General features: G+C 49.6%; 2 protein-coding genes across 9 annotated transcripts; both read right to left on the bottom strand.

Annotated features, from left to right (window-relative positions):
- Positions 1 to 13,572: 13,572 nt before the first annotated feature.
- On the bottom strand, positions 13,573 to 35,094 carry NUMBL (NUMB like endocytic adaptor protein). Its single transcript, XM_031458729.2, is given in 11 exon segments — positions 13,573 to 14,914; positions 14,917 to 15,030; positions 16,168 to 16,290; positions 18,953 to 19,258; positions 22,667 to 22,856; positions 26,287 to 26,427; positions 27,443 to 27,517; positions 27,606 to 27,680; positions 28,692 to 28,831; positions 31,280 to 31,364; positions 34,911 to 35,094. Coding segments are annotated over 11 exon segments (1,827 nt in total). The 5' UTR covers positions 34,935 to 35,094; the 3' UTR covers positions 13,573 to 14,360.
- Positions 35,095 to 36,019: 925 nt separating this feature from the next.
- Positions 36,020 to 53,104, bottom strand: COQ8B (coenzyme Q8B). Of its 8 annotated transcripts, none has more exons than XM_010985209.3 (15): positions 52,822 to 53,104; positions 52,076 to 52,180; positions 51,819 to 51,938; positions 51,619 to 51,685; positions 50,018 to 50,095; positions 46,923 to 47,045; positions 46,693 to 46,778; positions 45,511 to 45,651; positions 45,352 to 45,433; positions 44,447 to 44,540; positions 42,276 to 42,417; positions 42,022 to 42,129; positions 39,979 to 40,044; positions 37,205 to 37,291; positions 36,020 to 36,841 (listed from the first exon to the last, which is right to left on the bottom strand). In XM_010985209.3, exons 1-15 carry the CDS (start codon positions 53,059 to 53,061, stop codon positions 36,560 to 36,562), a joined length of 1,821 nt encoding a protein of 606 aa, XP_010983511.2. In that variant the 5' UTR covers positions 53,062 to 53,104; the 3' UTR covers positions 36,020 to 36,559. The 8 variants fall into 8 exon arrangements, with proteins under 8 accessions (XP_010983511.2, XP_010983513.3, XP_031314593.1 ...); XM_010985211.3 differs by lacking the exon at positions 52,822 to 53,104 and adding an exon at positions 52,609 to 52,665; XM_031458733.2 differs by lacking the exon at positions 52,822 to 53,104 and adding an exon at positions 52,605 to 52,623.
- Between the last annotated feature and the right edge of the window lie 2,118 nt (positions 53,105 to 55,222).

Consider the following 55,222-nt stretch of genomic DNA (forward strand, 5'->3'; position numbering starts at 1 on the left):
AGGCAATTCCTAAACACTCGCATTCCCTAAAGCGCCTGTGCCTGGGCAGAGCCCTTGGGCATCCTCCACGACCCTCCACGACCACCTTGCTGTATAAATGTCCCAGGAATGGGGAATGGGATGGACAAGAGCGGTGAAAAACTTCGAGATGGAATTTCAGCATCCTGGATGTGGGGTTGTAGAGTCCCAAACATCCCTCTCAAGCCCCGCTGGGCCTGCCAAAGATCTAGCTTTTTCCTGCCTACATTCCCCGCACCAAGCTCTAGCCCCAGCGCTGTGGGGCCCTTGGCACGTGCCTCTGGACCAACGCGTTCTCCTCTGGAATGTCCAGAGGGAAATATTCCAGACGGTTACCGAGCTCGCGAGACAAGCGCCGCAGCGCCTCCAGACGGTCACCGAGCAAGTGCATCCCAAGACGCCCGCGCCCCCTAGTGGCCGATGCTCATACAGTCATCAGCGAGCATCGACTGCAGATTCGTCTTTGGTCGGCTAGCTGGAGTCATCATCGTCGCCTTCGTCAACCTTATTTTCATCAACGTCGTCGTCATTATCATTATCATCATCATCATAATCAGGGCTAATACATAAATAGCGCATCCTATGTACTAAGCACTATGCTGCTTTATATACGTCACATCATTTGATCCTCACGTCAGCCCTGCAAAATAGGTGATGTTATCATCTCCATTTTCCTCATTTGAAGCACAGAGAGGTAAGGAAACTTACCCAAAATCACATAACTACCAAGCGGCAAGGTCTGGAGTGAAACTAGGTACTTTGTTTCCTGGGTCCATTTTCTGAACTGTTAAAAAAAATAATGAAGTGAAGTAATATGATAGTTGGGAATTGCTTCAAAATAATTCTACAGAACAGCTGAGGGTCAAAGTGGAGAGAGCTTGGGTCCAGGGACTACCACATTGCCAGCCTGGATCATTTCACCTCTATTATGAGTATTATGGGTATTATGAGAGAGTGTTATGTGAAAATAAACTTGTTTTTTTGTTTAGGTCATCATATTTTGAAGTCTTTTTGTTATAGGCACTTAGCTTAAATCCTAAAACAAGGGCACCAGAATCACCTGGAGGGCTTGTTAAATGGCAGACTGCTGGGCTCCACCCCCAGAAAGCCTGGAGTAGAGCTAGAATTTGTATTTCAAGTAGGTTTCCAGGGTCTGCTGCTGATCTAGGGACCACACTTTGAGAAACACTACCCCAAGTAATACAGGTCTTTACTAGGTATTGTTTTGTATGCTCAGCACTTGTTCTCTCCCTTTAAAAAAAAATTTTGGCCCCGCCACCAAGGCTGCTCCGGTGGGTAGGTACTGAGATGCGATCTGTCCACAGAAGCTGAGTTTCCTGTCTGCGTCTGCAAGAGTGTGTTGGGCGCCCGCCCTCCTTCAAGTTAAATGTTGAAGCTGCTTTAAGGTAAAAGCTTAGAGTTGTGAAGCCACTTGTATTGAATGCAGAGATCTTTCCTTCTCAAAGCATAGAAAATGATTTACGTCAAAAACCCTTTTGGGAAGCGTGTCCTGTGAGTCCTGTGATACCTTTGAGACAAGCCTACACCTTGCGTAAGTCATCACTCTCTAGATATATTGTAATTTCACATTTTTCTTTATCTCTATTACCGCAGTTACCTGAAAGTAGTTCTAATTTGAAAAATGAGATATTTTAATCTATGTTTTTGTGTTCTATTTCTGAATGTTTTGTGTCAAATATGGATAATGAGACTTGTAAAAAGTGTGCTCCTTAGGAGATAGGTGGATTTTGCTTTTAACTGGTGAACAATTAATTTTTCATTATTGGCAGATGCATTTTATTGGACTATCTATTCTCTCACAGGAACATTAAAAAGCATAGTAAAACCGTAAAAAACACATTTTTTTTTTTTAAATGGTGGTGCTGGGGATTGAACCCAGGGCCTTGGGCATGCTAAACATGTACCCTATCACTGAGCTATACCCATTCCTGCAGTCTCTCTCTTTGGGACAACTGCCTTCTTCAGTCTGAGTCCATAGGGTTGACCCCACTGGAAGACTCCACGCCTGGCCAGTGAGTGAATCCTTCCGCTTGGCTTTTGTAGTTGGCTCAGTGTTGCGCATGTCCCTGGAGCTCAAGGAATGAGAGTCAGCCCTGGAACTATTGCTGGACTGTGGGGGAGGGGCCTCCTAGGCTTACTGGGCTGGAAGAACATAGGCCTGGAGCATTGGGGACTTCCAGAAGAGAAGAGCTAGTCTGAAAATGAAGCCAACACAGGGGAAAGCAGGGCTAGGAGATGAACAGAGACTGTTCCTGACATATATTATCTGTGCCTCTGGGTCCAGTGAATCCCCAGAATGTTTCAGTAATTTCACATTTTCCTTCACATCCTACATCAAATCTATCAGTAAATTCTGTCAACTCTACCTATAAAAGATGTCCTATCCTGTCTTGGAGGAAGATCATGCTATAAATTAGAACATTATGGGGTCAATGACAAAATGGGAATACAAATAGTAGATTAGGAAAATTTTGCAAATTAGGGATAAATTCACTAACGTTGGTCATTGTACTGTGGTTTTGTAAGAGAATATTGATATTCTTAGGAAATGCACACTGAACTATTTAGGAATAAAAGGCCATGGTGTGTGTATCTTAGCTTCAAATTATACAGAAAAAAAAAAATCACGGAATAGAGCAAATGTCAAAGAGGGTAAAAATGTTAACAATAGGTGAATCTGGGGTGGGGGTATATCCCAGTGGTAGTGCTTGTGCTGAGCATGCACAAGGTCCTGGGTTCAAGCCCCAGTACCTCCATTAAATAAACAAATAAACAAACCTAATTACCTCTCTCCCTGCAAAATAAGACTCTGAGTGAAAAGTATACAAATGTTCTTTATACTATTCTTAGTCTTGCAATTTTTTTTATAAATTTGAAATTATCTCCAAAAAAAGGTTAAACTTTTTTTTTTTTTTTTTGAGAAATGAGAGATCTAAAATTCTGGACAACAATATGAATATAAGTAGAATTGGGAGAGAAAGATAAAGTGCTCTATGATCCAGATAGTGTTTGGTCTGTTGATTAAACTTTTCATTAAACTTCAGACCTGACTTTTTATAGTGTCCCTGGTAACATTTCAAGGACTACCACTAAAAGAATGGAAATGGTGTATAGATTCAAAATTAGTATAAGGAAAAGAGTCAGAAAACATAAGACAAAACAAACAAAAAAAATGCAATCACTTCAGAGAAGCCTGAATGGGGGGTGGGGTGGGGTAGGGGAAGCGTAGAAATAATGGGGACAATAAAATCACAAAGACAGATGGCTGGAGTGGGTAAAATATATCATTAATCACACTCAGAAAAAGTGCATTCTGAGTCTAAACACTTCTGGCCACATCCCCTGCTTTCACCCGTGTCCCACCCTCCTCCCTGGGCTTCCTGCTCCCGCCTTTGCCCTCGAGTCACTTTCTCACGCAGCTAGAGAGACTCAACACCCAAGTCAGATCCAGTCCCTCCCCTGCTCAGAACCTTCCCATGGCTCCATCTCACTCAGAGTAAAAGCCAGAGTCCCCACTGTAGCCCCTAGGACTCGGCACCATCTGCTTCTGTTTTCATCCCTTCTTTCTCTCCTTGCTCAGTCCTCTCCAGGCACACGCAACTCCTTGTTGTTTCTTTAAAATAACAGACACTTTCCCACCTCAGGACCTTTGCACTTGCTGTTCCCTCTGCCTGGGGGCCTCTTTCCACTTGGCTCACTCCCGCACCACCAGCGGAGAATGGATAAATAAACCGGGTACAGCCACACAATGGGATCCGCAATGAGAATAACCCGTTAACTACTCACGATTACAGGAAGGTGTCTCACACTGTGTTGCGTGGGAAAAGCCAGACACTCAAGATAATTTATTTTCTGAATCCATTTACGTAAAATTCAAAACAGGAAAAACCAGTCTAGGCTGTCAGAAGTCAGAATGAGGGTGACCCTAATAGGAGGGCAGATGGATTGAAAGGATCCAGGAGAGAGCTTGGGGGTAGAGGTGGGGGAGTGGGGCAGCTGCAAATGTTTCTTGATCTGGGAGCTGGTGACAGAGGTGAGTTCAGTTGGTGAAAATTCACCCCACTGTACACTTACAGTTTGTACTGTTTTGCATGTGTGTCTACTTCAATAAATAGATTAAAGAAAAAACAAAATAAAACGGAATGAACTTACGTGTTCCCACCACCCAGCTTAAGAAACAAGACATTCCCAGCTCTCAGATCCCTCTCTCCCAACACAAGGCGCTTTTCTCTCCGCATACCCTGCCCTGCCGCCCCAGTTCCTTTCTACAGCTTACTAAGCACATCTTCGTACTCAGAACTCAGGCGGGGAGCGGGCAGGGGCCGGGGCAGGGTGCTGTGTGGAGGGGATGTGTGGTTGGTGGGGGATGGTGGGGAGCAGGAAGCATGAGACTTCTGGATCCTCTGCCAGGGCAGTGGGAAGTGTTTCGCGTGCCCTTGCCCTAAGTACTGGGGCAGGGGGCGCTTTGCAGGCCACCCCGCAAGTGCTCAGGACCCTGTATCTAGGAGGTGGGACTCAGCGCTGAGCCTTCCTGTAAAGTAGCCATTAGAAATATATCCTATTTCCAAGCTCACTCTCTCTCTGTGTCTCTCTCTCTCTTTCTCCCTCCCTCCCAATCTCTCTCTCCTCAAGAACCCCCCAAATTATTTACATAAAGTTTTATTACATCAGACTGTAACCAAAGGACCTAAGTTCCAACTCTGAATCTTTCAACAAACTTTGAACAAATAGTAGTGCTTCTTTTTTTTTTTTTTGTACTGTGTTGTTTATTTTTAAATTCTTTTTTACTGGCATGATTTTATATATATGAGGTTCAAGAACAGTTCAGACTTTGCATTTCTTTTCTGGCCATTAATATTGCTCATTTGAGTTCCTGATTGTTAATGGAAGTAATCTTGTCCTATAGGAAATGGAAGTACTTGGCAGACCTCTGTGATGTCCCACAATGCCCCAGAGGGTGTGGTGACATTTTGGTGATGTTGGGGGGGGTGCTAAGGGGGCCCAGTGACACAAGGGAAGGTGAGAGGTCCAGGTGGGACAGGCCCTGAGGACTCCAGCCTCTGAGGGAGATGAAGTCAAGTCTCTTGGAAAGAAGAAACCACAGAACTTAGTGTCACATTGGCTGCAATGGCTGTGAGGGAGCAGAAGGACAGGCGGAATGAGTGCTGGGAGCGTGGGGGGGCTGTGAATGAAGGAGGGGCAGATGAGACCAACCACTGCCCTCACTGAGAGCTTCCTGGGCACCCTTCCTTACTCACTGGGTCCTCACTGCACCCACCTTACAGATGTGGCAACTGAGGCTCCAAGAGAGGAAGACCCCAAGCCGGAGAGCAGGACTGGAGCCCAGCTCCCCTACCTAACCCTGCTCTTCAAAATCTTAAATAACCTCAGGGCTTAAACCACCTGATTATTGCTTTTTCTCCCTTTAGAAAAAAAATATACAGAAACATAAAAGCAAACACACTTGATTATAAAGCCTGAGGGAATTTTTTGAGTGACAAAACTGCCCTGAATCCTGCTTGCAGTGGTGGTTATATGACTATGCATTTGTCAAAACTCATAAAACTATGTACAATACAAACACACACCCATGACTTTTACTGCTTGTAAGAATGTTAAAAAAAAAAAAAAGTGAATATACTTTGTCTGGATTCCAATTCAAACAGAACAACTGTAAAAAGACGTTTTTGAGACAAATTAGGGGAAACTTAAATAAGGGCTGGTTATTAGATGATATTAAGAAATATGTTAATATTGTTAGATGTGATAAGGCATTGTAGTTATATAAGGAGATGAACCTCCAACCCCTTACTTTGATGCTCTTTGTGGTATTTAAGAATGATCATAGGAGGAGGGTACAGCTCAGTGGTGCAGCAAGTGCTTAACATGCACGAGGTCCTGGGTTCAAGCCCCAGTACCTCAATTTTAAATAAATAAATAAGTAAACCTAATTACCTCCCCCTTAAAAATTTTTTTAAAAAGAATGATCATGATGTACATGACTTTTTTTTTTAAGTACTCCCCAACAATGGGGAGGGGAAAGAAGATGAAATGGCAAAATGTTGATGGTTCTTGAAGCTAGGTGATGGGCCCGTGTGGGTTTATTTTCTCTCTGCTTTTGGTATCCGTCTGGAAATGTTCATGATCTAAGTTACAATTTTTAAAAATAAAAAAGAGTTCACTGGTTGTTAAAAACAATTTGGAAAATACAGAAGACTAGAAGGATACCCCTGTCTCCCCTTCTTTCCCCAACACCACATCACTATTGCAGTCAACATTTTGATATATTTCCTTTCAGCCTTTTCTATTTTATTTGGGCTTTAAAAATATGTGTGTGTGTGTGTCTGTGTGTGTGTGTATGTGTTTTGCATAACTGTGTGAGCAAATTGTTTATACAGTCCTGCTTTTTCCCTTCTTAAAACGTAAGCTGTTCCCTTGTTAAAACATCATCATGTAAACACAATCTCTAATGTTTGCATGGTGTTTACTCAACAGGGCAGTGTTGCCAGACATTGAAGCTGTTTCCAATTTCCTCCCATTATAAATAATGCCGCGATGCACATCCTTGTGGGTCCCAGAGGCGGGATTGCTGGGCCAAAGGGTGTGGACCCCTTGGCGGCTCACAGTCAAAATCTCCATAGTGTTTCTGCCTGACCCAAAGCTGAAATGACCTCATACGGATAAAGTGAGATTTCACTGCTATTTGTTATTTCCTAAAGGTTTGATTCATGACTCGGGTTCACAAGAGGATTTTTTTTTTCCAGTTGCAGGAAACAGAAATCCATTCACACTAACTCATGTCAAAAGGGAGTTATGTCAGTCAGCAAGTAAAGCTAATATTCAGCTTTGTTGACCTAAAACAATACAACAGCCAACTATTTTACCAGGAAAATGAGTTTGGGAACAGCAAAGAATTACAACTTGGGACATAGACCTATGGCAAACCACAGGCAGATGGGGAGAACAAAGGAGAGGAACAGTTCTTTTATAGAGGAGCAAGGGGAGTTGGGAGGGGCTGTTATAAATAGAGTCCATTGGAGGAAACTAGGAGCTTGAAGTTTACTGGCTTTTCACTGGCCAAGTTGTAAGTCTCTTACTGGCTGAGCTGTTGCTAGGCAAGAAGAAATTCTTCCTTCCTCTTGCTGGGCAGTAGAGCAGTAACCTTCATCCTGTTGGAAATGAAAAAGTATCCCTTCCTGTCATGTCTGAGACTGTAATTGCCCTAGAGAGGAAGTGCATGAGAACTCCCCCTTCTGGCCTCCCATTTTAACTTTTTTAAATTTTGTTTTACTTTATTACATGGTGTGGGGGGTTGGTAATTAGGTTTATTTATTTATTTTTTAATGGAGGTACTGGGGATTGAACCCAGGACCTTGTGCCTACTAAGCATGCGCTCTACCACTGAGCTATATAACCTGCTCCCCAACTTCATTTTAAATGAGGCTTCTGTTTGTTAATTTCAGAGCTTGGACAAGCTATCTTGTTATGTTGATTGCTGATATACTAAAATATTTCTGGATTGGATGGTAAATCATGCTGTCTCAAGATCTGCACATTTTCCTCACCATGACCACTCCAACTGCCCTGGACCCTCCCCCTGGGGACTTCCCAGACCTCCTCACAATGCAGCAGCAGCGAAGAAAAAAAAAAAAAGCCTTAATATAAGGCACAGCAATAAACCATTCTGATGGCTCAGTGCCCAAAGTACTGGTTGTTAAGTATTTTGAGTAGTTCTTGATGCAAGTAACAGAAAAGCTGACTCAGATGGCTTAAACTGTAAAGGAAATTTGTAACTGGGAATTCCACACTTGGCTGGCTTCAGCTAAAGCTGACACAGCCGTTCAGCAATGTTACCAAGGACCTCATTTCTTTTCATTCCTCTGCTCCATCCTTTCCAGTGGTAGCTCCCAAGAAGGCTGCCAGCAGCCTTAGAGCCACAGGGAACCTCTTCCATATACCACAGGTAAAGGAGAGCCCCTTTGCGTCAGATTTTCACACCAAAGTAATAAGGCTGACTCTGATTGGCAGGCTAAGGTCACATGCCCTTGCCAGAGCCAATCACTGTGGCCTGGGGTGAACCCGAATGTACAAATTGGCTGAGTCAAGTCACATGTTCCTCACTGGTAACGCCCCCTGCTGACGTCACAATCAGGGTTCAAATTCCATTTTTATCCAATCGCTGCTCCCCGCTCTGCCCTGTTTCCCTTAAAACGGAGATACTGATAACACCTCCTAGGGTTGCTGTGAGGATTAAATGAGTTGATTTATGCAGAGCATTTGGAATGGTGCTCATATACTGAAAGCGCTCAAATGTTAGCTACTGTTGCTATAGTTAGATAATTATTCTCATGCTCTCCAGGTTATAGTTCTCTGCAAGCTCCTTATTTTCTGTACTCTACTCTCTTTCTGGTTGCTATTGCTGGGTAGCAAATATCTCCATAACATGGTGGCTTAAAACAACGACAGTCAGCCTTCTATCTCTCACCATGTCTGTGGTCAGATTTCTGGGAAGGATCCAACTGGGCAGTTTTGGCTTGGGATCTCATATGGATGTAATTAGTTGGTGGCTGAAGCTGGGACAGTGACGCAGCTGGGGGCAGGTGGACAGTTCCTTCTCCTTGTAGTCTCAGGGCTTCTCCATGTGGTCTCTCCACGTGGTCTGGTCTGGGCTTTCTCAGGTGGCCTCAGGGCAGTCAGACTTCATGCATGGCAGCTCTGGTCCCTAGTGTCAGTGTTTCACACAAGAGGCAGAATCAACTTCACTTCTTCTGATCTAACCTTGGGGATCATGCAGCATCACTTCTGTCATATACAATTAGTTGTAAGCAACTTACAAGCCTGCTCAGATCCAAAGAAAGGGCACACAAACCCTGCTTCTTAATGGGAAGGATGTCAGGGTTCTAGAAAAGTCTGTGGGATGGGAAACGTTATTGCAGCCATCTTTGGCAATTACAATCTGGTTCCTGTATGTAATAAGCCCCACCTCTGTACAATCAGTGCTCAGTAAGATCCACCTGGGTCACAGCCACCAAATCCCAATTCTAAATGGAAATAATTTATTGAGAAGTCTTAACTCCTTGGGATCAAAAACATGATAGTTTCCTTTTGGTTTTTAGTGACTGCACCCACCTGCTATCTGTAAATTTCCTTTTATCCTGCCAAATAAAGGCTACAGGGAACCTTAATGACAATTTCACCAGATTCTCTGTTTCTCTCAGTTTTGTTCATTTTTAAACACAGTCTTGGACACTAGATAATTTTATGGGAAGATTGCTCTGGTTTCTTAGGTGTGATAATGGTGTGGTTCTGTAGGGGAATGGCCTCATTCTTAGACAATAAGTGCTGAAGTATTTAGAAGCCAAGACTCAAGATGGTTGGGCAAATATTCACATGTGTGCGAGCGTGTGGTATTCAGAGAGAGAAGGGAAACAGCATGATATGTTAACGACTGCTGATTCTGGGTGGAGGGTATGTGGGAGTTCATTGTAGCATCTTCTCAACTTTTCCATAGATTTCCACTTTTTCATAACAAGTATTTGAGGGGAAAAAAACTTCAACCGAAACCTGATTTAAAGTTCATGGGGGAGGGAAGGTCTAGCTGCTTTTCCTGAGGACTCTGCCCTCTCATTTCCTCCCAAACAGGCTGGCACTTTCTTTCCATTCTCCACTCTTTCCTGGGGCGCATGGTAGAAGTCAGGCTAAACCTCTGTCCTCTCGATGAGTTTTTTGGGTAGGTGGATGGTTCCAATCATGGTGACCTTGAACTTAGGCTGTGGGGTAGTTGGCTGCTTTTGTCCCCAACTTTAGGCCTAGTACCAATTCTGGAGGTCCTGGGAAAAATCCAATTCAGCATCCTCTTACAGAAACCTGAAAGACAGAGATTACAGCTGGCTCTCAGCAGCTGATGGCTGTGATTCTTACCCCGGTGCGGTGCCTGGGGGCCCTTTGGAAATGTGTGGGATATTTAGTGATTGTCACAGTGACTTGGGAGAGGGTTGCTGTGGGTAGCTGTTCTGGAAATTTTTGATGTCAGGACCCTTTGACACTCTTAAAAATATTGAGGACCCCCAAGGGGCTCTTATTTATGTGAGCTATAACTGTTGACATTTACCATATTAGAACTTAAAGCTGATACTTTGAAAATACAAGAATCCACAAGCACATATTCCATTAGCTGGCAGAGCAATGACATCAACACATGTCATGGAGCCTCTGGAAAACTCCACTGTACACTCATGAGACAATGAGAGTGAACTAGGCAAAAAACCACCCTGGTATTATCATGATTCTTAATGGAGATACTGGGGATTAAACCCAGGACCCCATGCATGCTAAGCGTGTGCTCTACCATTGAGCAATACCCATCCTCCAATGACATCCTGGTATTATTATGAAGTCTGACTGTGCTAGTATTATTATGAAACTTGTCCACAAGTTTTAACATTGTGGACAGAAGGCCTCAGGGACTTCCAATCCCCTACAGGCCTGTGTTATTCATCACTCAACTGTAGCTGACCTGAACAGATGTACACAGAGAGGGCCTTGTCTTCAGCCACCTGTCTTCCAGTGAATACATCCCTAGGGTCTCTGGTGTCTGGACCAGGCCCAGCCCTCTCCTCAGAGTTCCAGCCCCACATTCCAACATCTTCAGGACAAACTGATTTCCGGAGGTCAAAGTAGGTCTGTTTAGCCTGAGCCCTATGTTCAGTTACCTCTGTTAAAATACCTCGTTTGGTCTCTGTCTTCTTGACAAGCCTCTGACTGACACCAAGTAGATCTTACCTGAACTGTCAATTTCCCCCCTCATACCTGTCCTCCTCCACCCCTAGAGTCTTCCCCATCTCAGGTCAGAGCTCCACCCTCCACAGAGGAACTCAAGCCAGGAGCTTGGGCAACATAGAGGGCACCTGCCCCTCCTCATGCAGAGCCAACCATCAATGGGTCGTGCTTACCTCCAAAGCAGATGCTTCCCCCCACCTCCAACTTTTTATTTTCAAAATTTCTAAACATGTCCAAGAATTGCAAGAAAAGTACAAGGGCTATCCACATTCTTATGATGTGGATTCATAGGTTTTAACAATTAGCATTCTCTAGGTAGCTAGATAGCTAGATAGCTAGCTGGCTAGAATGGATAGATAGAAAGAAATATAGATAGATATAGATATGTATACAGATATTGATAAATAAAGATCTAGATTGAAAGAAGTAAGAACCAAGAATTTAGTAGTTAAAGAACAACTAGCTCTCTACTGCCACCAGCCCTCTTAGCAATCCTGCAGGCGGATCACATGGATAAGATAATATCTGAAGAGTCAGCCAGTCTGCACGAAATGGAGAATGATGCAGAATCCAGCCTCTTGCTTCAATGATTCACTGAGATTCTTCCTCTTTTTTTCCCTTTAAAAATAATCATGGCTGAGAAGACTCTTTGGAGTTGGTCTCCGGACATGAGTCCACCTTCTCCCCAGATTGCCCACTTTTCTTATTAAAGCACCTTTCCTTTCTATTGTCACTTGCCCCACAATTCTGGTTTTTGAGCGGCGAGCAGCCAAACCTGAGTTTGGTAACAAGAGGAGTCAAGGAGGACTTCCCTAGACAATGGCTGAGACAGATCCTAAAGGATGATGTTGTTCATGACCGTTAGGTCAATTTAAAAAAAGCAAACACTTTTTCTATCAGCATAGTTCTGGCGGGTCTCTCCTGCAGAGCTACTAACCCGGCCCTACCGGCAGGGCCACACGGGGGTGCTATTCTACCGTGCTCTGGAAGAATCCACTGAGATCCCATGTGGCCTTGCAGAAGCCCGAGATATGAGGGGCGCGTTGGGGTTGGGGTTTGGGGGTGAGGGGCGGATTGTTTGCCGGAGGAACGTTTCCAAAGAGACAGCAGCAACAGGGGCGGCGAACGGCCCTGCGTAGGATGGTGGAAGCATCCGGCCCCGGGAGCAGCAGATCGCCGGCGGGGCTGGGGGGCGGGCTGTTCTTGGTCCTGCGCCAGCGGGTCCAGGCAGCCTGGAGGGCCCCGGGCGCCTGATGGCGGTAGCGCAGGGCGGAGCTTCCCGTAGAGCTCAGGGAAAGGGGGCGGGGTGCTAAGTGCTGTCTTTCGGGGAATGTTCCAAAGTGGTCCTCGCCTCTCGCTGAGGCTGATTTCCGGAGAGAAAGCGGCTCAGGGGTCGGAGCTTTCCAAAACACAAGGGGAAGGGGCGCTGAAGCAACCTGGGCTGGACGTCCCCCAAAACATGACCTCGATGGGGAGAAGGGAACATCACCTAATCTTAGGTGGGACGAGGTCTCCCTAGGTCATTTCTGCCCATCTCACTCGCCAGCGGTTTGCAGAGGTTAAGTTGCCTCTTCTGTGAAAGGACCTGTGCTAGGACACCCAAGCGACCCAGACCCCTCACTCACAGGCCAGTGGGGGACCAGATAGTGACAGCCCAGAATGGGTCAGGTCTGGGACAGCGGAAACAGGCAGAGGAGTTAGGGCGAGGAAAGGGGAAACACAGCTTCCTGTAGGATCAAAGTGAGGAGGGGGTGCTCCCGACTCAGCCGGAAGGGTCATGGAGCTTTAAAAGGATGGCAGGGCGGGGCTTGGTAGAATCTCCTTTTCTTAGAAGAGGAGCTATTTGAACTGAGGCCTGAAGAGTGGGTAGCATTCTTCTGAGGGAAGGGTTAGTGCCAGGAAAGGGTGTTCTAGGCCGAGGAAATGGCATCTGCAGACTTGGATTGAGACCGTGTGGCTCCTTTCCAGCAGAGTCCGTTGCTCACTCCCTGGGGAGCCCCCTGGTGCCTCGGCTGAGCCATCTGTCACAGGTCCCCTAGTCCAGGATCCAGCTGGTGGATGGGCTGTAACGTAAACCCTGGAGGGCTGATCTTAGGCTTGTTCCCTCACAGCCTGGTTGTTCAACGACTGACCTTGAGGTTGGCCAGAAGCTGGATTTGAGTTCCAGCTCCCAGACTAACGAGATGTGTGACCTTGGGTAAGTGACTCAACTTCCTGATCTATCAAATGGGGATATAATGGTGGATTTCACAAAACCAATCACCTCATTTTAAAGAGCTATAAAGAATTAAACATATAATTTATATATTATATATTTAAAAATAGGGAACTTTGTAGACTATATATATTAAGGAACCCAAGAAATAATAGAACCTTAACATGCTGCCACATCAGATGACACATTAGCCTAAGTTATGAAAATGCAATTGACAAAACATGAATTTACCAGCTCAAAGATATGCTATTCCAAAAAATAATTAAAAATTTAATACTGAACTTAGCAGCAGCAGCTAAGAATTTTTTTTAATTCCTTGGTTCAAAATCTGTAAGAACCAGAAACAGGGTGATTCATTTGGAGTATACATTAATATCCATCTCTCAAGGGCTGGGTCAGCATTACCTGCTACCATGCTGTGACTCAGAGGTTAATATGCAGAGACCCTTTTTATTCCCTTGGGTTTTAGATGGCTCAGGAGGAAAGGCTCCATCTCCACATCATCCCCCTGAACACACAGCCTACTTTCTCGAGGGGCACCATTATATTCTTCCTTTATTGGCTGTCCTTGTATAATACAAATCTGCAAGTTTAGATACAAAAAAATCTGGAAATAAAAGATAGAAAAGTACCCGCCAGGCACCCCTTCCTTCTTCCTGGACACCCCTCCCCAGCGGGCACTGACGTGAGGTAACTGAGCATCCTCTCTCCCTTCCTCCCCCCTACCCCGCCTCCTGGGCCCTCAACTTGGCCCCTACCCCCATGAGACCTTGGCCCAAGGAAGATGTGGGTCCCCGAGGGGACGGGAGGGGCGGCAGGGGTGAGCACAGCATTGGCAGTGAATGCAGCAGGTGGGCAGAGGGAAGCCCTTTGCTTGTGCTGTGTATGGGGTTGAGGAATGACCAGGCTTGGGCTGGGTGCTCGTTTGGGGCCCAGGAGGGCTCCTGGGTGGTGGTCCCCCTTCCATCCCACCCAACACTGGAAGGTAGAAGAACAATAACAGAAACTGGGAAATGTAGCTTGGACAGAGAGCACTCGGTGGGATTGTGGCCATCCCCCTGTGTCTGGAGTGGGGGAAAGGGAGCTCTGCCAGACAGTGGCAGTGAAATGGGTCCCTTAGCCAGGCTGGGTCCGTCCCTGAATTCCATCCCGTCGCAACCTGGGCGTCACAATGTCGGTTCTGTAGTGGTTGTGGGAGGTGGTAAAGAGAAAGGGCATAGAGGGGATATTGGGGGCCTCAGCTCCAGGGAGGACTAGGGGAGAGGTTGGGCCTCCACTCCCAGGCGTCAGGCACCTGGAGATGATGGGGTGGGCAGGGTGGCTTGGGCTACAGTTCAATCTCAAAGGTCTTTTGTAGGTCGCCCGAGAAGGGGTTGGAAGGCTTCTCTACGGCAGGTTTGCCTTCTAATGCTGCCCACTGGGCCTCGAAGGGGTCCAACTCAGGGGCCGGGGCAGGTGCTGGCTCCGGGGGCCAGGGCGCCCCATTGGGGCGTGGACGGGCCTGGCCCCCAGGGACACTGGGTGCGGCAGGGGGTGGGAAGGCCCCGGCTTTCCCGAGCAGGGTGGCAGGCTGGGGCTGGAGCTGGGCGGCTGAGCAGAAGGCGTTGGCCACCATCTGTGAGGGTGTGATGCCCACCACGGGCACCCGGGGCATGGGCGGGTAGCCCAAGCCCGGGTAGGCGGGCACAAAAGGGGGCTGCAGGTGTGGGGGCGGCAGGAACACGGCCACCTGGGCAGGTGCGGTGTCGAAGGGCCCCATGGGGGCAGGGAAGGGCTGCAGGCCAGGGGGCACGGCAGGCACTGAGGCCGCTTGCTGCTGCTGCTGCTGCTGCTGCTGCTGCTGCTGCTGCTGCTGCTGCTGCTGCTGCTGCTGCTGCTGCCTTTTGCCACCTGGGACACCTCCTCCAGCCACCTCTCGGCCTCCGAAGGGGTCCGCTTGTGTCCAGGCTGGAAGGCAGCTGCAGGCGGCCCAGAGGGCTCCCCCCAGGCAGAAGTCCCTGGAGAGAGGAGAGGGGCAGTTAGGGGGTGCGGGCTGCAGCAGAGAGAACCCTGGGCCGGGAGCCAACTCTGCAGCCAGGCTGCCTGCCCTGCCTCCAGCTCCGCCCCTCACTAGCTGAGCAGACTTTGGGCAAAAGGCCTGACCGTCCTGGACCTCACAAGGGTCCTGCAGGGCTAAGAAAATAGATTTCTGAGATTCTAAAGTCCTGAGATGGAAAAGTAGAGGCAAGACTGACAATCACCCAGGCCAGCTTCCCTTCTGATGGGTCAGTGCCAAATGTGTTATTAAACATTTTTAACATCACCCTTGGCTCGAATATTTTGCCAATGTATTGTTTTAGGAGGCTAGGGTCTGCCAGGGTCTTTCTTAGAGTATACTCTTCCATCACAGTGGAAGTTTCAGCAGTTTTAAGTTTGTGTTTTCTAAGATTCTGGAGTTCCACATTTACATCGTTTGTAATTTCAAGGTGCTTCCGTGGTTCTAGGATAAGCTCATGGTTCTACGGTGATTCCATGGTGCTATTTTTTCAGCAAGCACTCTTCTAAGGCTGTGAGATTCCAAGGTTTCCTGGCCCCAAGTCTGCTAGGCTCTAGTATCTTGTCATTCTAAGGCTGTAAGTTTCCAAATTTTATGATTCTAAAACAGGAAGGTTTAAAATTGATTCCATGGGTAAACCCTAAAAAAATAAATAAAATAAAATAATCCTATGGTTCTAAGGTGCACCCCGTAATTCTAATGAACCCATGGTTCTTAGATGACCCCGTGGTTCTAAAGTGATTGATGCCATGATTTTAGGATGATCCCATAGCTCTTTTTTAAAAAAATAATATTATTATTTTAAAATTAATTAAAAAAAATTTTTTTTCAGTGGAGGTACTAGGAATTGAACTTGGTACCTCATGCATGCTAAGCATGCGCTCTATCACTGAGCTATGCCCTCCCCCGACCCCCAGCCCCATCCCATAGCTCTTAAATGACCCATGGTTCTATGGTAGTCCATGGCTCTTAGATAACCCATGGTTCTAAGCCTGTGGGATTCCAAGATTCCCAGCCTCTCTGCGGTAGCCCTGTAAGGAGAAGGGGAATGCAGGAGGGGGCTGCAGGGCATCTGCCCCAGTAGAAGGGCTGAGTTTACCTGCTGAAGCTGGTGGCGGTCCTGGTGCTGGTGCTCCGGCACTGGCGAAAGACGAGCTGATCTGTGTGCACAGAGCACTGATGCTGTCGCTGTCACTGGCACCAGGAGGCTCCATCTCAGGCACTAGGAGGTCAGGGAAAGGCAGAGGTCAGTGAACAGGCCCAGCCTCTGCCCTGGATCCCATCCCCTCAAGTGGCTCCCACCAGATGTGTGGGTCGGTGGGTCCAATCTGCAGTAACTAAGTGGCCACGGCCACAAACATGGTAACTGTGCATGTGTGTGTGAGACAGCTGAGTGGTACAACAGCCAAGTAGTGTGTGACATCTGATGGCTGACAATCACAGGGACCCCAAAACAAGGAGGACCTCAGGAGTCGTGTGTAGCCACAAACCAGAAGAAATACCTTAAATGTTTAACACTATACATTAATTAAAAAATATGTTCAACCACGTGTATGGCATGAGCATCAACTAGACAGAATTGATGTTGGCCACGCTGCCATTCGCTGGCTCGGGCCATCTGTCTTGCTTGGGTGGAGAAGTGGGGTCCTGTCCCCCAACCAGGCCTAGCATGTAACATACATCATGAGGGCAGAGATGCACCTGTGCCTGTGAGACGGGAGACACTGAGCAGGTGCGGAGGCCTGATGAGGGTTTGGGATGAGCAAAGGCACCACATAGACAAGAGGACCATCAAGGGTGGCATGTGACCAGTGCCTGTGACAGCTCAGCAAGGGCCTGTATCCAAGGGAGTGGGCATGATGCTCCAGTGAGCATCAGAAAGAAACTGGCTGTAGGAGTTGGCAGGTGTGACATGGGGGTGCCCAGGTGGGAAGGTAAGTGGCTTCCAGGTCAATTCTGTGATGATTGTGCCTGTGAGTCCACAAGGGTGTGCAGCTTCTGAGAGGGTGGCACCTGAGTGTGACTGAAATCCAGGTGTGGGGCATCCTGACTGTGATTCCCCAGCGTGAGCCAATCCACCTGCGTGATGTGTGGAACCGGACATTAGTCATCATACGTGACTTCCAAGTTTGTGTGAATCTGGGTGTGTGGCTGATGAGGGTGTGTTAATCTGCAGGTGTGATTTCTGAGTGTGATGTCTGGATATGTGCTAAGTGTGTGTAATGGTAACACCAGGTTCTGTGACTTCCAAGTGTGTGCGATTTTTGGGTGCTCATGACTCCAAGTGTGTGCTTCTGAGTGTGTGTGACATCTGTGGGAGTCCATGACATTTCTACATGGCAAGTCACATCTAAGCAAGTGTGCAAGTGGCTACAGGTGTGTGAGGCATCCAAATAAAGCCGGGGGCCCCTGCCACCTCTCAGGGAACAGGTGTGACAGCCCTGGGGGTGTGCTTAATGGCAGGCTGCTTAATGAGGACAGCAGATCTGAGGGTGTGTGCAGGACATGGAGTGAGTGTGTGTCATTCTCAACAAGCATTGGCATCTGCTCAGCAGTCACCTTTCAGAGAGGCTCAGCCTCCTGGATACTGATCAACACCTCCCACACCAATCCCTGGGACCATGAGGGGTAGATGTCTTCGATTTGGCATCAGGAAGCAGGAGAGCGGGCCAGACCACATGACTTCAATGACAGCTGGGAGGAAAGGCAGCCCTCCTGCCTGTCTCCCTTGGGCAAAACATGGTTCCATGCCACCTCTCTCTTCTCTCCCATGGCAGACACTGTTTTTAAATCATGACATATGCTGTCTCCTTTTCCTGGCCCATGGCAGACATGAGTAATCAAATACGATTTCTTCCTATTGAACTCTTTACTTGCCTTCCCCCTCACCTGGCCAGACCTCGTGGCTCTACTGGCCAAATGCTGGAAGAAAGGACTGATCCTTGTAATTCCATCTTCCCTCTAAGCAAAACAGGACATCTGTACGGCCTCTCTCCTATCACCAGCGTGGTAGATCTTGCTAATCAATGATGATGTACTACCTCTTGCCTCATCACTATCCCTGGAAGACATGGCTAATCAGTGATGCTGGGTGCTCCCTCTGCCCAATTCTTTGCCCACAAGCGACATCATGAATCTATCATTACGCTCCATGACCCCATGATCCCCATGTTCACTTTCACCCTTCACCTCATGTTTCCATAGGCCAAACCCTGGGAGTCATCCCTTGAGCAAAACAGAACACTCCTGTTCTCTCTTCTCGCTTGCCCACGGAAAACTGCTAATTAACCATGTGGCATGCTGCCTCACTTTTTTCTTGCTCATGGTAGACACTGTAAGGAGATTATGATGTCTGCCTTTACTCTGTCCTCCCTGCCCTAGGCAGATATTGTTACTCTACCACAATCTTTCTTTTCTCTGAACCTGTATCTTTCCCCTGGCCAGATCTCATGGCTCTACTGGCCAAACGCTTGGAGGAAGCATCAGCCTGTGGTGCCGCAGTCTCCTCTTGACTGAAAACATGACATCTGGGCAGCTTCTCTCCTCTCCCTTGCCTATGCCCTTTGCTAATGAATCATGCTGTATGCCACCTCTCACATCCCTAACTACAGCAGACGTTACTAAATGCTATGACTTTTTGCACTTTTCTGCTATCCCTTGCCCGGAGCAGACATTGCTAATCGATCACCACTTATACCACCTCTCTCCTCTCCCTTGCTGATGGCAGACACGGCTAATTGATCATGTTGTGTTCCACCTCTCTCTCCTCTGCCTGTGACAGACAGTGCTGATCAATCATGGCGTGCGCTACCTCCTCTATCTCTTGCTTACAACAGACAGTGGCATTGATCCTGACGTTCCCTCCCACGGAGCCCCGGGCTCACCTGTGCCCTTCACCTGGAAGTCAGTTCGGCGCTGCAGCGTGGAAGGCAGCTCATTTAGCCGTAGGCTCAGCTGCCGTTTGAAAGGTGAGTTCTTCTGACTGAGCGCCGGGAACCCACGGAAGGAGCCCTGGCGAACCAGCTGCTCCAGGGGGGCATGGCGCCGGGGGATGGCAGCCGCCATGGTGCCTGCAGCCACTGGGGTGCCGGCCTCACCCTTCTCGCCAGGGGATGTGGTAGCCGGTGTTGGGGACACATGCCCAGGCTGGGCGGGGCCAGGAGCTGCAGTTGGGGCAGCTGCTGCCTCTGCTGGAGACATGAGGGTGACAGGTGGTTAGATACCTCACCTTGGCATTGGAGGCCTCTCCTACCCAGTCCCTTTGATTGTTTTCCAATGCTGGCTTCCTCACCCCATGTGTCCTGCCCTCAAAACAGGCTGGTCAGAGCCCCGAAATGTCCCTCATCCCTATCCAAGCCAAGACCAGCTTCCCCAGCAGGCCCGTGGGGAGTCATCACCTACCCTGACCCTCTGTGTATCTCAAGCTTTCTGCCCCCCATCTGTCTTCCTTTACTACACCTGTGAATTTTCCCTCTGAGACCGACTGTCTCCCTTTCTGATTAATTTAACAAGGGCTTATTTGGTGTTTGACCAATGTATCAGGCATTGTTCCAAGTGCCCTGCAAGTATTAACTCATTCAGTCCTCACAACCACCCAGTGAGGTCAATACTACCATAAGCCCCATTTTCCACATGTGGAAACTAAGGCCCAGCAATGGCAAGTGACTTGCCTGAGCATCAATGCTAGGAAGGGGCAGGCCGACTGCAGAAGCTGCACTCACCTGTCTCTCCCTCTGGCCTTGTCTCTCCACGTCATGCTGTCTTCCTCCATCATTCCATCTGCTCTGTTCTCTCTCTGCCTCCCACCATTCTTCCCACCTCAGGTACCTCCTCCCTCCCTCCAGTTGCTACCCTTTGTTCTAGACCCAGCTTCTTCCTGTGAGTTTTCCAGATTGTTCCAGCCCCTCAGCCTGGGCTCGCTGCCCCACCCCCTCCTCCCAGGGTGTTCTCTGCAGGTAGCTGGTCTCTCAATTCAGCATGAGAGGTGGGCTTGTCAATGGCAGGGTCTCCCCACCCCTGCCAACACACAAACCCACAGCCATCCTCCAATCCGGGCCTCAGCTGAGCCGCAGCCTGAATGCTGGTGAGGTTAAACTCAGGCCCAAATTGGGCAGGGAGGTCACCCAGCACTTCTCCCGTCTTCCACGAGGGGTGGTAAGGCTCTCACCCAGGCCTGGCTGGGGCAGTGGAAACAGCCCGGGACAGGTTGGAAAGGGGAAACCACGTCTGCCCCCACCACCTGGGGCCTCAGGAAGTCCCCTCCCTTCTCTGGGCTCCAGCGTCCCCAACTAAACCTGGGAGAAACATCCTCATGCTGCCTCCCCAGGAATCCTGAGAGAGTCATAGTTGAGGCAGTGAATGTTCGATGCTCTGGAATCCCACAAAAGCACAGTAAACAACTGTGGGACAGTGCACTGCTCCATAACTCCTAAACTGGGGAGAGTTCTTTGTAAAAGTGGGTGCCTTGAGACTGAATCAGTGCCTCAATGGCAAAACACTGTGCGATGTGTTCGGCAAATCACACATCACTCTGTAGACTCTAATTTTGCCGTGTAAGTTCTGAAGTGCTTTCTACAATGCAAAGCACCTGGAAATTATAATATCCTTTCAAATGATAATATCCTTTGGAAACAGTAAAAATTCTTCGCAAACTCTGAAGCATATGACATTCTTTGTAAATTCTAAGATCCTATATAAGTAGTATTTGTAAACTGTGAAGGGCTGTGTACTCAGTGTGTTCTTTTGCAAACAATAGAACATCATATACTCAGGCCCCCTGTTAACTACAGTTTGTAATCTGCTTTGCTGATAATAAAATTCTTAACAAATTCTAATAGATGATGTAAACCGCAAACTATTTTGTAAGCTGTGAAGAACTCTAAATTTGTCAAAAGGTTTGTAAATGGTCACATACTTTACAAAGAAAAACATAAGTTGTAAACTCTAATATTCTAGCAAGTGATAAAAACTTATTTTCCTAACTTTTTGGCTAGAAATATTTTGAACTTACAGAAAAGTTGTAATAATGGAACAAGGAGTACACATGTTCTCTTAACTTATGCTCCTCAGTGTTAGCTTGTTACCATATTTAATGTCTCTCCTTCCATAATATTTTTTCTGTACCATTTAAGAGTAAGTTGCATACAATAGCCAAGACATGGGAGCAACCTAAATGTCCCTTGACAAATGAATGGAGAAAGAAGGTGTGAGACAGATATACACACACACACACATATATATAAATGGACTACTCCTCAGCCATAAAAAAGAAATATTGCCATTTGCAGCAAAATGGATGGACCTAGAGTTTATCATACTAAATGAAGTCAGATAGAGAAAGACAAATATCATTTGATATCACTTATATGTGGGATCCCCAAAAATGTTACAAATAAACTTATTTACAAAACAAATATAGACTCACAGACATGGAAACAAGCTTTTTAGTTACCAAAGGGGAAAGGGAGAGGGGAGGGATAAATTAGGAGTTTGGGACTAACAGATACACACTACTATATATAAAATAGATAAACAACAAGAAAAAAAAGAGGAAGTTGCAGACAGCTTACTCAACACTAAAACCTTCAGCTTGTACCTAAGAACAAGGACAGTCTCCTACAGAACCACAGTACAATTTCTCACTTGGGAAATTTAACATGGATATGATACTATTTATTAGCTAATCTGCAGTCCATATTCCAACTTCCCCAGTTATCCCACTCATGCCCTTTATGGATGTTCATATCTCTACATATTTTTGATATATATACATATATATTCAACTTATATAGAGAGAATGTATATCTGTATACTTAAAATATCCAGGATCCAATTCAGGATCACACATTGCATTTATTAATATCTGTCAAATATATTCAGTCTCCTTTAATCTGGATCTCAATGGTAAATTCTTTGTAAATTTTAAGCAGTGTTTTCCAAAAATTTAAAAACTAGAATCCGCCATAAAAAAAATTAAGTTAAAAAAATTACATTTTGATTCGGCACACAATACACTTACATTTAAAAGACACAGTTTGAGAACTTACAACCTGTCTGCCTTTGACTGAGAATGTCAGAATTTTCCAGGTATTTTTCAGACTTTCATGATGGCAACCCAGAATAAGAAACACCTTTTACATAGTAACCTGTTCCACACACACACACACACATTGACACAAAAGCATTGTTTAACTATACTTACCCTTACTACATTCAGTTACTCTGATATTTTCTATTGTTTTCCATTTCAATCCTTAAAATGCCAGCCACAACCCAGCAAGCTGACTTCACAACCCATTAACAGGTCTGGATACACAATTTGAAAAGTCTGGGAACCTCTCCCTGGGTTAGCGGATAATAAAGCGCTCGGTGAACTTTGCCGGGATTTGTGGCCGACAGATTATTGCCCAAAGGACTCCTTAAACTGAAGTATGCTTTATAAACTGCAGCAAAACTTTGTGGTTGGTGCCATGCTGTGTACACTGCAGAGTCCCGCCCCCTCGGCAGCCGTCCCGCCCACCCCCAGCGGGATCCCTTGGCCCCACCGCGGGCCCATCCTCTGAGCCTGTGCCCCGCCCTCCCCAGCGGGCAGCACCCACCTTTCTTTTTGTCCGGAGCCTCGCGGTCTGCCGGCCGCCCACCCCCAGACAGGCGGAAGGAGCCCTCGCGGGCGAAGCTGGTGCGGCTGGCGTCGAAGGCGGCGGTGACCCCGCATTCCTTCTCCCGCCGCTGTTTCCGCTCCAGGCAGGCGGCGAACGCGCAGCCCACGGCGTGGCTCAGCCTCTCGCCCTGGGGGAAGAGTTTGGGGCGGGCTTAGCGGCGCTGCGCTGTGCGGACTGGACGGCCGGAGCCCTGGGTTCCAGCAGCTGGGTGCTGGGTGACCCCTGATGCGTCCCTTCACCTCTCTGGGCCTCAGGGCCCATCTGCACATCGTATATGTGGAAAATCATAAAGGATTTACAATTGGTGCAAATAAATAAATTCAGCAAAATTGCAGGGGGTAAAGTTTTGCAAATCACATAGCTGGTAAGAGTCTAGTATCCAGAATATATAGTGAGCTCTTACAGCTTAACAAAAAGACAAACAACCCAAATAAAAATGAGTAAAGGAGCTGAATAGATATTTCTCAAAAAAAGATACACAAATGGACAATAAGTACATGAAAATATGTTCAACATTGTTATCCATTAGGGAAATACACATCAAAACCACAATGAGATAGCACTTCACACCTATAAGACGGTTATAAAAAATATATATATCGGCAAGGATGTGGAGAAATTGAAACCCTCATACACTGCTAGTGGGAATGTAAAATGGGGCAGCCACCATGGAAAACAACTTGGCAATTACTCAAAAGATTAAACATAAATTTACTACAGGAATGTAAATTAATTATATTATACTATGTAATATAATTTATACTGTAAATACTATTATACTATAAATATAATATATTTTAATACTATATAATATAAATATAAATTTACTATATTATATGATATTATTTAATAACAATTACATTCCTGGGTATATACCCAGAAGAATTAAAAACAGGTATTCATGGGGGAAGGGTATAGCTCAAGTGGTAGAGCGCATGCTTAGCATGTACAAGGTCCTGGGTTCAATCCCCAGTACTTCCATTGAAAAAACCAAATAAAGAAACAGAATTACCTCCTGCCTTGCAAAAAAATTTTTTTTAATTAAAAAACAAACAAACGAACAGGTATTCAAACAAATACTTGCATACAAATATCCAGAGAAGCACTATTCACAATAACCAAAAGGTAGAAACAACCCAAAGATCCCTCAGTGGATGAATAAAGTAAAATGTGGTCTATCCATAAAATGGACTTACTTGTTTAGAAAAAGGAACAAAGTACTGATCCATGCTACAACATGGATGAATCATAAAAACACTATGTTAAATGAAAGAAGGCAGTCCCCAAAGATCCCGTAGTGTATGATTCAATTTGTATGAATTATCCAGAAAAGCTAACTCCATAGAGACAGAAATCAGATTAGCATTTGCCAAGGGCTGGGGTGGGGGTGGTGGACAGGGGCAGTGACTACTACTTAAAGAGCATGAGGTCTCTTTTAGGAGTGATGTTTGGAACTAGATCGAGGTGATGGTTAAACAGCATTGTGAATGTCTACATGCCATTGAATTGTACAGTTTAACATGATTAATTTTACGTGAATTTCACACACACACACAAAAGTTAAACTTGGGGAATCCTGGGAATTCTACTGATTCATGCTTAAAACCCAAAGCTCAGAAGTGGGAAGGAATTCAGCCACTGTCACACTCTACCCAGAGGAGACAGCCCTGCTCTTTTCTTGCTTTGATTCTCACCTCCAGATACTTTTCAAAGGACAGCAACTGTTCCTATTTCCTAAACACTTATTACAGGATACTGTTAAGAGCTTTCTGTGTGTGACCATAATGAATGCTTTCTTGTGAGCAGCCACTGTTATTATCCCCATTTTATAGAGGAGGAAACTGAGTCCCAGCAAGAAGAAGCCATTTGTGCCTAAGGTCCCGCAGCCAGCTGATTTGATACCAAATTCACACTAACCATGAGGCCGTGTATTTTCCAAAAATAGCCACAACAAATTTCTGGCCCCACGTGGTCTTCCAGAATCTTGTCACTCCCCAATCAGAGGTGGAGTCTTTATTCTCTTCCCTTAGCCCTGGAAGACCTCTGTGACTGCCTGGACAGACAGAATACCCCAAAAGCAATGCTGAGCAGTTTCCAAGACCAAGTTGAGAAAGGCAACACAGCCTCCTGGCTCAGTCTGCTCTCCCCTGGTTTGAGGAAGTGGGGGGTATCAACAAGTTTTGGGAGCTCAGGGCTATTTGGAGTTGGAATTTCTGAAAGTGAAGGAAAGGATGGGAAATCTTTGAGTGGAGACTGTTTGGGTTTGAGATGGACAGCTTCTGTTTTACTTAACCATTCCCCCTGCTTTGATAACAGCACCCCAAATACCCTCTGGAGAACTCCTCTTCAACACTGGATAAATCAGTCTGGGTGCTCCATCCTCCTCAGCCAACGAGAAAACAGTGACCCAAGCTAGGTGAATCCCATACCCTCTCTTTAGAATTTGAACCCTGAGCGTTGAGAGGTGGATTCATCTTTGCAGTGGTGCCTTAAAGGAACTGTCCCCTGGTAGAGCCTGAGGGAGTCCACTGGGGGCAGGAAATTCTACAATTTGACCCAGTCTGCCCGGCTCTCTGCTCCTTCTGATGCTTAATAAAGACTATATTTTCCACCTGTTGCAGCCAGGGATGCCCATGTAACTAGGTTCTGGCCAACAGTATGTAACTGGAAGTGGGTACACACCTCCCAAAAAAGCAGAGGGTGTGCCCCTCTTCTTGCAGCCCTCCTTTACATGGTTGGGATGAAGATGAGAAGGCTGGAGCATGTGCATTCATCTTGGACCATGGAGTGGAAGCCATACTCCAGCATAGCAACAAGATAAAAGGAGAGAGGAGCCACACCAGTGCTGCACTGCTTGCCTATGGATGTCTTTCACATGAAACGGAAACAAACTTCTATTTCACCAAAATCACTGGTATCTGGGGATTTTCTGTCACACACCTCAGAATCCTGTGAGAATGCTCCTCAGAAGATAGTCCATTTGTCACTTTCATCAGATTCTCAGAGGGGACCTTGCCTTCCCCCCACCCCCGCCCAAATATAAAGAACCACAGGAAAAATGAATCGAGGCTGAAGGGAAGAGTGGGTATGGGGGTGGAGAGTATTGTTTCAGATGGGCCCAAACGGGCTGCCGGGGACAGGAAACCCTACCACTTGACCTGGGTGGGGTTCAAAAATAAGCAAAAATTCATGGAGCTGTTGCCCAGGCCATCTGTGCATGTTAGTGTATGTATATAATCTTCAATGAGAAAAGTTGAGAAACATGAAGAACTATTGATAGCAAGGAGGAGGAGGATAACTAATGTTTTCCTGAGTGTTTCCTAAGTGCCGGGCATTATTCCAAATATTCTGTATTAACTCCCTCAAGTTTCACAATAATCCTGTAAGTTAGGGGCTGTGAGTACACCCCCTTTGCCAGATGAGGACACGGCACGGATAACGTGGACAGGTAAGGTGAGCGACTTGCCCAACTGCACACAGCCGGTTGGGGGTGGGGCTGGGATGCTGGGACACGGGAGAGAAGAGTCAGCAGGTTTTGGGGGTTTGGTGATACTCACGGAGTCCTTGAGCGCCAGGAAACAGTGGCAGATCCAGCGGCGGGTAGTCCCATCACGGCAGATGTAGGAGAAAGCCTTGTCCAGGTTGCGGTCCGGAGCACAAAAGGAGACTTTTTCAATGGTCTGATCTACCAGCAGGTCCTGGGAGGGGCCGGGGAGGCCAAGAAAGGAACGTGAACTGTCTTTCATGCATTCATCCAACATTCCCTTAGTGTCTGCTCTATATCCTGTCCTGAGCAGGGTGGGGACCCTGCACTTGTTGAAACAGCTGTGGGCCCTGCTCACATGGGGCTCCCAGTTTAGTGTGGGAATCAGACCCATCACCAGATGGAGACAGGCCAGAGTCACAGCCAGGCTGTAATGAGGGAGGCACAGGCTGAGGGGTCAGGGCTGGGATCGGGGGAGCACAGGGGCCTTCAGGAGCAAGAGGAGGTGACTGGCCCAGGCTGGGGGGAGTCAGGCAAAGCTTCCTGGAGGAGGTATTAACTAGGCAAAAAGGCAGGGAAAAGAATTTCAGGCTGGGGGGAATGCCTGTGCAAAGGCATCAATCCTGTTCAGTCATTAACCTATAACTGTCATCATGTGCTGGCTGCCTCCCAGGGCAGTCTCTGGGCTAAGGGCAGGGAATTCATTGGTGAGTAAACAGGTACCCAGATCCTGGCCCGTGGTGCCCCCGTCTGGCCAGGTAGACCGACAATAAGGACATAATAGCTAAACTTTATTGATTGGAACACTTACACTGTACCAGGCATAGTTTTAAACTATTTGCATATACTTTCTCACTTAATGGTAGGGTCCACTTTTATCCCCATTTTACAGATGATGCAAGTGAGGCACGGAAGGGTTAAATCTCATACCCCCTCATACCCGAGGTCACCAAGCTGGTAAGTGGGTGAGCTGGGATCTGAGCTGAGGTGTCTGCTCTAGTCTGTGCTCTCACCCACCATCCATGCCAGTTCACAAATAGCCACAGGACTCAATCCTGAATTATGACTGTGAGATGTGCCAAGAAGTTACCAGAGCACATGGCTTCGTCCAGAAGGTCCCCGAGGGAGGGACATCCTAGAGGTGGGTGGGAAGGCGTCCTTGACCCCAATGAAGCTGGTTGAAGAGAGGCACCCACTGGTGCCCACTCCCAGACCCACGGGCCTCCTACCTTGGTCTTGTCATCAACCACTCGGAGCCCATCGGCTGACACCCACAGGACGGACTTCACAGACTTCCGGCCCATCTGGATGGAGGAGGAGGACAGAGGGCATGGTCAGGGCTGCCTCTTCCAGTCTGACCTTGCCCCTTCCCTGCTCCAGCCCCTCACTCACCGCCTTCAGCTTCTTCACAGCATCTTCACACACATGCATCCCCCGAGACTCCTCTACCTCCACGTGGCCCAGGTACTTGGTGGGGAGGGGATGGGAGAAATAAGCACAGTAATTAATAATTCCTGGTGTTCACTGAGCCACTGCGATGCATCACACAATGTCTTAAGCACATCATATGTATTGCCTCATTTACTCTGCACCTCAGCTCTACAAGGTGGGTACCTCATTCTTATCCCAGGAACACTGGGATAAGCACAGCATGTAGTAGTGATTCCCACCCTGCCTCTCTCCCTAGGCCTTCTTAACATGTCACTTGTGTCCTTCAGAGTGCCAGTGTCTGCATCTGCACCTGAAGACTGACCCCATGCAATGACTGATGGGAGCTGGGGTACATATGTCCCAGCTCCCTCACCCCATGGGTGGGAGGCTCTGTTTTCCAGAATTCTCTAGGGGCATCAAGCTCAGTTACCAACAACTATAGTTTAGTGAGACACCCTTTATTAGCTGCCTTCCCTTCTTCACTCTCACCAGCATTTCCTGTACTTCTCAGTGGACTCTTCACACTTAAGGTCCGCTTCTAGGGGAAGGGAAACTAAGGCGGGGCATCCTCTGTTGTCACCCAGCCAGGAAGGGATGGAGTGGGGATTTGAACCTGAATCCTGCTGTCTTCCTTATAAAAGTATAGTCTGTGTTGTGAAGGATCATGGTGGTCTAAACCAGAAAGCACTTAACAGCAGAGGGTTTTGCAAATGCTACATAATTTTTGTGACCTTCCAGTGCCCCCTGTAAATTGTGAGCTCCCACATAACTGCGTGACTCCGGGCAGAACGCGCCCCCTCCCCTGTCAACCCCGCCCCAGATAATATTTTCCTGGTACCAGAGAATGTGTCCTGGTTTTTAACCCCAACTTTGAAGGACCCACGTCATGGGGTCCTGCTTCTGCAGGATCCACAATTCTATGAGGATGTGAAGTCTCTTCCACATAGAACAAGGTCTCAGCCAACTCACCCGGCACAGACACGCATGCGCACAGCGAACCGCTGGTACACAGCCGCGGCCCCGCCCACGCGAGCCCCGCCCACTCACCCTGACCTGGAAGCTGCACGTGCCCTTGCGCACCGCGTCTTCATCCGCCTGCCACTGGTGTGGGCGCGATGCCTCGGGCACATACGCTGGCTTCCGCCTCCGCAGGCTCTGCCGTAGCTTGTTCATAGTGCCCACCCCGTCTGCTGACAAAGGACAGGGGTGAGAGTCAAGGCGAGGGTGAGTCATGGGGCTCAAGGTGGGGGGACACAGTGCTCAGGGAGCATGGGGTCAGATAACATGAGAGTTGGGTAAGAGGGTTAGGGGATCACTGGGTCAGAGGACGTGACATTCAGGGGACCAAGAGCAGTCAGTAGACACCAGGAAAGGGGACGCTAAGGCAGGGGAGTGGGAGAATCAGCAGTGGGGATTCAGAAGATGTGGGACTAAGGGGAAAGGAGGTCTGGGGTGGAGGGGCCGTGAGTCACAGGTTTGAGGGGTCTGGAGATTGGGGATGTGACAGGCAAGAGGCATGAGGATCCAAACTAACAGGAAGTTAAGGCAGTAGACGGCACGGGGGGTAGAGGGCATAGAAGTCAGAGGTCATGAAGTCAGGGATTTTAGGGGTTTGGGGTCAGGGGGTGAGGTAGTCAGAGGGCAAAAGTGTTGGGAGTTGCATGGGTCCCATGTGGGGGAACCCAGGTCCAGAGATTGAGGTCCAGAGCCCAAGCCAGAGGGTATCGGGGGCAGGAGCTGGTCTCTGGGACCCTGAGCTTCCTCCCCTCTGAAAACTGTGTCAACCCCAAGGCACCCAGGGTGGGGCTGCACCTGAAATGTCAGAGGTAGCGGTGAGGGTGGAGGTGGCCAGCCACTGAGACAGTCTTCCCTGACGAAGAGTGTCTTCGCTGACTGATAAGCCATCCTGACAGTCCTAGGAGGCTGAGGGGAAACCCCAAACAGAGCACCAACAGGAGATGGGGACTTTGTGCATGTGCAAGCAAGTGTGCAGTAGGTGTGTTCCCGGGTGTCTAGATCTGAGCACGCAGCTCTTGTCTGTGAGCGTGTGTATATCTGAAGGCTGTACAGGAGGACGCAGGTCTGAGAATGGCTGTTGATGTGTGTGTCTGTGAACTGCTGCCCATGGCGGGGGGTGGTCTGTGTCCAAGAACGTGGTTGTTGTCTGTGAGTATAGGACCCTGAGGCTTGTTGCTGTACAGTATCTATGTGTGAGAGTGGCGGTGAGTATGAATGTTATGTGAATGTGGGGATGGATCTGTGTTTGAGCATGGAGCTGTTGTTTTTGAAAGTGTGTCCGTAACTGTTGTCTTTGAAGCTGTGTGTCCATGTGAGGGTGTGGCAACTGTCTTTGATGACTGTTGCCCATGACAGTGTGTGTCTGTGAGAGTTACCCAGAGCACCGTGTCTCTTCAGGAGTGTGGTTGTTGTTGGTGAGGCTATGTGTCTGTGGCTGTTGGTTGTGAGGGTGTGTCCGAGTCAGATCATGTGGCTGTTGTTGCAGAGTATGGTTCCATGAGTGTGGTTCTGTGGGTGGGGCTGTATGCGTCCCTGTGTCTGTGAGGGTGTGTAAGACTGTGAGCTTATTGTCTTCGAGAGTGTGTTCATGTTACTTTTGAGGGGGTGATTATGTGAGAATGTGGCTGTGGTCTGAGAGTGCTGAGTATTATTTGTTTTTTTTGTTTGTTTTTTTTATAGAAGTATAGTCAGTTTACAATGGTGTGTCAGTTTCTGGTGTACAGCATAACAGTTCAGTCATACACATACATACATATATTTTTTTCACGTTCATTTTCATTATAGGTTACCACAAGATATTGAACATAGTTCCCTGTGTTGTACAGTATAAACTTCTTGTTTATCTATTTTATATATAGTAGTTAGTATCTGCCAATCTCAAACTCCTAATTTATCCCTTCCCACCCCCTTCCGCTGCTAGTAACCATAAGTTTGTTTTCTATGTCTGTGAGCTGTCTCTGTTTTGTAAATAAGTTCATTTGTCTTTTTTTTTTTTAGATTCCACATATTAGTGATATCATATGGTACTTTTCTTTCTCATTCTGTCTTACTTCACTTAGAATGACAATCTCCAGGTCCATCCATGTTGCTGCAAATGGCATTATTTTATTATTTTTTATGGCTGAGTAGTATTCCATTGAGTATTATCTGTGAGACTGTGTCTGTGTGCAAAAGTGTAGCCGTTTGTGAAGGCAGGAGCACACATGTGCTGTCTGGGAGGCTGTGTCCGCTGGTGAAAGTGTGGCTGTTGTCTGTAAAGTGCGGGTCAGTGTGTGTTGTCAGGGAATCTGTGTGAGAGTGCTCCCTTAAAACTCACTGAGTCTGTATCTGGTGAGTGTCTGTGGTCGCCTGTGAGGGAGTCTGGGTGTTGTCTAGGATTGTGTCTGTATATTTGTGTGACCCTGCACCTGTGGGTGTGGGGATGTTGGTGTGTGTCTGAGTGTCCAAGTGTGAGTGTGTCTATGAACGCAGTCAGCAAGTGTGCAGGGAAGACATGTGAGGGTGTCCACTCACGAATGTGATTAAGCCTGTGTGACTGCAGGGACAGTTCCTCTGGCAGCGCTAGGCAGACCCACCCACTCACTCAGCTCTTGCCCTGTTCCCAGCTGGCCACTCACCTGGCTCCGTCCTGGAGGTTTCAGGGGGCCCCAGGGCCCCAAAGGGGGCAGGGGGCAGATGCTGCTCAGGCCTCCTGGGTCCGCCCTGCCCAAAGGAGGGAGGAAAAGTTGAGAAGCTGGCCTGGGGTGGGCTCAGTCCCCAACCTCACCCAGTCTTTGGACATCAAGCAACCCCCCTCCATCTCAGGATACCCTAGGAGAGCCCTGGTTGTCATAGCAACTACTACTAAGGCGATCAGCCACCTGGTTGCAATGAGTAGATGTGTTTCGGAGGCATGTGTTGGGGATGTCCTGGCCTCAGGAGGCCCTCAGTACCCAAGGGGCTGGTGTGACAGGGAGTGGCCTTGCCCTCTAGACACACGTCCAGGGCTGTACACACACATACAGTCACGTGTATCCAGGCAACTCCTGGTTCCACTTGTCCCCAGCCCCTGTACATTTAGTTACACACAGACACAACCACAGCTACACACATCGGATCACACAGCTACGCATCAACAGTCACAGCCACTATAAATATATGGCCACATACCTATGTTTGCAAACACATAGTCTCTACTACAGATGTCTGTCCATGGGCATTTAGATTCCCAGCCTGCCTTGGTGCTGCCACAGACATCTGGGCATATCAGCCACTGATATCTGGTCACTTCTGTTTTCTCTGCCACGTACAAAGAGCTGGGTCCAGGCACACCCAGTGGGGCAGCCCATGTACAACCACACCCAAGGATAGTTGTTTCCTCAGGTACCCACCCAAGATACTCATGTCACAGACTCACCCAAGGAGAAGCACACCCAGCCAGAGGTCACCTGTCAGCACCGAGTCACATACACTGGTCACACACAGCTCCCCTGCTGCCTGTGGACATCTGGTCATGGATGCATGCAGACATACTGACAAACACGTGGTTGCACCCAGCCACACCCAGCCCCAGCACATGTGTTTAATCATCAGCAGACACACAACTGCCCAAGGACACTCAACCCCAACTGGATCAGTCACGCCAGCACACCTTTTTGGTGACACACTGTCACAGTCACACATCCCAGTCACAGAGGCACACATTTGGTCACCGTCTCAGCCACACTTAGATGGACGGTCCTCCAGACTCTGTCCCACACAGAGACCCCAGTGGCCACGGCTCATGCATTAGAAAGAAACGGGCATGCACACTCAAGACATACAAACAACCATTCAGAGACAGCTGTCCCCAAGGACAGCCACCCTCAGACAACAGCCAGACAGTCAGTGGCTCAGAGTCATACCCGTACACATTTCAGAAACAGTCACGTATGCAAAGTCACACAGCATCAGTGTCCACAGTACCCAGCCAGATATCCCGGTCATAGTGCATTTATCCACAGTCACCCAACATGCCGTCCCCAGCTGTACCATGTCATAGCATCACAGAGGAACACAGTCTCTCCTCCTGCAAACACGTAAGTCCCACAGACAGGTATGGGGCCCCATGTGGACCAACACACAAGATCTCACACAGCACATGATTTCCATTCCCCACACACAAGTGCACAGTCAGGTATATGCTCTAAATGCAGTGACCCCGACAGAGCACTTTTATAGCTGTGTTTACACAGAACAGGGTTCCAGATAGAGCCACGTATACAGTCAGGAAACAGTCACTCTGTCACTAAATCACGCAGATTCAAACGTAAGTAGCCCAGCACACATTCAGGGACACACACACCCCGGCCCCAAACAGCCACACAGCTATAGACACACACTCTTATAGACCACGACACAGATACGAGTACCCAGAGTCACCCAGGGTCACAGACATGCAGGTCACACACAGACATGGAAGCCAGTCACATACACCCACCCCCAGAAACACACACAATTACCTGGTGCCACCACACATAGACACCTACAGCTTGAGTCACACGCAACGAAATAACCCACTATTAATAGTCCGTTGGGGTTTCAGACCCCAAGTCAAATACGAAACCCAAATCACACATACACAACTATAAATGCATACAGTCACTCAGTATCAACACACAGAGCTAGATGCAATCATTTACACAACCCTGGTCACACAGAGATGTGGCTGTGAACACACAAACACAAACATACAAGTCAGAGTGCCAGCACACAACCTGTCACGTAAGCACAACGTAACTTCGTATACAATGGCAGTCATACACTCAGAGTTGCCAGCACAGTTGTGTGTCCCACAAACACGTGTGTGACACACACATAAAATCAGTTATAGACACAACCACAAACATTTGAAGTCATTAGGACAGTCGCACATGGACATAGAGTCATAGACACAACTCCACTTACAGTCACAACTCCACTCACATCTTCAGTCAGCCACACACATGCCCAACCCCAGACTCAACAGATATACTGTCACATACCTACTTATAGTTACTAAGACACATATATGGGTTCACAAAACACATAATCACAGACACAACCACATAGCCACAGCCATGCCCACATGCAAACACAGACAGACTAAAAAGTATAGGGTTCTGCACAGTGAGGAGCTATCATACGCACATACACAGTCACACAAATGCTGGGGTCACACACAATCACAGACACTATCAGACACAACCACAAGCACGAAACACACATACAAGATTCCTCATAGTCACCAACTACAGCTCACACACATACACACACAGGCAGTCACAGTCACAAAAACACAGGGTCACACTCTTAGCCACCTCCCCATCGCTTGCTTTCCCCTTCCCCCCAGGTAGAACACACAAAGCCGCCAACACCGCAGACGCTGCGGACAGACAGGGCTGCACCGGGTCCCTGGGGAGCCGCTCCCTGGCCCAGCCTGAATCCTAAAGCCTGGGGGGCCAGAACCAGGAGGGGAAGGCGGCGCATTGTCTGCGGGTGGGGCCCCTCCCAGACAGCTGGGATGCCCCAGGGACAAAGGGGGTGGCCCAGGAGACCCGTGCCCTGGGACCCTTGACTAAGCCCTTGATGGGGGTTGCCTGAAATTTCCTTTATTTTATTTAGGCTTGATGGGGCGGAGGCGGGGAGTCCCAGGCACAGAGAGCTTGTTTTGAGAAGGGGCTGTTCCTGGGACGCCGCCCAACGATTGGGGGGGATGCTATGCCCAGGACGCCTCTGAGGCTTGGGGACAGACTGTGCCTGGAATCTCCCAGGCCTTGGCTTGGTGGGGAAACTGCCCAGGGACCCCATCCTCAAGACCTTGCCTAGAGGGTTGTTGTGCTCAGAGACCTCCTTTCCTCAGGCAGGGAGGGGGAGGATTGCGTTTCGTCTGGAATCCCCTCCTGGAGGCCTTGTCTTGAAATAGGGGTTGTGTCCCAGACCCCAGACCCAAAACCCTGCCTAGGGAGTTATACCTAGAATCTGTTCCCCTGTCTTTGATTTTTTTTGAGGGGGAGGTCTGAGTCTGGGATCTCGGTCTCCACGGCCTTGGCAGGAGAGGGCCTGTGCCTGAGACCCCTGTCTCCCAAGATTTGGCTTGGTCGGGAGCCTGTTCCTGGACCCCCACCCAGGACCACCCTCCCCAGCCTTGGCACCCTCTCTTCAGCCGGGCGCCACGGCCGCCTCCCACCCTACGCCACATCAGCAGCGGCGCCGCCCCCCACCCGAGCCCCCCTCTCCCGCCCTTCTCACGCTGGCCGTCGCGCTGCGGGACATCCAGGGCCCAGGCGCCCCCGCCTCCCGCGGCCCCGGCTGGGCCTGGATCCCCGAGTGCTGCTGCTGCTGCTGCTGCTGCTGCTGTGGCGGCGGCGGCAGCTCGGTCTGACGCGGGCCGGGGCCGGGGGCCGGGGGATGGTGCGGGATGCACGCGCGCTAGCCTGCTCCACTCCCGAGAGGATTCCGTTCCAGGGGCGGGGGAGCGCCCCTCCCACCTCTGCTCCCCGCCCCAGCCCCGCCCATTGGCCCGCCGCCTACTGGATATGCAAAGAGACCCCACCCCTTGCCTAGCAGGCCACGCCTGCAGGCAAATATGACCCCACCTTCCCGGTGTGGCCACCACCCCGCCACGCCCATTGGCCAGACCTGGGGCTGAGCACGCACGTGAACCGCGCTGACACCTTCCCCCAGGGCCATCCCGGAGTGGGGTCCCTTCCCCTGTGACCCCTGACCTCAGATCCTTTTATGTTCCGCGTCCGAAAGATTTGCTTCTGGAGGCGCCTCTCCGTCCCACATCCCCAAGCCTTCCAGCTAACCCCACGGTTCTCCCAGCCCAGCGGGGGCGGGCAGAAGCGGTGACGAGGCATTTTTTGCAAGGAAGGGGAGGGGGAGTGAACAGACCCCAGTGTCCTGGTGCGAGATCGGTTTAGCTTTGGGGGCGTGGGCACCAGGCTGGGCCCGGGCGCTGTTCGGTCCACAGAAGCGCCCCCGCTCCCGCCCGATCCTGTGGGTTTGGCATAGCAGCTGCCAGTGGCATTAAGGCCCATTAGCAAAAGCGTGGTTGCTGGGAGCCAAGGCAGGGGGGAGGGTAGCCAGGAGGCTGGGAAGTGGTGTGTAAGTGTTTTGGGGGGGGAGGCCTACTCAGCTGCCACAGCCTTCAGAGCAGGTGGTCAGCACGTGCGGGAGGGGTGGGGTGGGGGGTGGATAGGGAAAGGGGAGAAGGAGGTTCCCGGCAACAGATGGCCCAGGCAGGACTGGGGCTTTCAGACAAGAGGGTGGGAGGAGGCTGGCCATCTGCACCTGGAGGCAGCCTGCGAACTCCTCCTCCGCCCCCCCCCCCACCTAGTGTAGAGAAAAGAGCTGGGGAAGGGGAGGGTCACTTTTATTAGGACTGAAGTTTCAAACACTGCCCCCCTCAAGCCCTCCCCAACACACAGGGTGGAACTGGGAGAAGGCAGCTGGTGGAAGGGTGAGGGAGGCAAAGGTGAGGGCTGCCTCCACCAACCACCATCCCTCCCCTTTCACTGGCCACATCTGTGGGAGACCCAAGGCAGGGGTGAGGGGCTTCTCCTCTTGAGGAGTCTGGCTGTCTATGATGGTGTGCACAGGGGCCTAAGGCTCTCTCAATTGTTGGCAGAAATAAATTACTACCTGGGTAGAGTTTCTGGATCCCCACTTTGGAGTGGGGAGAGCAGGATATGGGGGTATGAAGCTGGGAGTTCCCTAGTCCCAGGGTTCCCTTGAGCAAGACTGGAAAGCCCAAGGTGGGTCCCCAGACCTGAAGCTGAGTGGGAAGAAGGCCTCATAGCCAGAGATGGCCTGCTATGGGGCCAGAATCCCGAGATGCAGGCTCTTTGAGGGGTCTGAGCAGATGTCCCCTCTGGTCTGGAGGCTTTGGGCAGTGGCTATGCCTGGCGGCTGGCCCAGTAGCGGTGGTAGGTGTCCTGGAAGAGATCCCGGCAGGCGATGTGGGCACGGAGGCGGGCGCAGGCCAGGAAGGCGCCTGCCAGCTTTCGGTGCAGGGCATAGGTCTCCTCAGGCGGTGGGCGAAGCCGGTGCTGCAGCAGCACAGGGATGAGGCCCTGCACACGGCGGGCATTATCACCAGCCCCAAAGTCGTAGGGGCCCTGGGTGGCGAAGGGCTCCCCCAGGATCATCACTGCCTCCACGTGGGCATCTGAGAATGCCTAAGGGTGGGGGAGACCAGAGGCACCCAGTGTGGACATACAGCCCACTGGGACTATATGTCCCAGGGACAGGCAGCCCTCCATTCCCCCAGTATAAACACAAGCCCCCAAATCCCCAAAGAGTAATAAGCAGCCTCCATTCCCAGACCCCCGGTATCCACCAGCAGTCCTCCACTCCCTCCCTCTAGAATAGGTAAGTGGTGCCCATTTTCTCAGGGTTCCTGAGTAGCGAAGCAGCCCCCACCCCCCCTCTCCTCCCCAGAGCCCCCAGTAGAGATAAGCAGCCCCCTTAGAGTTCCCCATTCATCCCCAGTAGAGACAAGGAGCTCCTCCCCAAGAAATACCAGTCCCTACTCTCCTAACCTTGGTTTCAAAGCCTGTGAGGAATTTGAGGTCCCTTGATTTCTGCAGGACCTGGTCTCTGTCTCCATTGGCTGCAGCCATCACCACCTGGGGAGATGGATGTGGGGCCCAGGGTCAGAGAGGTTCAAGGAAGGGTCTGGAGATGGGAGCCCGAAGCCCGGCCCAGCCCAAACCCACTTCCATTCTCATCTACCAAAGCCCTCTCACCTAGAGGCCTCTCCCTCCCCACCTTACTGTCTGTGTCTCTTTCAAGACTGTTTCAGAGCCTGGGGCTGGGGTGATCAGGGGTTCCCACCGGGCTGGGAAGGCAGAGTCTGCCTGGAAACTACAACAGTGAAACAGCACAGAGGAAAACGGATGTCAAGTGATGCCCATGGGTATAAACACTCAATTGGGCAAGAATGTGACCATGACCCAGAACTGCCTCTGGGCCCACCTCTGTGATCATCTGTTTCCTGCAATGGACTTAGGAGCCCCATGAGGGCAGGGATCCTGGTTCGGTTTAGTCCCAAGTGGCACAGGGTCTGGCACTCAGGAGGCCCTTGGTGAAAACTGTTTAGCAAATCAGTGTTCGGAGCTAAGCAGCTCTCCAGCCATGTGGGAGGGACTGGAGTTGAGGACACAGGAACAGACACACAGATGAGGGAACCAGCCAGCTTTGGCTCCATCCTGGATTTGCCACTTGCCAGCTGACTACGGGCAGGTCACTTTGCCTTTTGGGCCTCCGCTTTCTCATCTGTGAAGTGGGGATGATGAAAGGATCTTCCTGGCGGGATTTGGGGAGGATGAAGGAGGTGTGTCTGCAGAGCGCTCAGCACAGTACACTTGGGTAGGAAACACCATAAATAATATGAGCTACTACTATTAATAAGAGGTGGACATGGGGGTCCCTATTTCACAGAAGAGGAAATAGGCCTGGAGTAGGGACTAGCAAGGCGGGGAGTGGAACTGGGACAAACCCTGCACCACGGAGTTGTCCCTTCTTGGGAGGAAGGGGAACACAGGATTAAATCTGGCAGTTCTGTTCTGTCCCAGCTCCCCCTGCCTGAGCCTGTCTGGCCATCTGTCATGCCTATGGTCCTCGGGGGCCAGTGTGACAGGGCTTTTTTAAACTGGTAAAGGCTGGGACGGTGGCAGGAAGGCCACACTTAAACAGGCCTGTAGTGCGGAGGGGCACGGGATGTCCCAGCTACCTAGAAAGGCCCCAGCTTTGTACCTCAAGGGGACCTGCAGAGAGGGCCCCCAAGGAACCTGTGAGTGTGTGTGTGTGGGGTGTTACCAGCTCCTTCCTGTCCCCATTTAAGGGGTGGCCCCACCATCCTCCAGTCCTCAAGCCAGAGCCCTGGGCCTTGTCCCTGACACCTCTCTTCCCCACACACCACCTCCCTGGGCTCCCTGCCTGTCTTAAAAGACCACTTGTTATTCAGGGGTTTTCTAATTCTATGTCCCTCCCCTGCTCCAGTCCCTTCCATGACCTCCCAGGGCACTCAGATGAAGTACAAGCTGCCGAGCATGGCTTTAGAGACCTGGAGCAGTGGGTTCCAGCCTCACCGCTGGCTCCTGCTCCATCCCCACTTGCCTGCCCAGTCTGAAAGTGAACTTCCTTTTGGTCCTCTAGGACCTTACTACTCAGAGTGTGGTCCTTGTACCAGCAGCTCTGGCATCACCTGGGAGCATGTCAGAAGGCAGCATCTTAAGCCTAACTCCAGACCAGAATCTACATTTTAACAGGATCATGGTGAGGGGTGGGTTCTCATCCACATTAAAGTTTGAGAAGTGCTGCTCTAATGGGAATATCCCATCTCAGCCCTTGGCCTTTGCACATGTGATCTGTTTGGAATACCCTCCAAGCCTCTTCTTGATTGGTCTCCTCATCCTTCAGGTCTCAACTCTTGTCTTCTCCTCCAGGTAGTCCTCCCTGACCCCCTAGGCTGGCTGGGCTCCTCCTCCAGTCTCCTCAGTCCCCTGTGCTTTTCCCACCCCAGCCTTGATCACCCTGGGTCCTTTCTGTCTGTCCTCCTACTGGACTGTGAGTTCTGTGAAGGCAGAGATCTGGATTTGGATTGGTCACTGTTGTCCCCGATATCGCCCAGAAGAGGATTGGGCACAGAGCGGGGTCAGAGAATGTCTGAATTGATGACTCCATGATTAGAAGACCCAGCTCCAATGTCCGATCTCCACAAATTAATGAGATGGTGTTTTCTGTGGCCTCCGAGACAGATCAACCCCAGCAGGTGGGAAGGACAGGCAACATAAAGTGAGGAAACACTTCCTGAGGAGAAAGCTGCCCCCTAGGGAGCCCCCAGCGGGGAGGTATGTGAGCACAGGGCTGGAGGCCAAGGCCCTGGATAGCACGCCGGACATCGGGCATCAGGCATCGGGAGGGGATGGGATGGCCGTTGTGGGCCTCTCTCTTAGGTGGGGGCTCGTTGAGGGTTGGGAGCATGCACTCGGAACCCAGACTCCCTGAGTGTGAGTCCCAGCTTTGCTGTGACCTTGGGCAAGTGACTTACCCTCTCTGGGCCCTTCTTACTTAATCTGTAAAATGGAGCTAAAAATTGTCCTGACCCCCTAGAATTGCTGTCTGGTGTAGATCAGTTACCACATGCACAGCACTTAAAACAGGACCTGACATAATTATTAAGTGCTTAGGATTTGTTAGCTGCTATTAATATCATTATTATTTGTTTATTACTCCCAGACTGTATTTCTCCTTTTTGACAAACCTTAGTGTCTAGCTTGAGACTCGGCCTGTCAGAGTTGGGGGGACTTACCTCAATGTAATGGTCTGTGAATTCGGTCCCAAATTCCCGGCTTGCACCAAAGTCCAGCAAGGTCACCTGGGAATGAGGGGTGGTGAAAGGAACACTAGGAGTCCACCAGTGCTCCCCATTGTCTGTTGGGGGTGTCCGTCTCTTTCTCCCCACACGCTGTCCCTCCTGCCAGCGTCCCTGCCAGCTGCCTCCCTTAGCTCCTGGCCTCTGATCTCCACGCTTCCAGTCTACCCTTACATGAAGCCAAAGGGACCTGGCTTTGATTTTTTTTGGTCTTAATTGTTTTCACATTAACACGTTTTAGGCACAGAGAAAAAAATCTGGAGAATAATAAAATATATGGAAAAGTAAAATGAACACCCACAAATCCCACCACCCTGCTTAAAATACGATATACTACCAATCTAAGTGGCGGCTGATCCTACCTCTCCCATGTCCCCACCCTCTCTTCCAGGGTCATCACTTTCCTGACATTATTATTATTAAGTTAGTTCCTGAAATTCCTATGCATGCATTGCTACATTTTCTACATAGATGTGGACTCGTGAATGACACATAGCAATGTTTTGCGTATTTTAAAGCTTCATATAAATGGTATTTATGATAGTTATCCTGCAACGTCTCAAAAAGGTTTGGCAGTTCATCAGCCTCAGTGCTCCAGCTCATTCATTCACTTTTTTCACCACCAGGTAAGATTTTGTTGCCTGAATATATCACTTTATCTGGTTGACGGGCACTGTAGTTGTTTCTGGGTTTTGCTATTAGAAGCAGTGCTCCATGAACACATGTGTAAGTTTCTCTACGACAGTGGAGTTCAAACTGTTGATTACAACTCACAGTAAGAAATGCAGATTATACTGCACACCAATGCACCTGCGCATATAAATATAAAATAAAAGTGTCCCGAATAATACAGATCCCTCCCATCTGCAACACATTCTATGCCTTTAAAAACAAAATCTGCTGTTGAGACCCAGTAAGTTGACGTCAGGACTCATATCACCCCAACACCTCCCTGGGGTGTGAGCCTTGGCGGGATGCTGCGTATCTGTGCACGTGGGGGGAAGGGGTGGCAAGGGACTGAGGCTAGACTTCAGCGGGGCCATGTCACACTCGGCACAGGGCTCACTTAATCCTGAGGGTGTTAGGAGCTGTGGAAGGGACAGCTTGTCCAAATTCGTGTTTTAGAAAGATCCGTCTGGGGACCGAATGGTACAGACCACTTTGGAGAGCCATTTGGCAGTCACGCCTGCTGGGAGTCTTTTAGTCCAAACTCACCCCCCAGGCCCGTGTCCTTTGCCAGGAATGCTCTTCCCTGCTCCCCAGATGGTTGTCCTCCCCTGGTCTTTCAGGCTTCAGCTTCCTTGTCCCCACCCACTCCAGGCTGGGTCAGCCACTTTCCCTGGCTTCCCACTGCCCCCTGTGCCTCCTGTGCCTCCTGCATCACTGGCCCCTCTGACTTGTGCTTCCCCATCAAGGTACTAATTACTCTAGGTCATATTGCCTGGTGACGGGTCCCCGCATTGGACTGGGAGCTCTGGGAAGGCAAGGATCAGGGCTGTCTTGGCATCATTGTCAAGAGGCAGTAGGTGCTTGGTATGTTCTAAATGAAGGACAGGTGGGGTCATGATGACTGTCTTCCAGAAGCTGTGCCCCTCTTCTCTGCTGCCATTAGGAAGCCACTGCTTAGCCAGGGACTCCATTTCCCAGCATCCTTGGCACCTAGACTAGCCATGTGACCAGTTCTTATCAATGGAATGGTGAAGGGAATGATGGGCCACTTCTGGCCAAAGCAGTTAGCCAGGGGGTTATCCTGTCAGCCTCTCTTTCCCCTTCCACTGGCAGGAGAGCCTTTCAAACCTAGGAGATGGCACACTCACAAAAGGGAAGGAGCCTGGGTCCCTGAATCACTGCCTGGGGGAGGGCCACTCTGGCCTATTATGTGGGTAATGAACTATTGTTGTGTTGCGCTACTGAAATATCGGGAAATATCTGTTACAACAGCTAATGTGCCCTGCCTGATACACGTCACAAGGAACCAACCTGATGGCTGGAGGCGTCATACAGGAAGTTGGCCCAGTTGGGGTCCGTCTGCATGAATCGGAACTCAAACAGCTCCCGGAGACACAGCCTCAGGAGCTGGAAGCAGATCTAGGGTGGGGAGGAGTAACAGACATCTCAGAGTCACGTGCCCCTGTAAAACCCTCTGTGGCCTGGAGAGGGACTGTGGGTCTGGCCAGCCCTGCCAGCCCTGCCCTGGGGCAGCACCCTCCCTACTGTCCCACAAGACCATGTACCTGGTTCCGGACTTCCTGGCTCAGGCCCTGGCACTGGTCCAGGGGGACTCCTCCGGCCAACTCCATGCCCAGCACCCGTGTTGTGCACAGCTCCTGAATCACGGCCGGCACCCGAAAGAAGGGGTCGCCTGCCAACAGCTGCCTGGGGCAGGTGGGAGGGAGGCGACAATACTTCATGCTCTGGGCCCCTGTGGCCCTGCTTGGAGAAGACTTTCTTCTCCAAGAAGTCTTCCATGAATAGTCTATGTCTTGCCTTCCCTCTTCCCCTCCTCTTTCTTCTGTCTGCCCTGACTGATGGCCAATACCTGGTTGGACTGACATTCATGCAGACATTTCATTCATTCACTCATTCATTCATTCAACAAATATCTCCACATCACCTACTCTGTGCCCCCACCTAAGCTGGGCGCTGTTGGAGACTCAGTTACCACTTTCTTACTGGAAACACTTCTCTGACTTCTGGCCACCCCAAGAGGAGCTCAGTGTATTAAGCTTGATGAGTGTTACTTTCTCATCAACTTATTAATTAGTCCATCCAAAAAACAGTCACTGAGGTACAAATCTCCAAGTCCATAGTGATACTTGTTGGCCACTCCCTGAAGTCATTACTCTGCACAGTGGCTAATAAAGGGAAAGAACCCTTCTGGGTGTCGTCCCTGTGCTGGATGATGCTGGGTGACAGAGCAGTGATGAGCCCCAGGTGTGCTCCCCCACACACACCAGAGACCACATGCTAACGAACAAAAAGACCAGTAATAGACTGAGGTAAGTGTGTCAACGTCGGATTTGGAGGCAAAGAATGTGAGTAGGGATCTACCTGTGGGACAGCTGGAGCTGGGGGGAGGGGGGGACAGGGAGATGGGGAGGGGCCAGAGAAATGATGTGGGGCTTATTCTAAGAGCCCTGGGGAATCCGTGGGGAGGTGGTCTCCTCAGATCCCACTTCACACTCTCCTTCGCCAGATCTTGCTTTGGGGGCTTGTATTTTTTGTCCTTGTTTCTGGTTTTATTTATTTATTTAATTTTTTAAATGGAGGTACTGGGGATTGAACCCAGGACCTCATGTATGCTAGGCATGTGCTCTACCACTGAGCCACTGAGCTATATTCTTCCCCCGTCGTCCTTGTTTATAAAATCTCTAATGTTTGAACCGCTCCTCATGGGCCAGGCCTCTGCTGAGCATTGAGTCAGACCATTCATCCTTGCTGTTCCTAAGGAGGATATTCTCCTGGGGCCACTCTGCAGATTAAGGCTGTCCAGCCTGTAAAGGGTGACCCTGGACTGGATCCCGACTGGATCCCACATCTGAGCCCATGCCCCTAACCGCTGCCTTCTACTGCCCGTTGTCTTGCTTCGTACCTACGGAGCTTGGCTCAACGTGCGGGCCACGCTCCACACAGTGGCAGACGTCACTGGGGTGTAGTTAGTTGCTGCCTACCACGATGCTTCTAAGTTACAACCACTGTTCCACAAAGATGCAGTTCATTCATTTTTGATGCTGTATGATATTTTGCTGATGAATAGACCATAATTCATACATCTATCCTGCTAAATGACTCTGAGAGATTTAGACTGTTTCCAGTTTGGGGCTACTGCTGCCCTGAGTATTCTGGAAAAATATGAAGGTGTGTACTGGCATAAATGTCCCTAGAGTATTTAGCCAGGGAGGCACCTGCTGGGTCATATGGGAATATTGAGCCTTGATGATGCCAAACCACTCTCAGAAATACTTGTATCAAATTCTCCTTCTGTCCACAGTGTATAAGGGATGCCTGGGAGCCCTGTTCTCTCCAACTCTTGACACAGACTGACTGCTTCATCTTTGCTAGTCCAGTAGGCGTAACGGTATCTCGTGTGACAGAGTGCCTGTGGACAAGTCCATCTCCCCCACCAGCCTGCAGGGGTTCTGTGTCCCATTTGACAGATGAGTAAGTAGAGACATCGAGAGAGAAGAAGTGACCTGCCTGAGCTCACAGACAAGGACACAGGGGAATGAATGAAGTAGTGAGGGAAGGGATGGATGGATGAACAAATGAATGAAAAGAGTCTGTCAGCCCCACCCCAGGGCTCTAGTTGCCAGAGGCTGTGGGGGCACCCACTTCCTTCTCAGGCTGGGAGGGGAGCTGGAGGGAGGAAGGGGGCCTCCAGGGGCCTGTAGGGGTCTCAGCTCACCTGAAGTTCTGGGCACAGGCCGCCTCACGACGGTAGTCACACTCCCAAGCCATCTCCCGCTGCAAGGCCTGCAGGCTTTGCTCGGCAAACAGGCCTGGAGTGGGGGGTGGGGGTGGGCAGCCGTGTCAGTCAGGGAAGGCCACAGCCTGCCCCCTCCCCCGGCCCCTGCCCGACCCCCAGGCTCCCACTCAGGGGCGTCTTCTCTTGCCAATTGTGTCTCTCACTCTCCGTCACCATCTCACTGTCTCTCACGCCTTTTACCCGCCTTGTTGGTCCACACGCTGCCCCTCCATCCTTCGTACAATGGCGGGCTCTCCAGAAGCTTCTCTGCTGGGGTCTCTTTCTCAGACACACATACCAGTCCTTTGGCATATTTCATAGTCACACGTGCCACCTCCTCTCTGTCCCTTTTTCATACCCTCTCACATGGCTCTCTGTGCTTCTTAAGTTTATTTCTAGGCCCAACTCTTCCTCACTCTCTCTGTCTCCCTCTTGCACATGCGTGCACACACACACACACCCCCTCCACCCCACTCCATTGCCTTCAGGCGCTGTCTCACATGCTGTAACACAAACGTGAGGTCCCACTAACTCTCCCTTCCTGCTGCTGTGGCCTTTTTCCAGACCCTCAGTCCCCCTCTGCACACCCTCTGTGTGTCTGTTTCTGGATTTGGGCCTGGGCTTTGGTGTTTCTGGGTCTGTCAGAATCTTTTGGTCTGTCTCTTTCTCACACGCCCTTATCCTGGGTGTCCCTCCCCACCTTAGTGTCCCTTCATTCTGTCGCGAACACCCAGACTCACACACATAGTCACACCCTGCCCTGAGCTGCCCATTCCCCTTGTCCAGCCCCGTTCTCTCTCCCCAGGGCATCCCTCCCATGGTCAGGGGTGGAGTGGGTGCCTCACCCTCGGGCAGGGCCATGCTCATCTTAAGCACCGCCAGCAGGTTCTGGACATCGCTTTGGATGCTCTGGGCAACACCTGGGTACTATGGTGGGTAGGGGGGAGAAAGTCACAACTCTGGGGCAACCAGGTGCCCACCCCCCGCCCTGCCTCCCTTCTCACCTGGATCTTCACAGCCACCTCTGTCCCATCCCTCAGCACGCCCTGGTGCACCTGTCCAATCGAGGCAGCAGCAAAGGGCACCTCCTCCAAAGAGGCCATCTTGGCCTGCCAGTCCCTGCCGAGCTCCTCTTCAAGTACTCTCTGGGGAGGGTGGTCATAACCGTTATCATCACGGTTTCAGGCAGCTGAGTTCACACCCCATGCTGAGACTTTTCCGTGTGAATAACCCCATTCACCACCCACTGGGCCCTAGGCCGAGCTCTCGCTGCTACCCCACTTTACAGATGAGCACACTGAGGCTCAGAGAGAGGTCTTTGGCCAAGGTGATGAGCCAGGCGCCAGCAGACCTGAGCCCACATTCCCGAGGCCGTGCGGGTTGTTACGGGCATTGCTATTATATATAATTAAGATTGATAAGAATCTTTCATTATACTCGTATATTGTGTTGTTAACTCAAAAGATAATGTGATAAGAAGACCTAAAATTTACAAAGAGCTTCCTGTGGGCAGGGTCCTGTTCCGAGTGGCTCAGAGAGGAGCAGTGATTGCCCAGGGTCTCATGGCAAGGGAGCAAACAGACATCAGAAGGAAGGCAGGCAGCTGGATTTCGGATTCCACACCCTTACTAGAACAGCTCATGTCTCGGGCACTTACTCAGTGCCAGATGTTGTGCCAACCAATTTACAGACAATTTCTCCTTTAATTAAGAAAACAGTAATAATAACAGTTAACACACGCATGTCACTCATGGTGTGTTGGGGCCCTTCGAAGTGCTTTACATACGCTGATTTCCATAACCCCACGATGGGGGCACTGCTTTCACTATCCCCATTTCACAGATGAGGTCACTGAGGCACAGTCCATATGTCTGAGATCACATAGGTAATAAGTGGCAAAGCTGGGGTTTGAACTCCCGAAGTCTGGCCTCTGACCACTGCCCTTCACTGCCTCTTCAACAGCCCTGATGGAGCCCTGAGCCTGCCGGGGACTGGACTAAGTGCTCTGCACCATTCTCTCATTTAAGCATCACAGTAATCCTATGAGATGTGTGCTTGAGTGATCCCCATTAAACAGATGGGGAAACTGAGGCTCAGAGTCAGACAGGGAGTAGGGCTATGAAGCCCGGAGGGTGAGGTAGGTCGAGCATGCCTCCCTCGCCAGCCTTCCCCGGCTGGGCACTCACCAGCATCTGCCAGCGTGGCATGAAGTCGGCGCTCTGACGGACCCGCTCGAAGATGTGCTGCAGCTGGGGGCTGATGAAGCTGTTGTCTTGGGAGACAGTGGGAAGAGGGAAGGAGTGAAGTAGGAGGCCAGAAGGGGCCCCTGTGGGAGTATCTGAAGTCAGGGCTTGGTGGTGGATGGGGTGGGGGTGGAACTAATGTGAGGGCTCAGGAGTCGAGGGTCATGCTGTACCCTGGATGCTGAGCATTTGGCCAACCTTGAGGGCGGCCCCCCGAACTGTACACAAGGTCTGCACAATCCGCTCGGCATTGGCCTCCGACAGGAAAAGGCTGGATCCCGGCCAGGAGCCTCCCTCTGGGGTAGAGAGAAGAATCATTAGTATGGCAACCACAAAGATCATCATCACGACACCACTGCAGACCCACCAGAAGGGCTCAAGTGAAACAGACAATACCAAGTGTTGGCAAAGGCGTGGAGACCCTAAACGCTCACACCGCCAATCAGAGTGCCATGACCCAAGCCCTCTGGGAAACAGTGGGGAAGTTTCCAGTAAGGCACACACCTATACCCAATGCAGTTTCCCTCAGAGGTCTGTCCCCAAGAGAAATGCATAAATGTGTCCACCAGCAAATAGTCCAAGAAGGTTCATGGCAGTGCTATTCATAACAGTCCCAAACTAGCAACAACCCAAGTGACCACCAGCAGAAGGAACAGAGGAACTGGGGAATAATCACAGGGTGACTATTCCAGTAATGACTAAACAACCTGCAAGCACGACAGCAACAAGGCTGTTCTCTCTCAAACAGAACATTGAGCAAAAGAAGCCAGACACATATAAGGGTACGCTGTCCGATGACATTGGCATAAGGAGGAAAAAACAGGCAAAACTAATCTCGGGGGGTCAGAAGCCAAGACCACAGCTACCCTTGGTGGGGGGAGTGGCCAGGATGGGACCCGAGAGGAGCTTCTGGAGAACCAGGGCAGCGGTTCTCCAAGAGTGATCTGGGGAATCCCTGAGACCCTTCAGGAGGGTCTGTGAGATCAAAACTATATTTTTAATATATTATTTGCCCCTTTTGTATTCCCATTCACCCACAAATGTTCAGTGGAGTTTTCCAGAAGCTCTGGGACTGGTGATGATGCCACTGCTCTGACAGCAGAGAGAGAGAGAGAGAGAGAGAGAGAGAGAGAGAGAGAGAGAGAGAGAGAGTATCTGTGTGTGTGTGTGTGTCCCCTCTTGTGTTTAAAATTTTTTTCAGTTTTAATCTCTAATACAGCAAATATCCTTAAATATAACCCACAGAAACAAGCTCTTGGGGTTCTCATTCTATTTTTTAATAGCTTTATTGAGAGATCATTCACATTTAATTTACCCATTTAAGGTGCACAGTTCAATGGCATCTAGTATATTCAGAGTCATGCAACTGTCCCAACAACCAATTTCACAACATTTTCTTTCTTTTTTTTAAATGGAGATACTGGGGATTGAACTTAGGACCTCATGCATGCTAAGCAGGCGCTCTGCCACTGAGCTATTTCCACCTCCTTTCAGAACATTTTCATCACCCCAAAGAGAAACCCCGTACCTGTCAGCAGTTACCCCCTCCCATGTCCCCCACCCATCTCCCCCGAGCCCCTAGAAACCCCTAATCTTTCTGTGTCTATTGAGTTTCCTCTTCTGGACACTTCAGATTAATGGAATCATACAATCATACAACATGTGGACTTTTGGATCTGACTTGTTTCCCTTAGGATAGCGTTTCAGGATTCAACCACAGGGGGAGGGTATAGCTCAGTGGTAGAGCATGCACAAGGTCCTAGGTTCAATCCCCAGTACTGCCATTAAAAATAAATAAATAGATAAATAAATAAACCTAATTACCTCCCCACCAACATAAATAAATAAATAAATAAAAGATTAAAAAGAAGAAGAAGAAAAAAGATTCAACTACATTATACCATAGATTAGTACTTCATTTCTATTTATGGCTGAATAAATATCCTTCTATGTGGATATAGCACATTTTGTGTATCCATTCCTCTGTTTGGTAAGGGTGTGTAGGGATTCTGAGACTAAAGAGTTTGAGAACGGCTGTTCAAGGGTTTCTTGATCTGGGTGCACAGATATGCCCACTTTTTAAAAACGAACCAAGGGGGTAGCGGTATGCTCAGTGGTAGAGCACATGCTTAGCATGCATGAGGTCCTGGGTTCAATCCTCAGTACCTCCATTAAAAAAAAGAAAGAAAATGAACAAAACTGTATGTTTATGATGTGTGCACGGTTCTATATGCAAATTACATTATCATTTAATAAAGCATTTATTAGGCTTTTGTTTCATAAAACATTCATTGAGCTCTTTATTGAGGGTTCACCTTGTGCCAGGCAGAATTCTCAGTGTCTCTGTGGATTGTCTGGCTGAACCCCCGCAGTCTCCCCAGAAAGTAAGAACTACCAATGCTTTAATTTTCAAGATGAAGAAGCAAGAGATTCAGAGAGGTACAGTACCTGGTCCTGGGTCACACAGCACAAAAGTGGCAGAGCAGGGTGTAGACTCAGTCTGGCCTTACCCTAATCCTCCACCTCCCTCCAACTTTTTATTTTGAAAATCCGAACAGACAGAAAGGTTGCATTCACAGTATCACAAATAGCTGCACACCTGATTCAACATCTTAACATTCTGCCTTAACCTGGCTTATCTGTGCATAGACAGTGTTACTTCGGCTGACCGATTAGCATGCAGTTGCACTCCACCTGTGCTAAGAGTAAGAATAATCCCCTACACAATCACAGTGCCAAAGTCACACCCAAGAAAACTGACACTAATTCTCTAATACAGTCATACTGATTTTCCCAATTGTCCCCAAAAGTCTTTTAGGGTCACTGTTTTCAGACTCATACCCAGTCATGGCTCACACATTCCAAATGTCAGTTAGTATCTCTCTAGTCTCTTTTGAATCTAGAATATCCACCCCTGTCTTTGTTTCCCAAAGTCGCTGGACTGGGGAATCCTCCCCATAAATTCTGATCTCTACACAGCTTGGTCCATCTCTGTTGTACCCAGACCCCCATCGGCACTCCTATGTTCAGCTTTCCTCTCTTGCTCACAGTTAGGAAGTCAACTCCACAGGGCTTACATTTTTTACTCACCTGACATGCTGTGACACATCGCCACCCAGACAGCAGCTCTGCCCTATTCCAAGCACTCCAACATGACTCTAAGAGGTGCCTGTATTATCATCACCTCCATTCTCTGGATGAGGAAACTGGGGCTCTGAGAGGTGAAGCCACTTGCCCCAGGTCACACAGCAAAGCCAGGGTCACTCACCTGATTGTAGATTTCCTCCCGGCAGGGACTTCTTGGCCACCTCAGCCAGTGCCCCCAGCCCCAGGCTCACAGCTAGTCCTGGGGAGTGAGAGAGGAGCCTAAGCACCCATTTGCCTGGGCATCTCCTCCCCTCCAGCACCCACCCTCACTGACCCTCTCTCCTCTCTCTCTCTAAGCACACCTGCCTCCCAGCTGTTTGTAGTCAACTCTCTGCATCTCTGTCTCCAACTCAATCTCTTACTCACTCTCTCCCTGCTTGAGGTTCCCTTCAAGGTGAGGCCACCTCCTTCTCTATTCCTCTCCTTGTTTCTGGCTCCCGGGTCCACAGTTCTCACCCTTGGCTGCACACAGTCAGGTGAGGAGCTTCTGTAAATACGATGCCCAGGCCTCACTGCTGACGTTCTGGTTAAACGTACCTGAGATAAGGCCTTAGAATTCTTTTTCTTTTAAGCATCCCAGATGGTTCTAGTGTGCAGCCAAGGGTGAGAAGGCCCCGAAACAATCCCCACAGGTCTCTCTGTCCTCCTATGACCCCTGTTTCTCTGTCCGCATCTCCTCTCCTTCCTGGTCACCTCTCCTTTTCTAGCTCAGTTATTTCTCCATCTCTCCCCTACCCTCCACCTGGCACGGCTGTCCAGGCCTCTTTTTCTCGGTTCCTCCTTTTGATGTTATCTCTCCGGCTCTGATTTCCTCTGCCTCTTCTGTCTCCTTGTCCTTAAAGACATCTCAAGTCGCTCTCCCCCTCTCCCTGTCACCATCTCCATAAATAATCGTAGCTGACATTTCTGAGCACTTTGTCCGCGCCAGGAACCGTTCCCGGGGCCTTATATGCATTGACTCATTTTTCTCCTCACCCCCTCGTTAAAGAAATTTTACAGAAAAACTTCCCTCTGACAGAAAAGGAAACTGAGGCTCATAGAAGTTAAGTAACTCATCTGGAGTCACAAAGTGAGATTCAGCAGGATCACCCCCTTGCACCCTGGACAGCCCGGTGTCAAAGCTCTAACCAGTGCATTTGACTCCTTCTTTATAAGGTGAATTGGTATCTATATGCATGACTGGGACATCATGCTGTACACCAGAAACTGACACACTGTAACTGACTATACTTCAAAAAAAAAAATCTACCATGATCCACAGTAAAGGCATTTGCATTATAATTAATAGAGACCAATGTATTATATACTGTTTTATGAAGCAAGACTTTCCTTTACTCTACATGTGCACTCATATTTTCCATTCTATTATTTCTAATGCTGGTTGCAGCCTACTAAATTATTTCATACTGATGGTAACATGAAATTTGAAAAATCCTGCTGGTGACCTGGGGTCAAGTCACTTCACCTCCCTTAGCCTCCATTTCCTCATCTTTATAATGGAAATAAACATTCATTGATTCAGTGCGGAAAGATCACAGGTGTATGGGACCTTGCACATTCCAAGTTCTCAATAAACATTACGTTCCTCTCTACTTCTATTGGTTTTGCCTTCATTCTCTTTCCATCTCTCTCTCCCCTGTCTCTGATTCACTCTCTCCCTTGCTTCATTCTGTAAATGTCACCTCTTTGATCTAGGTCACCATCTCCCAAGGTCATACCTACCCCCAAAGTTGGCCAAGCGGCTGATGCGGGAGGCGGGCACCTTGCGTTCTCGAGAACGGTCACTCAGCTGGGAAATGGGGAGAAGGTCTAAGGGGGGTAAGGTGGACAGAGAGCCCAGGGAATCCAACCAATCTGCCACAACACCCCTTCCCAAGCTTGGGAGGCCATCTGCCTCCATGGGATGTTACTGGGTGGGATACCTGGGGCCGGGGTGTCTTCCTGATCCGGGCCTCCCGTGCTTTGCGAATGTCCTCCTCACCCAGCCCCCTGCCAGGCCCATCCTGATGAAGCTTTTGGGCCCAAGAACCCCGAAATGGCCCCTGCAAGAGACGTGAACACTGGTAAAGAGTAGAGGACATGGGGTCTGCCTGGCTCTTTTAGACCCCTCCTTGTCCTTTTTACTCCCTGAAGCCTCCCTCAGCCTTTTCCCCTCGGGGACCCCTCCTCAGCCTCTTACCCAGCGGCGGGGCCCAAGCCCCAGGGCCCCACAAGGCAAACCAATAGTCCGGCCCAGCTGTCCACAGGTCCTCTGCAGTAGGCCCCCTACCTCCAGCCACATTGTCTGGCGATGAGGAGAGATTATTTGGACAGGAGTTGTGGGACTGACCTCCCTGCTTTGCCCCTCTTTTCCAAGCCCTCACATTCCTCTGTGTCCACCCTAAGAATTCTACCAACCAAAGACTTTCTCCCCTGTTAATAGGCCCTCCAGTTTCTCCTCGTTCCCTCTCTCGTTGCTAGGAACCCATAGCTCTTCCGCACACCTCCCCAAACCACTTTCCCCTGTCCCACTTCCCTCCGCCGTTGCTAGGGTCCTCTCCCGTTGCTAGACACCCACAGATCCTCCAGAGCTACCCCTCCACTCCGCTGAGCACCCCCTCGTTGCTAGGCACCGCCTTCCCCTCGTTGCTAGGCACCCACAATTCCTCTTGTGTCCCCTCCCCCCCTTTCCATCCTGCTACGGGCCACCTCCCCCGGTTGCTAAGCACCCACAGCTCTCTGGCTCTGGGTCCGCCACGACCGGGGGCCTCCTGCGCTTCCGGGAGTCTCCATACGCCCGCCCCCTCCGGTCAGATAGCCAATGGCGGAGGAGCAGCTGGCTGACTGACACAGAATACGCTCCGCTGTGCGTGAGGGGGCGGGACCTAACGGTGGGCTAGGGCACTACCGGAGCACACACGTGCCATTTTATGCCTTTCCACTCACCTCAAAGTTCCTTGTATGCGGCGGACCGTTCCGTTTCCTACACGTCGTTTTTTGCAAATATCCCTCTCCCTTACAAACTCCACACCCCTCTTTTGCGCGAACATTTTGTGAACCTCCCTTGTTTGTACCCCCAGTAGTCTCAACATCTCTCCTTTGAACACCCATCTTCCCAGGAAGCATTTCCCTTCCACATGGAGCCCCTCTACTTTGCACACTCACCCTCTGCTTCAGTACCCACATCCTGGCACCCAGCCTTCTCCCTTGTACGCATAACCCCCCTGCCTTGCTCACCGTTTCCCTCCGTGTGCATAAATCCCCTCACACTCAGCTCTTTGCACACTGGGCCCGTTCCCTCATACACCCTGCTCTCTCTGCTCCCCACCCACCTGCAGGATGCTGTGAGTGGGAGCCCTCTGTTTCCTGTCAGCCTGACATTTCCCAGAACACACTCAGCCAAGATTCCCAGTGCTGACTCAGGAGCCTTGGCATCCCAGGAAACCAGCTCCCAGCCCATTCTGAGTGTGTGTGTGTTATTGGTGGGGGAGGGAGGACAGGCTTAAAGCCTGCTCCCCCCATAGTAGGCTGACTCACCCCTCTTCTCACAGTCTGGAATAGAAGCAGCTGGCTGGGGCATCTCTCCCACTACTGGGAGAAGAAGGGATGTGACGCTTCTCCTATAGAACCCCCTCCCCCGACCCTGACTAACCCTCTTTATTAGGAATCAGACCCCTCTGTCTCTGTCCCTGTGTTGTGTGACCTCAGAAGAACCTCATCCCTTTCTGGATCTCAGCTTCTCAGCCTGTATGATGCATTAGGGGACACCTGTTATGACTTCTCATTGGTCTGTAAAGAGATGACTCATTTTGGATCCCTGGGTCTGTGCCCAATGCCCCTTTCCAGGTGACTCAGTTTCAAGACAGAAACCACCCCTGTACCCCTCCAGACATAAAGGTCTGACTCAGAAGCTAGGTGACAGCTCACCCTTGGGGGCAAAATATATAAAAAGCACCTATGACAATAACTAATCCTACAGGGCTGTGACTGATGGTACCAAGCCTGGCGCCACCTGTTTCACATGGGTGAGATCATATCAAACAGCCTGGTGGCTACAAGCAAAAGCTACAGGGTGGGAGAGCTCTGAGCCTCAGTGTCACCATTTGTGAAATGGAGCCATGGCATCCCCTCCTGCTCAGTGTTAGTGAGAGAGAGATTCAGTCAAACAATTTCTGTAAAGAGCTTGGCCCTGGGCGAGGACAGTACAAGAGCTCTATACATGAGATAATTTTCTTATGGAAAACCCATTCTTTTAAAATTTCTATTAAGCACTTACCATATGCTATTCTAGGCACTAAGGACACAGCAAGAAACAATACAGGCAAATAAACTTTGCCCTCTTGGTGCTGGCTTCTGGTGAGGGGCACAATAAACAAAATAAATAAGGATATGTAATAAGGTGGCACATGTTAAAGAGAAAAATGAACCAGGGAAGGGCAGGAAGAGGAGGGAAGACTGTATGTTCAAATAGGGTGGTCAGGACAGGGGAAGGGTATAGCTCAAGTGGTAGAGCACATGCTTAGCATGCACAAGGTCCTGGTTCAATCCCCAGTACCCCCTGTACAAATAAATAAATAAATAAACCGAATTACCTCCCCCCACCAAAATAAAAACAGGATGATCAGGAAAGTCCTGGTTGAGATGTCCTTTGAGTAAAGGCCTGAAGGAGGTGAGGGGAGACCTGAAGGAAGTGAGGGAAGGAGCTATTGAAATATCTAAGGGAAGGATGTTCCAAGCAGAGGGAACAACCAGTGCAAAGTCCCTGTGGTGGAAGGGTCTCAGAAAAATAGCAAAAAGGCCAATGGGCAGAGTGAGTGAGGAGGGAAAGAAGGATTAGAGGAGCCAGGTCAGGTAGACTATAGTGAGTTACGGTGAGGACTGGCTTTTCCCTGAGTGGGATGGGAACCACGGAGGGTTGTGAGCAGAGGCAGGACTGACTTACAGAAAATATTCTTACTTCCGGCTCTTCCTCCAACACCCCCAGCCTCAACAGCAAGTTATATCGCTCAATAGAGATCAAAAGCCCAAATTTTGGTTCAAATTTACACAATTTAGTTAGGTGATCTTTGACTCACTGCTTTGCCTTTCTGTGCCTCTGTTTCCCTGACAGTGCAACAGGAATGATGATGACTCCTACCTCACAAAATTTGAGGTGTAAAGTAGTAAGTATAACGCCTGGCACAAAGCAAGTGCACAAATGTAAACGTTGTTGTGAATAAATAAAAATCCCCATAGAAACTCTTTTTATAGATGGGGAAACTGAGGCTCAGAGGAGACAGGTCTGTTGGGAATGGTCATTCCGGAAGTAAGGGTTGGAGCCAGCATTTGAAACCAGGCATCCTTGCTT

The sequence above is a fragment of the Camelus dromedarius genome, chromosome 9 (assembly GCF_036321535.1).
Source record: "Camelus dromedarius isolate mCamDro1 chromosome 9, mCamDro1.pat, whole genome shotgun sequence".
NCBI classification, from domain to species: domain Eukaryota; kingdom Metazoa; phylum Chordata; class Mammalia; order Artiodactyla; family Camelidae; genus Camelus; species Camelus dromedarius.

Bases quoted from the DNA above. Each gene is read 5' to 3' on its own strand.
- COQ8B (XM_010985209.3), bottom strand. From the start codon at position 53,061: ATGTGGGTACTGAAGCAGAGGGTGAGTGTGCAAAGTAGAGGGGCTCCA. The intron at 42,130-42,275 runs GTACATGGTCTT...TCCCCACCCTAG, and splicing joins GCCAGGAAGTCCGGAACCAG to ATCTGCTTCCAGCTCCTGAG. The intron at 37,292-39,978 runs GTAAGTCCCCCC...CCATCTCCCCAG, and splicing joins TCACAGACCATTACATTGAG to GTGGTGATGGCTGCAGCCAA.